Source organism: Heptranchias perlo, chromosome 3, assembly GCF_035084215.1.
Source record: "Heptranchias perlo isolate sHepPer1 chromosome 3, sHepPer1.hap1, whole genome shotgun sequence".
In the NCBI taxonomy this organism is placed as follows: Eukaryota; Metazoa; Chordata; class Chondrichthyes; order Hexanchiformes; family Hexanchidae; genus Heptranchias; species Heptranchias perlo.
Genome location: NC_090327.1, coordinates 46,356,102 through 46,428,190, shown reverse-complemented (window position 1 = coordinate 46,428,190; position 72,089 = coordinate 46,356,102). Strand labels below are relative to the sequence as shown.

The 72,089-nt window shown below is 43.1% G+C and overlaps 2 protein-coding genes across 3 annotated transcripts in view; one reads left to right on the top strand and one right to left on the bottom strand.

Annotated features, from left to right (window-relative positions):
- The first annotated feature begins 19,830 nt into the window (after positions 1 to 19,830).
- Positions 19,831 to 68,031, top strand: ripk2 (receptor-interacting serine-threonine kinase 2). 2 transcript variants are annotated; one of them, XM_067979464.1, is made up of 11 exons: positions 19,831 to 20,301; positions 39,595 to 39,748; positions 40,927 to 41,082; positions 42,708 to 42,865; positions 46,086 to 46,135; positions 47,182 to 47,343; positions 47,676 to 47,761; positions 53,076 to 53,156; positions 55,557 to 55,722; positions 57,312 to 57,515; positions 59,324 to 68,031. In XM_067979464.1, the coding sequence occupies exons 1-11, from the start codon at positions 20,111 to 20,113 to the stop codon at positions 59,680 to 59,682; spliced, it is 1,767 nt and encodes a 588-aa protein (XP_067835565.1). In that variant the 5' UTR covers positions 19,831 to 20,110; the 3' UTR covers positions 59,683 to 68,031. The 2 variants fall into 2 exon arrangements, with proteins under 2 accessions (XP_067835565.1, XP_067835572.1); XM_067979471.1 differs by lacking the exon at positions 19,831 to 20,301 and adding an exon at positions 27,025 to 27,052.
- A 3,171-nt stretch (positions 68,032 to 71,202) lies between these two features.
- Positions 71,203 to 72,089, bottom strand: part of LOC137308109 (uncharacterized) — a 1,628-nt gene continuing 741 nt past the window's right edge. The window contains exons 2-3 of the mRNA XM_067977023.1: positions 71,726 to 72,089; positions 71,203 to 71,621 (exon numbers count right to left, since the gene is read on the bottom strand). The exon at positions 71,726 to 72,089 is cut by the window's right edge and continues 125 nt beyond it. Of these exons, the coding sequence (XP_067833124.1) occupies positions 71,203 to 71,621; positions 71,726 to 72,089 (783 nt within the window). The remainder of the gene's footprint in view (positions 71,622 to 71,725) is intronic.

Genomic DNA, 72,089 nt, shown 5'->3' with positions numbered 1-72,089 from the left:
TGAATGGTTAGAAATGGAATAAACACAGAAAATGCTGGAGAAGCTCAGCAACTCAGGCACCATCTGTGGAGAAAGAAACAAAGTTAATGTTTCAGGTCGAAGGCCTTTCGTCAGAACCTGACGAAAGGGCTTCGACCTGAAACGTTAACCCTGTTTCTTTCTCCACAGATGCTGCCTGACTTGCTGAGTTTCTCCAGCATTTTCTGTGTTTATTTCAGATCTCCAGCATCCGCAGTATTTTGCTTTTGGTTAGAGATGGCTTTTGTCCTGACATGAGTGGAATTTTACCAGGTCAGTTCAATATCATGATCATGCCTATCTCCAAGTACGGATTTGGTGGATACAGAGAGTACACTCATGGTGGAAATGGAAAATTATATGTAAGTGGAATTTAAAGGAATTGTGACAATTAAAGGGCAGTGTCACTACAGGGCAACAAAAATTGGAAAGGCTCAAAAAGCATCTCAATTCATTAGTAGCATTTGTGAAGGCTGGAGGGGAAAGGAAAAATGAAGAGAAAGGAAACTAAAGGTGCAGCTGTGAGTCTGCAGGTCAGTGATGGAGCAGTCCAGCATTCAAGCTTAAAATGGTGGTGGTGGTGGTGGTGGTGTATAGCTGGTAGTAAGGAGGGTTTCTCTCTGTGCTACTCCAGAACATCATTCCCATAAGTCAGCATTGCAACATGCCTGCAAGGAAGTAGGACATTTGATGTAGTCTACATGGATTTTAGCAAGGTTTTTGACAAGGTGCCACATGGCAGACTGGTCAGAAAAGTAAAGGCCCATGGGATTCAAGGGAATGTGGCAAATTGGATCCAAACTTGGCTCAGTGGCAGGAAGCAAAGAGTAATGGTCGACGGGTGTTTTTGTGATTGGAAGGCTGTTTCCAGTGGGTTCCACAGGGCTCAGTACTAGGTCCCTTGCTTTTTGTGGTATATGTTAATGATTTGGACTTAAATGTAGGGGGCATGATTAAAAAGTTTGCAGATGATACAAAAATTGGCCGTGTGGTTGATAGTGAGGAGGAAAGCTGTAGACTGCAGGAAGATATCAATGGACTGGTCAGGTGGGCAGAAAAGTGGTAAATGGAATTCAATCTGGAGAAGTGTGAGGTAATGCATTTGGGGAGAGCAAACAAGGCAAGGGAATACACAATAAATGGGAGGATACTGAGAGGTGTAGTGGAAGAGAGGGACCTTGGAGTGCATGTCCACAGATCCCTGAAGGTAGCAGGACAGGTAGGTAAGGTGGTTAAGAAGGCATATGGAATACTTTCCTTTATTAGCCGAGGCATAGAATATAAGATCAGGGAGGTTATGCTAGAATTTTATAAAACTCTAGTTGGGCCACAGCTTGACCACTGCATACAGGTCTGGTCACCACATTACAGGAAAGATGTGAATGCACTAGAGAGGGAGCAGAGGAGATTTACAAGGATGTTGCCAGGACTGGAGAATTTTAGCTATGAGGAGAGATTGGATAGGCTGGGGTTGTTTTCTTTGGAACAGAGAAAGCCAAGGGGAGATTTAATTGAGGTGTATAAAATTATGAGGGGCCTAGATAGAGTGACAGGAAAGACCTATTTCCCTTAGCAGAGAGGTCAATAACCAGGGGGCATAGATTTAAAGTAATTGGTAGAAGGATTAGAGGGGAGCTGAGGGAAAAAAATTTCACCCAGAGGGTGGTGGGGGTCTGGAACTCATTGCCTGAAAGGGTGGTAGAGGCAGAAATCCTCATCATATTTAAAAAGTACTTGGATATGCAGTTGAAGTGCTGTAACCTACAAGGCTATGGACCAAGTGCTGGAAAGTGGGATTAGGCTGCTTAGCTGTATTTCGACCGGCACAGACACAATGGGCCGAATGGCCTCCTTCTGTGCCATAAATTTTCTGTTTCTAACTAATTTGGAGGCCACAGTTAACTGTGAATGTGCCAGCCCTATGCTGCATGGCAGCTGGACGTGTCCTTGCAGCAGATGGCACAGCTTTGCATGTAATTTTCTCATGACCCAGATCCTGTGAAGACAGCTCCCAATGGTCATTGCCAAGTAGGTGGGCCAGGGCCTGCAGATATGATGATGACAACTCATGAATGCAATCAGGGCACACTGGCTAATGATCACCTTGGCATGTCTCCTTTCCTGCTGTGCCACTGAAAGCATGGCAGACTATGAATGGCATCTAACATTACAATGTGGTCAGGCATTTACTTCTTGGAAGAACTGACCAAGTTAGTGGATGATGGCAGTAGATGCTGTACACCTTGATTTCTAGAAAGCCTTCTATAAAGGTAAGATTTTATCATATGGGGTTGGTGATCAGATATTATGCTGGATAGGATTCAGGTTGCAATCCCATAGACAAAGGCTCATCATAAATGGAAGTAGATTTGCATGAAGCCAGATTCCCAGTGGACAGTGGCAGGCATTTGTGTTGAGACCATTGCTGTTTATCAGTTTCATAAATGATTTGGATGAGGGCAAGGTTGCAGATGCCACAAAAATGTACAAGGAAGATGGGAACTTATATCTAATAATGTATATAGGTTACAGATTGAGTTAGATACGTTAGGGGAATGGGCCCATGTCCTTCAATGTAGGAAATGCAGTTTATGTAATTTGATCTCGTAAATTCTAGGAATTTGTATGTAGTGCAGGAGTACCTGCTAAAGGTTACAGAGCAGGATAAGGACCTGGGGGTGGAAGGTCATAGTTGGTAATTCATTGAACGTCAACAAGCAGTGAATACTGGGGTAGAAATTCCACCCCGTGACCTTTGGCGGGGTCAGCGGCATACTTCCCCAGTGAGTGAGTGTTGCCCCATCGGCATTACTGCAACATAAACGGCCCTGCGGATTTTTGGGCCTAAAGGCTTTCAGTAATGGCTAGCACCGCGAATCCTTAAGATAACAAAGCTTCAGCTCCAGTACTGTTCAAAACCCACAACCAACGGATCAGATCAAAGCTCTGCAGTCCTGCCACATCCAGTCGTGAATGGTGGTGGACAATTAAACAACTAACGGGAGGAGGAGGCTCTGCAAACATCCCCATTCTCAATGATGGCGGAGTCCAGCACGTGAGTGCAAAAGACAAGGCTGAAGCGTTTGCAACCATCTTCAGCCAGAAATGCCGAGTGGATAATGCATCACAGCCTCCTCCCGATATCCCCACCATCACGGAAGCCAGTCTTCGGCCAATTCGATTCACTCCACGTGATATCAAGAAACGGCTGAGTGCACTGGATACAGCAAAGGCTATGGGCCCCGACAACATCCCAGCTGTAGTGCTGAAGACTTGTGCTCCAGAACTAGCTGCGCCTCTAGCCAAGCTGTTCCAGTACAGCTACAACACTGGCATCCACCCGACAATGTGGAAAATTGCCCAGGTATGTCCTGTCCACAAAAAGCTGGACAAATCCAATCCGGCCAATTACCGCCCCATCAGTCTACTCTCAATCATCAGCAAAGTGATGGAAGGTGTCGTCGACAGTGCTATCAAGCGGCACTTACTCACCAATAACCTGCTCACCGATGCTCAGTTTGGGTTCCGCCAGGACCACTTGGCTCCAGACCTCATTACAGCCTTGGTCCAAACATGGACAAAAGAGCTGAATTCCAGAGGTGAGGTGAGAGTGACTGCCCTTGACATCAAGGCAGCATTTGACCGAGTGTGGCACCAAGGAGCCCTCGTAAAATTGAAGTCAATGGGAATCAGGGGGAAAACTCTCCAGTGGCTGGAGTCATACCTAGCACAAAGGAAGATGATAGTGGTTGTTGGAGGCCAATCATCTCAGCCCCAGGGCATTGCTGCAGGAGTTCCTCAGGGCAGTGTCCTAGGCCCAACCATCTTCAGCTGCTTCATCAATGACCTTCCCTCCATCATAAGGTCAGAAATGGGGATGTTCGCTGATGACTGCACAGTGTTCAGTTCCATTCGCAACCCCTCAGATAATGAAGCAGTCGAGCCTGCATGCAGCAAGACCTGGACAACATCCAGGCTTGGGCTGATAAGTGGCAAGTAACATTCGCGCCAGATAAGTGCCAGGCAATGACCATCTCCAACAAGAGAGAGTCTAACCACCTCCCCTTGACATTCAACGGCATTACCATCGCCGAATCCCCCACCATCAACATCCTGGGGGTCACCATTGACCAGAAACTTAACTGGACCAGCCATATAAATACCATGGCTACGAGAGCAGGTCAGAGGCTGGGTATTCTGCGGCGAGTGACTCACCTCCTGACTCCCCAAAGCCTTTCCACCATCCACAAGGCACAAGTCAGGAGTGTGATGGAATACTCTCCACTTGCCTGGATGAGTGCAGCTCCAACAACACTCAAGAAGCTCGACACCATCCAAGATAAAGCAGCCCGCTTGATTGGCACCCCATCCACCACCCTAAATATTCACTCCCTTCACCACCGGCGCACTGTGGCTGCAGTGTGCACCATCCACAGGATGCACTGCAGCAACTCGCCAAGGCTTCTTCGACAGCACCTCCCAAACCCGCGACCTCTACCACCTAGAAGGACAAGGGCAGCAGGCGCATGGGAACAACACCACCTGCACGTTCCCCTCCAAGTCACACACCATCCCGACTTGGAAATATATCGCCGTTCCTTCATTGTCGCTGGGTCAAAATCCTGGAACTCCCTTCCTAACAGCACTGTGGGAGAACCGTCACCACACGGACTGCAGCGGTTCAAGAAGGCGGCTCACCACCACCTTCTCGAGGGCAATTAGGGATGGGCAATAAATGCCGGCCTTGCCAGCGACGCCCACATCCCGTGAACGAATAAAAAAAAACATTAATTCCAATAGTGGAAGCCTCAATGGTAGCAATTAAAATGATGACTTCCCTGGCCCAATGAGGGCAAGAAGCATCTGAACTGTAACCAGCAGAAGTGCAGGTTAGGATGACGTCAATGGGACGTGCATATCAATTTAATCCCAATCCCTTCCTGAGGTTCAATGACATGCTCGCCATAAAAAGGGGGGAAATTCTATGAGTGTACAGACCAGGCACAACAGGACTGCACCAATATTTGTGATGCATTGCATCCTGGAAATGGCCACTATCAGAGTGCAAAACCCAGGAACATCAGCCCTTATACTTACACTTGCAAGTCATGACTGCTCCCTGCTGGCTTCTGGTAGATCAACAAAGGCTTGATTTCGAACATCTCTGATCATTGCTGTACAGATTTTAATGATTCACTTCATATAATAAAGAAATGTATGCAAATCTGAAATTACCTATAGACTTTTATCATTTCAGAATAAATTTGTATACAGATGTTTAACATAGTAAAATAAGATGATTTGTGATAAATAGAGTTTCAAAATCATCTACAAAGGGATCACGTAATCATGAGGTCAGAACCTTTCAACTGCTCTCCTTATTGAGTCACTTTCCAATTATGATCCATATTTTGGGATTCTACACAGACTACAATTCACTTATAAAATTCTTATTTCACAGTTCCCTGCATTAACAACTCATACCAGCGAAAAGAAAAATCACATTACACGTGTGAAAAAGTATTCGTTTCAGCTCTTTAGCCTGGATTCCATTGCCGTTCCCAGCTGTTTGCTCAGGCTGACTCCAGCTCTGTGCAACCTTAGCGTTCTGTTTGACCTCAGCTTCAAACCCCACATCTGGTTTATTATCAAGATTGCCTATTTCCATCTGTGCAACATCAGCTACCACCATCCCTACCTCACCCCATTAATAATTTGTGGTTTATCAACTCCAGTCCCAAGTTCTCCAATAGCCTGCTTGCTTTGCCTCCCCAACTCTGCCCCACACAAACTCTAGCTCATTCGGTACTTGCCACCTGAATCCTACCCTGCATTAAATCCTAATCACCTATCATCCCAGTCCTTGCTGGTTTTCACTGTTCCATTGTATTAATTTCAAAATTCTCATCCTCATCTTTAAATGCTCTCTTCCTTTGTGAAGTGCCTTTGGGAGTCTTGTTCTATTAAAAAGATACCATATAGGTATAAGTTGGTATTGTTGTTTCCGTGTGCTGTGGCCCAGTAACATCAAGGAAACAATGGCTCAGGCTATATGATCAATGTCACAGAGACTTCAGCATTCAAATCATTACATAAAAAAGAACAAACTTTATCATACTGCTTTTAGTAAATTGTAAAGCCAGTAATTTGCTGCTGCTGATGCACTGTCCTCTGTGTAGGATAAAAGTCTATAATTGGTGTCTAAACTGATATTCAGATTGAGCTGATATTTAGCCTGAGCACACTTGAAGAATTTAAAGGTCAAATGTTCTCCTTCAGGCATTCCATGTAAAATGCCCATCCCACACATCCCAAGTTGCAGCATTCAGCCAGTAATTCCCAGATTCACCATCGTAAATAAAGTAACTGACTGAAGTCTGCTGAGTCTCACTGAACTTTGACTGTCATTCAGGCTAATAGAAAACCAGCTTGAGATGCATTTGATTTTGCCAGATCAGCATCAGTGCCATTGCTGAGCTTATGCTGTTTCGCTGAAAGCTGTGAGGCAGTTGCCAGTGAAGGGCCCAGAGCCTGCTGCGAGCATTCACAGCTTGGATCATCGCTTCAGATGACAATCTCCAGGCTATTACATGCTGCAGCCTTTCTACGTTAAAATGCCATTAAAGATAATTGTCACTTTTCCCATCTGCCTGAAACTATTAGTGAAAAGTTTCTTTCTGTAATGATTGCATGTGGTTGCACGTGAGGTAGTTTACCTGTTGTGCCAACAGAAATATCAAAATTTACACTCACATCAGTAGTCATACAGAAAGACTGATGCTGTAAAGTAGGTAAGTGACAAAAAGAATTTTAGTAGCATGGTGTCAGAGTATTAAAATGCTGTGCCAAAAAGGGCTGGATGACGTTTACGGTTGTAATTTCTTCAACCCTGCCCCCATGGCAAGTTGCCAATCTCAGCCAGACCATCTGGAAAGACATTGTGTAGAAGTGAAGCAATTCCCTGCAGGGAGAGATGGGAAACTGGAGGACCAGTCAACCTGTGTCACATTTCTGCAGCTCCAAATGGCTAAAGACGGAACAGCTTCAAGAAAGACACAAGAACAGCTTGTCTGCTCATCTGCTCAGCTGCTGACGTACGGACACCTGAAAGAATTCAAAGAAAAATAACCCGTAAAACTCACAATGTAACAGTTTTTTTTATTGTTATGCCCTTCACAATAGTTCCTCACTAAAGAACAACATTGGTAAAAACTCATTTACAAGTTATATTAATGTCAACCTGCCACACCAACTCCTGACTACACTACAACAATAACAACCTAAATTTATATAGTACTTTTAATGTAGAAAAATGTTTCAAAATGCTTCACAAAAGCAGAAGCGTAATAAAAAAAATAGACACTGAGTCAAATAAGAGATATTAGGAGCGGCGGCAAAAAGCTTGATCAAAGAGGTGGGTTTTAGGGAGGGTCTTAAAGGAGAGAGAGGTCGAAAGATTTAGGGAGAAAATTTCAGAGCATAGGGCCTAGACAGCTGAAGGCATGGCTGCCAATGCTGGGGCAAAGGGGGGGGGGGATCAGTAGGCCAGAGTTGGAGGAACGCAGATTCCTGGATGGTCGGCTAGGAGAGCTTTGGAATAGTCAATTCTGGAAGTAACACATGTTAATAGGGTGAGATGAAGGAAGGTAGGAGAAGGCTTATATAGAGAATAAACACCGGCTTCGACCTGTTGGGATGAATGGCCTGTTTCTGTGCTATAAAATTCAATGCAATTCTATATAATGTGTAAAAGCGTGGATTAGGGTTTCAGCAGCAGATAAGCTGAGGCAAGAACAGAGACAGCCGATGTTATGTAGATGGAAGTGGATGGTCTTTGTGATGGAGAGGATATGGAGTTGGAAGCTCAGCTCAGGGTCAAATAGGACACTGAGGTTATGAACAGCCTGGTTCTGCTTGAGACAGTGGCCAGGGAGGGAGATGGAATCGGGGGCAAGGGTTTATGGCAGGACAGGGGCGATGGGTGAGTGGAACTTGGTGCGGGATAGGATTTGGGTAGCAGTTTTTTGGATGAGCTGAAGTTTATGCAGGGGGGAGGATGGGAGGCTGGCCTTGTGATCATTGGAATAGTCTAGTCTGGAGGTGACAAATGAATGGATGAGGGTTTCTGCCAAAATTCAATTCAAGACAAGTATGAATAAGAGGACAAGGTATCAAGGGTAGCCCTTTGTTGGTGGAATTGCAACTGAGCAAGGAGTCAACACTTTCAGGAACGGAGGGGAGGGGATAAAATTGGTAAGAAAAAACTTACCCAGAAACTAGAAATTTCAGGCAAAAACATGGTTCTTGTTGAATATGAAAGTAAGGAATCAACAACATATTTAGATGGGTTGACTTCACTGAGCTGATATGGTCTTGGCTCAGTTACTCAGGGTCAGCAGCGAATCAGGCGCTGTCCATGCCTGTGCTGAAATGAGCTAATCTTGCATGATAACAGAAGATTGGCTTATTCATGTACTGCAATGGTGCTCCAGACACCTGGTGCACGATGTGCCGGGAGCATCACGTGAACCGGGGCTGGAATGATGGCTGCCAGCAGCAATGGAAAGATTACCCAAATATGCTGCCTTTTGTTTTATTTTCAGATACTGAGGACTTAAGTTCTTGTGCTACATTTGGCCATTGAAGACTGAAAAAATAGCGACAACTAGGAAAGGTAGCTATATAAGGAGGGAGCCATCCACGAGAAACAATTCCCCTCCTTAAAGGACATCCCCTGAAGTTCCCATTCAAACACGCTATTGGGAGGCTCTTTAATTTGAATAACTTCTGGGGTCTTAGATGATGTCACCAAGAATTTTGTGCACAGGCTCCCAATGCATTACGTTCTGCATGGCCACACTGGGGCATTCCCAGTGCATCAGGCCTCAGCATCCAATAATACAGGGAGGCAGCGTCCAATGCACTTCAGCCCGTTAGGTACCTGCTAGTGCATCATCTTCCCATTGTATTTATGCTGACCATTCCATCTATCTTATTTTATATTACCCAGAGGAATATGTAAAATTTATCCCATAGGATCTGAGATTATAAGTGTGTTGTAAAATGCCAAATTCAAGTATATGGATAGAATTTAAGAATTTACATCAGTAGCTTTATATTTGAGGTAATTGCAGTCAACTAGAGCAGCTAAGTAGTACTGTTAAACATAAGGCAGCAGTACAAATTTCACTGTGAAGTCCTTACTCATAGTTCATTCTTTCACCACACAGTGGCACACACAGCACATGACATTATCAAAGTCTTTGCTGCACCCACAAGAAAGCGAACCCATTATATTTAAGTAAATCACTAACAAAGCTTTGCTTTGAAAATGCATTTTTTTGTTTTAATAATATGATACAAATTCAAAGAAAGAAAGAACTTGAATTTATATTTACTTTATAACCAAGGCTGGTGTTATTCAGTTGATTGGTTGTACTTATAAGATATTTCCTGGGAGCTGCACCCACTCCGCGGGCGCAACTTTGCAAGGAGTGTGGTGGAAACCCTTTTCACGCACATAAACAGGATTTCCGCCGCTCTTCCGGCAAAGTTACGGCTGTGGAGCGGGAGCGGGAGCGACTCCAAGGAAATTCCCAGCATGGTGTTTTGGTTTGGTTCCTTTCTATTCCCTAAGACTGTGATCTGGGCAATGTGGAAACTCAGGAGAGATATATCCTACAAGAGGTGTAAATATCACCAATGCAAAAGGTTAATCCCGGGGGGAAGGTATCTCTGTTGTAAGTGTTAGTCTTGGCTCAGTGATAGCACTCTCGCCTGAGTCAGAATGTTAAGGATTCAAGTCCCACTCCAGAGACTTGAGCACATAATGCAGGCTGACACTTGATTTAGCATCTCATCCAAAAGAGGTACCTTCTCAGGCAGATGTAAAAAGTCCCACGACACTATTCGATGAAGAGAGTTCTCCCCGGTGTCCTGGCCAACGTTTGACCCTCAACCAACATCATTAGAACAGATTATCTAGTCATTATCTCATTGCTGTTTGTGGGACCTTGTGTGCAAATTGGCTACCACATTTCCTACATTATAACAGTAAAATTCAAAAGTACTTAATTGGCTGTAAAACACTTTGGGACATCCTGAGGGTTGTGAAAGGCGTTATATAATTGCAAGTTCTCTTCTTTCTTTTCTAGTAAAGCTAGTGATAGAAGGAGAAATTACAAGAAAAACAGGATGGACCTGCAGGTTTCCTGCAATTTTAATTTCCCTATTAAACCCCTGTGTACATTTCTATGAGCTTTTCCTAACATCGCCATCAAAAACAATTAACATATCTCGGTGACACATATAAGCAGGGATTAAGATCCCAAATGAGTAATTAGATCATTAATGTATTATCATTGGTTTCAGCACACCCAAGGGATTGTTTTGACACAAGGTTCAAGATTTAGACAAATTAATATACCCTTGTTCATTACCATACACAGATTAAGGTTATTCTGTTTGTATTTTAATAAAGGTTTTGAATTTATTTTTAATTCCTCTGACTGGTTGTTGCAGCTTCACAGCAGCAGCTCTGAAGTTGAATTAAATCGTGTTTTCTTCTGGAGAACTGTAATTGATTCTCAAAAAATGAACAGCTTTGATCTTATCCATAGGCATATCATTAATCTACATTTTTCTAAATTGTTCAGGCAATATTTGACACTGAAAACGAGGGCTCAACTGATTTTGAAGATCTATTAATGCTGCTGGATCTATTGTATTTGCATGGTCCGTGTTGGTGGCTTGCACTTGTACTTTAATGGTTTCATTGACTTCCTTAGCCATTCTGAGAATTTGGCAAGTCTAACATATCAAATAAAGAAGTGATCCACAGCTCCTTTACCTATCCCTACCATGTGATTTATTTCATTGCTCATAGAGCAATAGTGGCAGGTTAAAATATGCTGACCCTGACCTTTGATTGGACCAGAAACTGGTGAAAACAGCGTTTGAGGTATAAAATGGAACTGTATTTGAGATAAAGAAAACATGACATTTTTATTGCTAGTGATCTAATTTTTAGTTAATCAACCAAATTTTGTGACCTTTGGCCATCTATAAATTTTACTTACTCAAGGAAAGTGAAATTACACTACTGATATAATCAATTTCTTTAATAAAAACTGAAAAGGCTGGAAATAAACACGAGGTCAGTCAGCATCTGTTAAAGAGAAAACACAGGTTATGACATTTTGGGTTTGTTCTCTTCATCAGAGCCCTTCTGATGAAGGATATACACAAAACACTATAACCAGCATTAGCCAGGAACAGTGCAACCGAAGTGTGCTGCACTTATCCAGCCAGGATTTCCTGCCCCTGGTCCGTCAGCACCATTGCAGACCTGCCTCTTGGCAGGGTTTACCGCGAGCAGGAAGCACGCTTCTCAGGCCTGCAGCTGTGTATTGGGTCTCGGAGACTGGAACCTACTGGCTGCTGGAGATCGACCCCAATTCAACTGGAAAATTCAAGGGGTGTTCTAATATCTGAAGGCAGCTCTACCTTGGAACGTTAAGCCTCCCATGGGACTCTGTGACTTCTTCCTACTCCAAAAAAGGACTACTGATACAGAGGGGACGGGGTGGAGGTGGGGACCCCTCAGGTCTGTAAGTTTCTGTGTGCCCTGCCTCTCAGAGACCCAGCAGATCCTTGGCAGCCATTATGCAAAGTGAAAAGAGGTATACCCACACTTTGGTGATGTGTGTGGTGACCACTTGTGGTTGGGGGTCTAGGCCTGGACCCCTGAAGAAAAATGGTACGCTTTTTAAAAATACTTGTTGATGTGACCCCTTTACAAAGTGGTCTAAAGGGGACACTTGATTTTTTTTCCCCCAGGTTATTAGCTAATTTTCTGGCCTCTTCACCATGGCCGGTGTCTTAGATGCACTCTTTTTGATAAGGGTACTCGCCTTGCTATTCACAGAGGGACCTCCACCTGACCCCGTGAACCTTGGTTGGGTCAGAGGCAGAGGTCCCTGGCTGGTGTGATCCCGGCATAACTGTCGAGTTTGCTGGCCAGCACATTCTCAGGACGAGCGTATTTGATTGCTGGCTAGATAATAGCCTAAAATTTCATGGGGAGCAGTTGAACCAGCAGAAATACAGTGGGGCAGGACTTGCACCCATCTTTTTGTAGAGGCACGTACCCTGCCAGAAATTGCAGGGTCAGCTCAGCTTAATATTCAATGGGTGCAGGCTACGTAACTTCAGCTGCAACTGCAGAGTTACACTGAGGGGAAGTGAAAGTATGTGGGGAGGAAAGAGTTAATCTAGAAAAACACCCAGAAGGATTGGCACACTGGAAAGATGGGGGAGGGGGAGGGCGGAAAATCAGTTTAGGAGAGCTGGAGTCCTGGTACAACACGAGGATATAAAACCTACTACTTAGAGAATTAATGGCAGCACTGGAGGAAGGAACACATCTGTGAGCACAGCCACTGTGAGGAACTTTCAACGTCAGGGACTCTGAGGTCAATATTTTGCTGGGATATAGATTGGAAGACAGATGGATTGGCTATTTGGTGTCGGGGCAAAAGACCTCTACAACAGGAATCCAAAGTTATGTGGAGGGAGATTGCATTGGCACCCAATGCCTCATTGGCCACACCCAGGATTCCTCTCCAGTGCCAAATTAAATGTAATGACCTCATCAGAACAGCAAAGGTAAAGAACAAGTGACCTATAACTCTGCCCTACACTCAATGTATAGGTCGATGACACCTGCTGTATTGAACCTCAGTGTAGTACATGCATAAAGTGTCACACATCCATCATTATTAGCAACTGGCAGAACTGTCAACACCACAAGATTAACTATCCCTCCTGAAGTGACATGTATTAGCATTCCTCCCCAAATGTCAATACTTCAGTTGTGCAGATGTCAGCCCCTGTCTGAAGATGATGAGGGATGGTTCTTTCAGAAGATGCTACACTGCCCTACTGCCAAGAAACTGTTCATATTTTGTAACAAAAACAGGAAATGCTGGAAGCACTCAATAAGTCAGGTAGCATCTGTGGAGAGAACAGACAAGTTAATATTTTAGGTGCAGCCCTTCATCAGAACTGAATTACAAGATGAGCAGCATTTAAAAAAGGAACAGAAGAAAGGGAAGTGGGAGGAAAACACACACACACACAAACAAACACACATGCTCTCTCATACAACAGAGGAAGAAGCAGAATGACCTATGAAGTGCTAAAAAGTAAAACAGGTGATGTTTAGAGGGCTGAAGACAGACAGACAGACTTGCATTTATATAGCACCTTTCACGACCTCAGGATGTCCCAAAGCACTTTACAGTCAATGAAGTACTCTTTGAAGTGCAGTCACTGTTGTAATGTAGGAAACATGGTAGCCAATTGTGTACTGCAAGCTCCCACATACAGCAATGAGATAAATGACCAGCTCATCTTTTTTTTTAGTGATGTTGTTTGAGGAATAAATATTGGCCAGGACACCGGGAGATCGCCCCTGTTCTTCTTTGAAATAATGCCATGGGATTTTTTACGTCCACCTGGAGATCCAACTCATTTGAAATATGGCACCTCTGAAAGTGCAGCACTCCCTCAGTACTGCACTGAAGTGTCAGCCTAGATTTTGTGCTCAAGTCTCTGGAGTGAGGCATGAACCCACAACCTTTTGACTCACAAGTGAGAGAGCTACCTCTTAAATTATATTAACAAGAGACAATAGGAAGAAACATAATAAAAGAAATTAAAGAACATGTGAATAGCTGAGGTGATGGGTATAAGGCAAGTCTGAAATAGAAATACAAGGGGCTGGCAAAGTGCAACAGAATCCAATAGACTGAGAAGAAAAAAGCAGGTCGACACCAAGGATGCCAACTGCCCTAACAGCAGTGTTCTGATAGAGGGTTCCCTCCCCCTCAGAAATGCTCACGCACTTATCTCACATTGCCAGCAGCTGCTGCTGCTGGAAGGAAAGTGGAAGCTAAAGTTAAGGGCCTAAAAATTCAATTGCGCGTGCCCATTTTACAGGCATAAAACAGGCGCCTGAGGATTCAATATGGCGGGTGGAGTATGTGCGCTCATACTGCGCCGGAAGTGCATTGTCTACAATATTGGATCAGGCTCCTTCGCATGCGTCTAGAGCGCGTGCCGGAAATAGTAAAAAGCTTCATTACAATATGCAAATAAGGGTCCTACACTTGTGAAATTGTTCTGCCCCAGCCTGATTTGCCACGTGGCGCGATTAAATTTTTATTTTTTTTTAAATCAAAATGTACCACCTCACATTTACTGACTGTTACATACACGTGGGAGCCCCTGCTCTGCTACTCGCTTCCCGGTTCCGAAAGATTCAAGTCGACCCCAATTGGTTTCGGTGCTTTATTACGAAGAACAGTTTAATACACTCAGTATTTAAGCAGCAGCTTATAGCATGGAAACTGGAGGTATAGTACCTGCTTCCACTTGGAAAGGGCTCACGCCTTGGCCTCTCACAATCCTCACGGATCCCACCCTCATGGATCCTGCCTTTTGCAAACTTCTTTCCTTCTCCCGACACGGGCATTGGCCTCCTGCCTATACGTCCGTCTTAACAACTGGTCTGCTGCTTCTGGAAGGATCCCCTACAAAGATATTTGGTTGAACTGTGTCTTTATATAAAAATATATATACGCAATATAGACTAAAGGGCACAATTCTAAAAGGGGTACAGGAACAAAGAGATCTGGGGGTATATGTACACAAATTGTTGAAGGTGACAGGGCAGGTTGAGAAAATGGTTAAAAATGCACACGGGATCCTGGGCTTTATAAATAGAGGCATAGAGTACAAAAGTATGGAAGTCGTGATGAACCTTTATAAAACACTGGTTCAGCCACAACTGGAGTATTGTATCCATTTCTGGGCACAGCACTTTAGGAAAGATGTGAAGGCCTTAGAGAGGGTGCACAGGAAAGTTACTGGAATGATTCCAGGGATGAGGGACTTTAGTTACATGGATAGACTGGAGAAGCTGGGGTTGTTCACCTTGGAACAGAGAAGGTTTGATAGAGGTATTCAAAATCATGAAGGGTCAAGACAGAGTAGATAGAGAGAAACTGTTCCCGTTGCTAGAAGGATCAAGAACCAGAGGCCCCAGATTTAAGGTGATTGGCAAAAGAACCATAGGAACATAGGAACAGGAGTAGGCCATTCAGCCCCTCGTGCCTGCTCCGCCATTTGATAAGATCATGGCTGATCTGCGATCTAGCTCCATATACCTGCCTTTGGCCCATATCCCTTATTACCTTTGGTTACCAAAAAGCTATCTATCTCAGATTTAAATTTAGCAATTGAGCTAGTATCAATTGCCGTTTACGGAAGAGAGTTCCAAACTTCTACCACCCTTTGTGTGTAGAAATGTTTTCTAATCTCGCTCCTGAAAGGTCTGGCTCTAATTTTTAGACTTTGCCCCCTGCTCCTAGAATCCCCAACCAGTGGAAATAGTTTCTCTCTATCCACCCTATCCGTTCCCCTTAATATCTTATAAACTTCGATCAGATCACCCCTTAACCTTCGAAACTCTGGAGAATACAACCCCAATTTGTGTAATCTCTCCTCGTAACTTAACCCTTGAAGTCCGGGTATCACTCTAGTAAACCTACGTTGCACTCCCTCCAAGGCCAATATGTCCTTCCGAATGTCCCAGAACTGCTCACAGTACTCCAAGTGCGGTCTAACCAGGGTTTTGTATAGCTGCAGCATAACTTCTGCCCCCTTGTACTCTAGTCCTCTAGATATAAAGGCCAGTATTCCATTAGCCTTCTTGATTATTTTCTGCACCTGTTCATGACACTTCAATGATCTATGTACCTGAACCCCTAGGTCCCTTTGGACATCCACAGTTTTTAACTTTTTACCATTTAGAAAGTACCCTGTTCTATCCTTGACATGAGGATAAACTTTTTTACACAGCGAGTGGTTAGGATCTGAAATGCACTGCCAGAGGGGGTGGTGGAGGCAGATTCAAACATGGCCTTCAAAAGGGAACTGGATAGGGCAGGAGATTGGGACTAGCTGGATTGCTCTTGCATCGAGCTGGCGCGGACACGATGGGTCGAATGGCCTCCTTCCATGCTGTAACCTTTTTATGATTCTATGATTCTTATACACTGTTCAGCAAGATGTCCTGTTCTGTGTCAATTACACATCCCCAACCCAGATAATGAGGCAGGGCAAGTGATGTAGACGCAGTCCATCAGCTTGACAAAAGAGTCTTGAGTGGCCAGCACCAAGCTGACATTATCAACTTGCTGGGACGTTGGCAGGACATTCAACCTCGTTCCAATGTTCCTTCATCAATATGTTGATGTTGTTAACAACATGGGACAATGGCCAGGTATTCAACCTCATCCGTATGAGATGGGAGGCTCACCCATCCCCAGTATCTTAAAGTGCCTGCCTTTTTGTGGGATACGTGGAATATTGCATGTTCCAGTCCTACTCAGGTCTCCTCCTTCACCACTTTTTCCGGTACATTGATGACTGTGTCAGTGCCGTTTCCTGCTCTCACCCTGAATGGGAAAATTTAATTAACTTTGCTTCCAATTTCCACCCCTCCCTCACCTTCACATGGTCCATTTCTGGCTATTCCTTTCCCTTCCTCGACTTCTCTATCTCCATTTCTGGGGATAGGACATCAACCAATATCTATTATAAGCCCACCGACTCCCACAGCTACCTTGATTACTCTTCCTCCCACCCCGCTTCCTGTAAGGACTCTATTCTCTTCTCCAAGTTTCTCCATCTCCGTTGCATCCGTTCTGACGATGCCACCTTCCACCGCCAGTGCTTCCGATATGAGTTCCTTTCTGCTCAACCGGGGATTCCCCTCCACTATAACTGACAGGGCCCTCGACCGTGTCCGTCTTATTTCCCGCACTTCTGCCCTCACCCCTTTCCTTCCCTCCCAAAACCATGATAGGACCCCCCTTGTCCTCACCTTCCACCCCACCAGCCTCCACATTCAACGTATCATCCTCCGCCATTTCCGCCACCTCCAGCGCAATCCCACCACCAAACACATCTTCCCCTCCCCTCCCCTTTCAGCATTCCAAAGGGACTGCTCCCTCTGCGACACCCCCAACACCCGCTCTCCTTTCCGCGGCACCTTCCCGTGCGAGCACAGGAGATGCAACATCTGCCCCTTCACCTCCTCCCTTCCCTCCATCCAGTGCCCCAAACACTCCTTCCAGGAGAAACAGTGGTTTACTTATACTTCTTTCAATTTAGTATACTGTATTCGCTGCTCACAATGTGGTCTCCTCTACATTGGGGAGACCAAACACTGCCTGGGTGATTGCTTTGTTGAACACCTCTGCTCAGACCGCAAGCGTGACCCTGAACTGCTGGTCGCTTGACATTTTAATTCTCCTTCCCACTCCTACTCTGGCCTCTCTGTCCTCGGCCTCTTACACTGCTCCAATGAAGCTCAATGTAAGCTCGAGGAACAGCACCTCATCTTTCGTTTAGGCACTTTACAACCTTCCAGACTCAACACTGATTTCAGTAACTTCAGATCATAACCACTGCTGCCATTTACAGCCACTCCTGACCAATCTTTTGTATCTTAACCTGTCCCATTACCACCTTCCTTGCCTTGCACCATCATCCCTTTTGTCATTTAATCACTCGTGCCCTCTACCCTATCACAGACCTTCCCTTTTGTTCTTCTCTCCCCTCCCTCCCTTTCCCTGGCTTTATTCTTGCTTAAAAATCTTAACTCTTTTAACATCTTCCAGTTCTGACGAAAGGTCTTCGACCTGAAACGTTAACTCTTTCTTTCTCCACAGATGCTGCCTAACTTGCTGAGCTTCTCCAACATTTTCTGTTTTTATTATCTTAAAGAAAGGATGAGCTAGGTCTCCAAAATACACATCCCCCAAGCTGATCACCTAACACTGGGTTTTGACAAAAAGTCTTCGACCTGAAATGTTAGTTCTGTTTCTTTCTCCACAGATGCTGCCTGACTTGCTGAGCTTTTCTGTTTTTATTTCAGATTTCCAGCATCTGCAGTATTTTGCTTTTGATTTAATATACTGGGTGTCTGTGGCTGTCCCTAGTAACAGTCCCTGATACAGGCTTATAATTTGTACAATGTGTGGGGTTACAATTAAATGCATTTCATGATACACACAGTGCGTAAAACCAATTCTTTAATATTTATTACACACACCTGCATATTCTAACATGACAATTCCATCTGCCCCTGTTTTGCCAATTCCACTATCTTATCAAAATGCCTTTGTAGCTTCCTTTGGTCCTCAGAATTATGTCTCCTATTTTAGTATGAACTGTAGATTTGGAGACCACTCCCTCTAACCCCAGATTCATTCCCACTCCATATAATTACTATCACTATATCAGTGGCAGTAATAGCTGCTGCAAGGTATCCCTAACTAGCACAGAACAATAGTAAGCTTCCCACTGCTTGTTCAGATAAGACCACTTTACCTTGTTAGGGCATTAGTTTGCAAGATTATCTGAAGCTGATTGGGAAGAATTCCAATCCCCATTGACACAGCTATCATTCCAGATAAACCAAACCACTGATCAATCATCAACATGACTCAGGAGGACTATGGAACACAGGGGTAGAGTTTCCATTTATTTCCGTTAGTTTTGCGCCCAGATTCCAGCGCAATCAGCTGAACCAGCGCAAAAGATCGGGGAATTTAAAATGTGAGTTAAGCCTAAAACCATTTAATTAGGGTTTTCCATGATCTTTTACGCTGGTTTAAGATTCAATTTGCCAAGATCAGGCCCCGCCCACAAAGCTGACCACACCCCCAGGTCAACATTGTGAGTTTCCACCAATTGCTCTGGTTGGGGAAGGCTCTTCAAATTGTGCTCATTTTTTTTAGGTGCATAGGCACTAGTAGGCACGTTCTGAAAGTTTTTACATATCAAAAAATATTTAATTTACTAAGAAACTGACTAGTATACACCAATGAAACGATTAAATAGTTCAGTATAATTTTTTTACGTCAAGGCTATTAATAGGTGGAGGCCGAGACACTCATTAAAAATGCTTATTTTTAGTGATAAACCAATTTTCAGCTGTTTTAATAAAACTGCACCAGGTTACCACTCTTAAATACATCAATGAATATTTTTTAATGCAAAGAAAAAAAAATTATATTCCATTGCACTGCCCAACTGCACTGATTCATAGAAGATTTTACGTTTGTGATTATGCAAATACATTTCAGCAGAAACCTGAACTGTAACTTAACCAGCACAATTTCGGGCACAATTTCCTGATTGTGCCCAAAGCAGAAACTCTACCCCCAGATAACAGATTACCATCGTGGTGAGTTGTCTTGGTTCCAACGTTCCTTTGTCAGGTGTGCCACCTTGGTGTGCACATCTACAATGGGTACCTTTACCCTGGTTTACTTACACTCTTATCATTGAAATTTGCTATTTGCTGATTTAGGATTACTTTCACAATAATTGCAAGTTGCTGGAACCTCGCCTGACAATCGCTATAGGTGGAATATTTCAACTGAGGTGACATGAACTATAGAGCTGACATAGCTCATCTATTATATTACATAACTTTTTTGTTGTTCTAATAGAAATTCAAATAGAAAATGACAGTATCCTTCGTAACTTACAGGGGAGAGGAGAACGAGTTTTTACATTACTGTGGTAACTCCTAGTCAGTTACATTTGAATAGCTAGCTAGCATGAAAGCTACATAAACTATTTTTTTAAAGCTCCACAGACCAGACATTATTTGGTTTCCTGTAAAAGGCGTGGTTTCTGGTACGCTACGCAGTAACTGATCCTGAAAGGCGGAAGAGCCTCGAGTTTGGGGAATTCCTGTAAAAAAGTGACTAAAGACGAGCAGCTCCTTTGATGATTCGCGCGATAAGATTCGGTCGAACACCTGCGAAGACCAAAGTGTGTTGGGGACTACAGGGCAACGCAAGATCGTCCGTTGTGTTATGCAAGAGGGACGTTAACTTGAGAAAATGTGTTTTTTCGCTTGGAACTGGCCTGTTCTCAATCAATGAGCAAACATTGGCGGCACAGGCTGAAGTGAGGGATAGAAAGACCTGTGTGTGTTTCTAAAGTTATGGAGTGTTCGAGGGGGAGCAGTTTCTCTGGTATCTCGTCCATTCTGGACGTGGTTCCTTACCAGAAGCTGGTGGACCTGCATTACATCAGTAGAGGAGGCTATGGCGTGGTGTTCAGAGCACAGCACAGCGACTGGAGGATGACGGTGGCGGTCAAGTGTCTACAGTTCGACTCTCCAATGGGGGAAGGGTATGGTATTATGGTGTTGATCCTACATGGGAGAGGAGAGACGATGCTGCACCTTTTAAATGTAATAAAAGCCCAGCTTTATTATATAGTGTACCTGCTTCACAGCAAACTACTCACAATGAGAGAGTTCTTGTAGAGGTCTCCAATGGGTATTTTTGTTTCTGTGTCGACTTATCCATCTTTGTTATTTAAACAAGTTCAAGACTTGTGAAGTTTCAAAAAACGTCAGCCTCGTATAATCTTTAGTGAATCAGCAATTGAATAACGTAATTCTATTCGAAATATGAAGTGAATTTGCCCACATTCTTAGTCCTTTAGTGTGCCTGTTGTCATGCATACAGAACATAATGTGAATTGGTAATCAACAAGAAATAATATCTAATAATTTCATGATTGTGATTTGTCTAAGATGCCTCGTTATGTCCATGTGAACATCAATGCAGCAATTATATCATCTGGAACTTTGAATATGATTACTAATTTCTAGTCACTCCTACCTAACTGTTGAGATCATAGAATGGTTACAACACAGAAGGACGCCATTCGGCTCGTCGAGTCCGTGCCGGCTCTCTGCAAGAGCAATCCAGTTAATCCCACACTTCCGCCTTTTCCCTGTAGCCCTGCAGATGTTTTCCCTTCAAGTACTTATCCAATTCCCTTTTGAAAGCCACGATTGAATCTGCCTCCACCACCCTTTCAGGCGGTGCATTCCAGATCATTACCACTCCCTGCGTAAAAATGTTTTCCTCCTGTCACCTTTCGTTCTGTTGCCAATCACCTTAAATCGGTGTCCTCTGGTTCTCGACCCTTCCGTCAAAGGGAACTGTTTCTATCTACTCTGTCTAGATCCCTTGTGATTTTGTACACCTCTATTAAATCTCCTCTCAACCTTCTCTGCTCTAAGGAGAACGACCCCAGCTTTTTTTTGTATTCGTTCATGGGATGTGGACGTCGCTGGCGAGGCCAGCATTTATTGCCCATCCCTAATTATCCTTGAGCAGGTGGTGGTGAGCCGCCTTCTTGATCCACTGCAGTCCGTGTGGTGAAGGTTCTCCCACAGTACTGTTAGGTAGGGAGTTCCAGGATTTTGACCCATCGACGATGAAGGAAGGGTGATATATTTCCAAGTTGGGATGGTGTGTGACTTGGAGGGGAATGTGCAGGTGGTGTTGTTCCCATGTGCCTGCTGCCCTTGTCCTTCTAGGTGGTAGTGGTCGTGGGTTTGGGAGGTGCTGTCGAAGAAGCCTTGGCGAGTTGCTGCAGTGCATCCTGTGGATGATACACACTGCAGCCACTGTGCGCTGGTGGTCAAGGGAGTGAATGTTTAGGGTAGGTCGGGCTGCTTTGTTCTGGATGGTGTCGAGCTTCTTGAGTGTTGATGGAGCTGCACTCAACCAGGCAAGTAGAGAGTATTCCATCACACTTCTGACTTGTGCCTTGTAGTATAACCAAGCTATGGAGGGAGTGCAGCGTAGGTTTACTAGAATGATATCCGGACTTCAAGAGTTAAGTTACGAGGCGAGATTACACAAATTGGTATTGTATTCTCTCAAGTTTCGAAGGTTAAGGGGTGATCTGATCAAAGTTTATAAGATATTAAGGGGAACAGATAGGGTGGATAGAGAGAAACTATTTCCGCTGGTTGGGGATTCTAGGAGTAGGGGGCACAGTCTAAAAATTAGAGCCAGACCTTTCAGGAGCGAGATTAGAAAACATTTCTACACACAAAGGGTGGTAGAAGTTTGGAACTCTCTTCCGCAAATGGCAATTGATACTAGGTCAAATGCTAAATTTATATCAGAAATAGATAACTTTTTGGCAACCAGAGGTATTAAGGGATATGGGCCAAAGGCAGGTATATGGAGTTAGATCACAGATCAGCCATGATCTTATCAAATGGCGGAGCGGGCTCGAGGGGCTGAATGGCCTAGTCTGTTCCTACGTTCCTAGATGGTGGAAAGGCTTTGGGGAGTGAGGAGGTGAGTCACTCACCGCAGAATATCCAGCCTCTGACCTGCTCTTGTAGCCACAGTTTTTATGTGGCTGGTCCAGTTAAGTTTCTGGTCAATGGTGACCCCCAGGATGTTGATGGTGGGGGATTCGGTGATGGTAATGCCGTTGACTGTTAAGGGGAGGTGATTAGATTTTCTCTTGTTGGAGATGGTCTTTGCCTGGCACTTGTCTGGCGCAAATGTTACTTGCCACTTATCAGCCCAAGCCTGGATGTTGTCCAGGTCTTGCTGCATGCGGGCACGGACTGCTTCATTATCTGAGGGGTTGCGAATGGAACTGAACACTGTGCAATCATCAGTGAACATCCCCATTTCTGACCTTATGATGGAGGGAAGGTCATTGATGAAGCAGCTGAAGATGGTTGGGCCTAGGACACTGCCCTGAGGAACTCCTGCAGCAATGCCCTGGGGCTGAGATGATTGGCCTCCAACAACCACTACCATCTTCCTTTGTGCTAGGTATGACTCCAGCCACTGGAGAGTTTTCCCTCTGATTCCCATTGATTTCAATTTTACTAAGGCTCCTTGGTGCCACACTTGAGTTAAATGCTGCCTTGATGTCAAGGGCAGTTACTCTCACCTCACCTCTGGAATTCAGCTTTTTTGTCCATGTTTGGACCAAGGCTGTAATGAGGTTTGGAGCCGAGTGGTCCTGGCGGAAACCAAATTGAGCATCGGTGAGCAGGTTATTGGTGAGTAAGTGCCGCTTGATAGCACCGTCGACGACATCTTCCATCACTTTGCTAGCTTCTCCAGTCTATCCACGTAACTGAAGCCCCTAATCCTTGGAACCATTCTAGTAAATCTTTTCTGCACAGAATTGGACACAATACTCCAGTTGTGGCCAAACCAGTGTTTTTTATAAAGATTCATCATAACTTCCTTGCTTTTGTACTCTATGCCTCTATTTATAAAGCCCAGGATCCGTATGCTTTTTTAACCGATTTCTCAACCTGTCTTGCCACCTTCTACGACCTATGCACATATACCCCAGGTCTCTCTGTTCCTGCAGCCCCTTTAGAGTTGTACCTTTTAGTTTATATTGCCTCTCCTCGTTCTTCCTACCAAAATATATCACTCCGCACTTCTCCGCATTAAATTTCATGTGCCACGTGTCCGTCCATTCCACCAGCCTGTCTGTCTTTTTGAAGTCTATCACTATCCTCCTCACTGTTCACTGCACTTCAAAGTCTTGTGCCATCTGCAAATTTTGAAATTGTGCCCTGTACACCCAAGTCCAAGTCATTAATATATATCAAGAAAAGCAGTGGCCCTAGTACCGACCCCTGGGGAACACCACTGTATACCTTCCTCCAGTCCGAAAAACAACCATTCACCACTACTCTCTGTTTCCTGTCAGTTGGCCAATTTCGTATCCGTGCTGCCACTGCCCCTTTTATTCCATGGGCTTCAATTTTGCTGATAAGCCTATTATGTGGCACTTTATCAAACGTCTTTTGGAAGTCCATATACACTACATCAACTGCATTGCCCTCATCAACCCTCTCTGTTACCTCATCAAAATATTCAATCAAGTTAGTTAAACATGATTTGCCTTTAACAAATCCGTGCTGGCTTTCCTTAATTGATGCACGCTTGTCCAAGTGACTATTAATTTTGTCCCGGATTATCACTTCTAAAAGCTTCCCCACCACCGAGGTTAAACTGACTGGCCTTATTATATATTTTTTTCATTTAATAATTTGCTACCTCTGTAGCGCAGACCATATATGTCTACAGTCAGTTGGATTGTGTAGTGTTGGCAGATTTGAAGTTGGGTCTAAGGTTATTGTGATAAATATTTTGGACTTAGGATTTTCTTTATGTAAAGGTGGATACAACGAGCAGTTGGTATAACTGGCAATTTTTCAGATTTCACTTTAAAGAGCAAGGAAACCTTATGGGAGTACACTTTGTTCATTCTAACCAGCAGCATGGTTTCTAAGTTTCCATGGCTCTTTGGCCAGTCTGAAGTAACAATCCGCTTGTGTTTACTATGGAGCTTCTCCGGGTTACGGGAGGCACTTCACTGGGACAGTCCAGAGGGGCAACTCAAAGTAGGAAAATTGGTGTTTATACAAAACAAATGAAAACAAATTCTGATTATTTTCTTGTATAAGGGTTAAAAGACATGCTTCTAAATTTTGGACAGTTGTCACTATATCACACTGCTCATGAAATAATTTTGAGCTCCAGATTTTCCTTCCCGCCTAAATTAAGTTTGTCTAATTATTCAAGCCAAGCCATGGTTTAAAAAAAACTAAGTGCCATTAACAGCACAAAGCCAGCATCAGTTCCATGCCAACGGAAGAGGAGGTCACCCATACACAGCAATCTAATCACTAAATTATAGAGCATTTTCATCCTTGCTAAGCAGTATGGGAAAACTATGCCTCCATTCGTAAAAACTGACACCACCTGCAGCAGGAGTATATACAGCTGTTAAACTGTGTTGGGTCATGTGTGATGTTGACTTGTAACATTTCAGTGAACTCTGTCACTGTTATGAATATATTGTGCAGTGTGATAATTCAAGTTGTTCCTCAGGAATGATTGTAAACCCAGCAACCAAGGATGGAATTTTATTCTCCAATAGAGATTGTAGTTATTATGTGAACAGATACAGATCGATAGCTGAAGATGTTAAATCAATCCAGTGAGAATCCCCTTTTTGTTTTCTCATCTGACGAACCTTTAGTTTTCCTCTAAATGCAAATCTTGGAAGCCTGCCTTACAAAGGGTGCCTTTGAACCCTAAAAATTGAAGATGTTAAACAATTAATTGGAAATGAACACCTCAAAAACAATTGTACTGAACAGCTCCTCTTTGAGTGTAGAATATCTAATAAAAATATTTAATAAAATAGTAAGTAAAAATGTCAATAAGTCACTTGTTGTATGTGACTAGAACTGTATGATTACCTTTATTTTGTATTTTTCCTGTATCTGCAAATTTGGCGTTTGAGGATGCCTCCAGGGTAGTATACTGCTACTGGATAAAAATCTTTAGCATGCCTGTGCAGGGAGGGAGAGGTAAGACCGAGGTTGGTCCTCCTGGTCCACAAGGATTCCACAGAAAAGTAATTTTTAAAAAACTTACCATGACTTTTTCTGGCCACTCTGAGTCCCGCTGTTGGGGTTGACCTCGTGGGCCTTCCAAATGCTCAAGTCAAAATGCCGTTGTGCACTGATGACATCTTGAGATTTAAATTAGGCCCCCGTCTGCCTGCAGCGAGAGCCTCAGTTGACTTCAAAGTCGGTGAAGATAAAATATCAGCGAGCGGGAACATCCTTGGTTTCAGACAGTTTTAACCCCCTCTCACGCACCGTTCCTACTGGACATTGGGAAGACCAAAGCCTCATGAGGCAAAACAATAGGAAGAAGCATAATATCTTCTGCCCTTCCTACCGACTCCATTTCCTTCCTTGGCCACTGTTTCAGGCTGAACCAGATTGTTCGCAACCTTGACGTCCTAGATAACCCTGAGCTGACCTTTCAATATCAGGGATGAGGGACTTCAGTTATGTGGAGAGCTGGGATTGTTCTCCTTAGAACATAGAAGGTTAAGAGGAGATTTGATAGAGGTGTTCAAAATCATGAACAGTTTTGACAGAGTAAAGAAGAAGCAACTATTTCCTGTGGCAGGTCGGTAACCAGAGGACACAGATATAAGGTGATCCGCAAAAGAGCCAGAGACAACATGAGGAAACATTTTTTTACACAGCGAGTTGTAATGATCTGGAATGCACTCCCTGAACGGCTGGTGGAAGCAGATTCAAAAGTAACTTTCAAAGGAAATTAGATAAATACTTGAAGGGAAAACATGTACTGGGCTATGGGGAAAGAGCAGGTAAATGGGACTAATTGGAAGAGTCGGCATAGGCACGATGGGCTGAATGGCCTTCTCCTGTGCTGCACCTACTATGATCTATCCTCTTCTTCATGTAGACCCACCATTGACAGTCATGCCTTCGGCTGCCTAGGATTTATGCTCTGGAACTCCTTCCCTAAACATCTCTGGCACTCCACCTAACTTTCTCCTTTTACGATCCTCTTTAAAACCCACCCCTCGTAATACCTCCTTCTTTGACTTGTGTCTCTGTGAACTGCCTTGAACTTGCATTTCCATGTTAAAGACGTTATATAAATGCAAGTTGTTGACTGCTTAAATGCTCTGAGAATTATTCATTCATGCTGTTTGTCTTGAGCACAGTTGTTTGAAGCTTCACAAAGATTTTAGGATTTTGACTTGATTGGGAACCAACCACACAAGAGGAATCATATTTATTGTACTTCGTTTAGCCCTATTGCTATGGTTTGTAAGTGGAACTGGCAAAATTGTAGCTGCACTAATGCTGTCCCACAGTTTGAGGAGGCATGACTTTTAATTGACACTCTGGGTTTGATGTTAATTCTTTGGTGTGATGGAGAAATGAAAGTACACCTGTCTAGTCATACATGTTACACATGTAGCACAATGTTACAGTAGCATTTATCACAAAATTAATCCATCTTTTCATCTTCCATCTATCTCTTAAAAGTTTGATATTTCTCAGTTGGTGGTAAGCAGCACTGACGCAGTTGTTGCCGTAGCAGAAAAAGAGGAGGGGCCTGCGAAGGATTGGAACAAAGAGTGTTCGACATATCCTACCATAAAGTGTAGCTAGGACTCATGAATTCCCATCGCGGCTCCTTTTACCTGAAGCAAACGAATGGAATTATAGGAGTAGATATTCAAGGTGAGAACACGTTGAGCCAGGTGGAGAAGGTGGTGGTAGATGGGGACTATTTGGGCTGCTGTTGAGGGAAGATGCAGAGGGCCTGCAGGCCATCCGAATTAGTGGTAGAGATGTAAAGGTGTAATAAAAGAGATGGTTTGGGCCGGAAACAGGAATTTTTTAAAGGGCATCAGGCGAGTCTTGAATGTAGGTGATTAGAGACTGGGTAAGGGGAAAAAATATAGTCAAGATAAGAGGAAATTAGTTCAGTGTGATAGGAGCAGGCTGACGTGATCAGTCTACCGAGGCATTTTATGTATCTTGAAGAGGACGTGGAAGTGGGCTGTGTGGAGGTGGGAAACTGGGGTTGGAGGCAATGGTGGTGGTGGTAGCGGGGAAGATCACCAGAGGAAATGAGATCAGTCTGGGAAATGATGTCTTGGTGTTCAGTAGTGGGTCATGGTCCAGGAGGAGATAGGAGCATTTGTCAGAATTAGCATTCAGCCTCATCAAGGTAGAGGTGATTCTATCATTCAACAACAGTGACCCCATTGTCAGTAGGTTTGATGATGATGTTGAGATTAGACCTGAGAGAACAGTGTGTTGCAAGTCTGGAGGAAGATAAATTAGAATGAGTGAGGAGAGTGGAGAAACTGACATGACAGATATCACATTGGCAGTTATCAATGAAAAGATTAAGAGAGGATAGGAGGCCTGAGGCAGAGCTACAAGTGGAGACTGAGGTCCAAAGAAGAGGCCCATTGTGCAGTGGGAAGCTTCCTGGGCGCAAAAAAGTAGGCACAAAGGTGAAGATGGTGGAGGAAGAACTCAACATCATTGTCGAGCTCAGTATTCATTGAGGTTGGAGCATAGGGGAATGAAGCGGAGATCCTTGCTATGGACAGATTGTTCGGGGTTGGAGATGTGAGGGTCTGTGAAAATCCAGCAAACAGTGAGATTGGAAGGAGAAATGGGTTTGGAAGTAAATGAAAAGGAAGAGTGATCTGGAGGTAGTTTGGCGACCAAGAATTGTTGAAGCTTGTGGCCCTTGTTATCTGAAAGGAAGAAAAACAGTTTTGTTAAAATGCTGGACGAGATAAAGGATGATATGGAACGGAAGGCTGGGACAGCCCTGAAATAAAGCCAGTGCTGCTGAAGAGGGAGGTCAAGGATATGTATGTAATGTCACGTGGTAGAGAGAGGGTGGATTGCATGAAGTGGCAAGTGCAGTGGTTAGAGGAGCATTGAATATCAGAGGTACCGGTGTTCATGGGTGGATCTGCAAAACAAAGGGTAAAATTTGAACCAGAAGCCATGTGGAAGGAGATTGGGGGCAGAAATTTATCTGTTCACTCTGCCCATATGTAAGCTGGTAGATGTTCAGGTAGTCAACGTTTAGTTCATCTCCCAGTAGTGTTGCTGTTATCTTTAAGCCATGTTAGTGGTAGAATTGCTACATTAGTAATTACACAAATAATTCTTTCAATGTAACATCCTATAGTTTAGATGGAGGTACCTCGTCATGATGGGTTTATGCTGCAGTCTGTAAGCACTCTGGAATTTCTCTGTGCTGTCATCAGATCAGGTTTAGTTCTAGTATAAATTGGTTGTATATTGTATACCTTTGGAGCTACTGACAGCTGTAGTGCTGATTTGAAAGATATGTCCATCTATGTCTTTCCATGCATCTTCTGAAATGCCCAATAATCCCATTTCACTAACCTGATATTTAAGCCAGATAGGTATGCTAAATTATTAATGCAGTGAAGGCCTTTACTTTTTTATTAAAAAGATACACCATGAAAATTTCTCTCTATTTTTGGTTGTGAGTGATCAGACGTTAGTGCCAGTAGACACAGGGATCAAAATCATCATCTAATAGCTAGGACAAGCACTGTATCAAAAAACTTGCCCAGCATAAAGGTACTTCTCTCTCTTCTCCCCCACCGCGCCCCCACCCCCAAAAAAAAATAAAGATCTGGACTTCCAAGCAAAAGTGTGCTTGTGTAAATGCTAAAATGGAACACCACATAATTGGGCTACATCATTTTTCTTAGTGGGGGTTGTGTAAATAGCTATGTAGCAGTTTTAGAAAATGTATTTCATTCTCTTTTCACGGCTCAACCAAGGCTAAAGAAACAATTTACCTTATAGGACATTATCGTGTCCTCGGGCTGTCCCAAAACACGTTGTAAAATGTTGAAGTGTAGTCACTGTTATGTAGGCTGCAGATTTCCACACAGCAAAGTCCCTTACATGAATGAATGAATAAATGGTGTCGCTGGTTGAGAGAGGAATGTTGGACAGGACACCAGGACAACTCCCAGCTCTTCAATATTGCTGTAAGAATATGGTTTAAAACCAAGCATGGTCAAATATCCCATCTCGCATAAAGCTCCCAAGCATCTTAGCAAGAGGGTGGATGTTAAAGGGGGAGGGGGTGGTGTATGTGAACAAGTCCGTTTGTAAAGGACAGAGGATGCTAAAACTTCAGAACCATAAAATACCAAAAGGTCAAGCGATGGACCGCATCTAGAGAAGAGATGTGGTTGCTAATAGAAAACATTTGGAACGGCTTACACAAGTGAGAATTTTGAAAACACACTTTAATCAAGGAACCAACACGTTCACAAAACCGATAGCATTCTGTAACTGTTGAGAAAGTGAGAGTTATGGAGCGAAACAAGACACTCAAAGTTATAAACCCAGATAAGGAAGGTGGGGGGTGGTGGTGGTGGTGGTGGTCACACTTTCTAGTGGAAAATAACAGCTTGTAACAACAGAGATGCAGCTTTACGTGATTAGCTACGCAAGGTAAAGCAGCTCTTTTGGGTCGTTAACGTAGCGTCAGCATGGTGGGATGATTTACAATCAGGAGATAAGGACAGAGATGTGTACATACAGAACATAGCAGCCAAATAGTGTAAAGATAGGGCATGCTTCCTCCCAAAAGTTAGAGCTCTCGAAGGGACAGTCAGAAGTCCATTGCCAGACAGCCTACGAAGGTCAGATCTGATCAATTTGAGTTCGTGGGAAAAACCAGGTTGTATTGATTGCTTGTCATTTAATGTAATCTGAAGACAGTTGTATTATAATTATAACATTGTTGTAAGTCAATATATTAAAGGTTGTTGTTTAATAACCACTCGGGCCTGTATCAGGCGGCAATTATTGTTGACGGACAAACAACCCTTTTGTTGAGAGACAGTAACAGGAAAATCCACCATGGGATTTGTTTACGTCATCTGAGCTTGGTTAAACATCTCATCTGAAAGATCACACCTACAACACTGTAGTATTCCAACAGTGATGCATTGAAGCATCAGCCGAGATTGTGCGCTCAAGTCTGTAGTGCAGTTGAACGCACAACCTTCTAACTTGGAGGCAAGAGTGCTACCAACTGAGCCAAGCTGAAAATATTTGGTAGCTGCAGATTTTAAAAAGCAGCCAATCTTTTTTCTTGTACATTGCTAACATGGTTCAGTATAAAATAAGAGTTTCCAGACAAGTATGTGGTTATGATTGGCTCACTCCTGGCATTTTGACTTCAGTTCATATTAGGAAGAATATAATTGGTATATTCCAATGTAGATTAATATGCATGTTATGGAGGAGGGGAAATGCCTGTTGTGAAATTTAACTTCAGTTGCCTCTGGGCAGGTAGAAATTACTTAGTACAGGATCTTTCCTAAGATTTGTTACCGGGACAGCTGTCCTTTTGTTGAATTAATTCTATTGTTTTAGTTTGAAGCTGGTGCCACCCAGACCTGCAAGCAGTTGCTAAAATCCTGATTAAGTTTATGCTAATCAAGAGATTCATTTTAAGGCATTTTTCACCCATTGTTGTCCCTTCCCTCATTACTTTCCTTAAGGCATTGACTTCCTGGTCTGTGTAGCTCAGCTGCATTCTTGGTAAATTCACGGAGCCATTGGAGAGCTTAAAAACTTCGTTGTAAGGGGAGTGGTTATGATTTCCCAGTTAAAAAGTGTCAGCGTGGCTTAGCACAAGCACATCATCTGAACTGACACTTCATTGCAATACTGAGGGAGTACTTTATGGTCAGAAGTGCTGTACTTCACATGAGGAGTTAAAACCGAGGCTCTATCTGTCTGTTCAAGTGGATGTTAAAGGTCCTAATGCACTATAAGAGCAGAATGCCCTCTCAGTGTACTGGCCAACATTCCTCCTCAACTAACATAGGTCATTCGTCTCGTTACTGTTTGTGGGATCTTGCTATGTGCAACGTGGCTCCCACATTTGCCTATCTAACAACAGTGACTGCATATCAAAACCAATTTGTGTGAAGAGCTTTAAAGATATTTTTCAAATAGGTGATAAATGCAAGTCAATCGATCGGTCTTTCATCAGAATGAGATTCATGACCATAAATTGTAATTACAAGTTAACCAGTATGGGAGATGGTATGTGGAATAGAGTGTAATACAAACATGATGTATGTGCATCTGGAGGTCCAGAGCATTGCCTGGAGAGGAGGTTTTGCTCCCTGCCTCTGGAGGCAAAGTACCATTGATGGCAAAAATGAATGGCCTATCTGAAAGCTGTAAACAATTTTACAACATCAAGTTATAGTCCAGCAATTTTATTTTAAATTCACAAGCTTTCGGAGACTTCCTCCTTCCTCAGGTAAAAGGAAGTCTCCGAAAGCTTGTGAATTTAAAATAAAATTGCTGGACTATAACTTGGTGTTGTAAAATTGTTTACAATTGTCAACCCCAGTCCATCACCGGCATCTCCACATCATATCTGAAAGCATAAGCTCACCAGTGGCTATGAGTAGCCTGAGATGTTAGGCCAGCAATAGGGTTTTTACATTGAGGAAGGTTTGCTGTCAGAAGTTTCAAGTTGCATGTGTAGTCATTCTAGTGTTGTGCCTGGTTCTCTGAATCCACTGTATGGTGGTAATGGGGCTGATTCATAGCTTGCCACAGTGCTAGCAGCTTCACAAGATTCCAGAAGTGGTTCTGTGATATAAATGTCCAGCAAAATTGAAGCCCATGGAATAAAAGGGGAAGTGACAGCCTGGGTATGAAATTGGTTAAGTGACAGGAAACAAAGTAGTGGTGAACGGTTGTTTTTCAGACTGGAGGAAGGAATAAAGTGGTGTTCCCCATGGGTCGGCACTAGGAGCACTTTTTTTTTATATATATTAATGTCTTGGACTTGGGTTACAGGGCCGTTTGGCCCATCGAGCCCGTGACAGCTCTTTGTAAGAACAATCCAGTTAATCCCATTCCCCTGCTCTTTCCCCTGCAAAATTTTTGCCTTCATGTATTTATCCAATTCCTTTTTGAATGCCACGATTGTATCTGCTTCCACCACATTTTCAGACAGCACATTCCAGATCATAACTATTCGTTGCGTAAAAAGGTTTTTCCTCAAAGCCCCTTTGGTTCTTTTGCCAATCACCTTAAATTTGTGTCCTCTGGTTTTCGACCCTTCGTCCAATGGGAACAGTTTCTCTTTATTTACTTTATCTAAACCCTTCAGATTTTGAACACTTCTATCAAATCTCCTCTTAACCTTCTCTGCTCTAAGGAGAACAACCCCAGTTTCTGCAGTCTATCCACTGAAGCCCCTCATCCCTTGAACCATTCTAGTAAATCTTTTCTGCACCCTCTCTAAGGCCTTCACATCCTCCCTAAGGTGCAGTGCCTAGAAGTGGACACAATACTCCAGCTGTGGCCAAACCAGTGTTTTATAAAGGTTCAATATAACTTCCTTGCTTTTGTACTCTGTGCCTCTATTTATAAAGCCCAGGATCCCGAATGGTTTTTTAATCACTTTCTCAACCTATCCTGCCACCTTCAAAGATTTGTGCATATATACCCCCAGATCTCTTTGTTCCTGCACCCCCTTTAGAATTGTACCATTTAGTTTATATTGCCTGTCCTCATTCTTCCTGCCAAAATCACTACGCACTTCTCTGCATTAAATTTCATCTGCCATGTGTCTGCCCATTCCACCAGCCTATGTCCTCTTGAAATCTATTACCATCCTCTCACTGTTTACTACACTTCCAAGTTTTGTGACATCTGCAAATTTTGAAATTGTGCCATGTGCACCCAAGTCCGAGTCATTAATATATATCAAAAAAGCAGTGGTCCTAGTACCAACCTCTGGGGAACACCACTGTATACCTTCCTGCAGTCCGAAAAACAACCGTTCACCACTAGTCTCTGTTTCCAGTCACATAGCCACTTTCGTATCCTTGCTGCCACTGCCCCTTTTATTCCATGGGCTTTAATTTTGCTGACAAGCCTATTATGTGGTATTTTATCAAACGCCTTTTGAAAGTCCATATACACAACATGAACCACATTGTCTTGATCAACCTTCTCTCTTACCTCATCAAAAAACTCACTCAATTTAGTTAAACAAGATTTGCCTTTAACAAATATGTGCTGGCTTTCCTTTATTAATCCACACTTATCCAAGTGACTATTAATTTTGTCCCAGATTAATGTTTCTAAAAGCTTCCCCACCCACTGAGGTTAAACTGGCCTGTAGTTGCTGGGTTTACCCTTACTCCCTTTTTTGAACAAGGATGTAAAATTTGCAATTCTCCAGTCCTCGGGCACCATTTCCATATCTAAGGAGAATTGAAAGATTATGGCCAGCACGGCTGCAATTTCCACCTTCACTTTCCTCAACAACCTAGGGTGCATCCCATCTGGACCGGGTGACTTATCTATTTTAAGTACAGCCAACCTTTCTAGTACCTCTTCTTTATCAATTTTTAGCCTATCCAGTATCTCAGCAAACTCCTCTTTTACTGTGACTTTGGCAGCATCTTCCTTGGTAAAGACAGATGCAAAGTACTCATTTAGTACCTCGGCCATCCCCTCTGGCTCCATGCGTAGATCTCATTTTTGGTCGCTAATCGGCTGCACCCCTCCTCTTACTACCCGTTTACTATTCATATGCCTATAGAAGACTTTTGGATTCCATTTTATGTTAGCTGCCAGACTATTCTCATACTCTCTTTCTTTGCCCCTTTTATTTACTTTCTCACTTCTCCTCTGTACTTTCTATATTCAGCCTGGTTCTCACTTGTGTTATCAACCTGACATCTGTCATACGCCCCCTTTTTCTGATTCATCTTACTCTCTATCTCTTTTGTTATCCAGGGCGCTCTGGCTTTGGCCAACCTTTCCCCCTCATGGGAAAGTACCTAGACTGTACCCGAACCATCTCCTCTTTAAAGTCCAGCCATTGTTTGATTACAGATTTGCCAATCTTTGATTCCAATTTACCCGGGCCAGATCCATTCTCAACCCACTGAAATTGGCCCTACTCCAATTAAGTATTTTTATTCTAGATTGCTCCTTGTCCTTTTCCATAACTATTCTAAACCTTATGATACTACGATCATTGATCCACTTCATTCACCAGAACTAGATCCAGCAATGCCTCCTTCTTCATTGGGCCAGAAACATACTGATCAAGAAACTTCTCCTGAATACACTTCAGAAATTCCTCCCCCTCTTTGCCATTTACACTATTACTATCCCAGTCTATAGTTCTATAAGGAAAGCAAAGAGAGGGCATGAAAAAATATTAGCTAGTAAGATTAAAGAAAACCCAAAGATGTTTTATCAGTACATTAAGAACAAGAGGATAGCTAAGGAAAAGGTGGGACCTATCCGGGATGATAAGGGTAACTTGTGTGTAGAAGCAGAGGATGTGGGTAGGGTTTTAAATGAATATTTTGTCTCCGTAGTCACAAGGGAAAAGGATGATCCGGATGTAGTAGTTAAAGAGGAGAGGTGTGAAATATTGGAAAAGGTAAACATAACGAGAGAAAGTACTAGAGGGACTGGAATCCTTGAAAGTTGATAAGTCACCAGGGCCGGATGGATTGTTTCCTAGGCTATTGAAGGAAGCCAGGGAGGAAATAGCGGATGCTCTGAGGATCATTTTCCAATCCTCACTAGATACAGGGGAGGTACCGGAGGACTGGAAGCCTGCAAACGTAGCACCATTGTTTAAAAAGGGTACGAGGGAAAGCCCGAGCAATTATAGGCCGGTCAGTCTTACCTCAGTGGTGGGCAAACTATTAGAATCAATACTGAGAGATAGGATAAACTGTCACTTGGAAAGGCATGGTTTAATCAGGGATAGTCAGCATGGATTTGTTCAGGGAAGGTCATGCCTTACAAATCTGATTGAATTCTTTAAGGAAGTGACAAGGAGAATTGATGAGGGTAGTGCAGTGGAGGTTGTCTACATTGATTTTAGTAAGGCATTTGACAAGGACCCACATGGCAAACTGGTCAGAAAGGTAAAAGCCCATGGGATACAGGGAAATGTGGCGAATTGGATCCAAAATTGGCTCAGTAACAGGAAACAAAGGGTAAATGTCGATGGATGTCTTTGCGAATGGAAATTCGTTTCCAGTGGTGTGCCACAGAGCTCAGTGTTGGGTCCCTTGCTGTTTGTGATCTATATAAATGATTTGGACTTGAATGTAGGGGGCATGATTGGCAAATTTGCAGACGACACAAAAATTGGCCCTGTAGTTGATAGTGAAGAGGATAGCTGTAGACTCCAAGAAGATATCAACGGGTTGGTGGAAAGGGCGGAAAAGTGGCAAATGGAGTTCAACCCAGAGAAGTGTGAGGTAATGCACTTAGGGAGGGCAAACAGTAAAAGGGAATACGCAGTAAACGGGAATATATTGAGAGGGGTAGAGGAAGTGAGAGACCTTGGAGTGCATGTGCACAGATCCCTGAAGGTGGCAGTACAGGTAGATAAGGTTGTGAAGAAGGCATACGGAATGCTCTCCCTTATTAGCCGAGGTATAGAATACAAAAGCAGGGATGTAATGATGGAACTTATTTACCATGCTTCATGCGTTTATACACATTCACTCTAAACCTATCTTAGACCATCTTGTATTCTCTATTAGTCTGATCCCACCTAATACAGTACTATTTCTTCCTGTAGTGCTATCTGGCTCTCCCAATCTTGTGTGCACCTTGATTCTCCTTTCTAATGCTACATTCTGGAGACATCCCCCTGCCAAATTAGTTTAAACCCTTCCCCACAGCACTAGTGAACCTCCCCACAAGGACTTTGGTTCCAGCTCTGTTGAGGTGCAACCTGTCTGTCTGCAACAGGTCCCTCCTGCCCTAGAACAGATCCCAATGCCCCAAGAATCTGAAGTCCTCCCTCTTGCACCATATCTCTAGCCACGCATTAACTGTCTTATCTTCCTATTTCTGTACTCACTAACAGGTGGCACTGGGAGTAATCCGGAGATTACTACCTTTTGAGGTCTGCTTTTTAACTTCCTCCCTAGATCCTGAAACTCTGACCACAGGACCTCAACATCTTAACGTTGAACAGCTGATTTACTGCTTTCATTGCCTCCATCACCCAAAATGACTTTCTCCCCTTACCCCTGCAATTCTGAAGGCAATAACCTTTGCTGAGTGCACTGCATGAGTAGATGTTCCCTTGAGCTTGCCAAATTTGGCGAGGTCAGCACTGGAGGTTACAGACGGACACATTCTGGCACTTATGCTGCAGCATTTGTGGGTTTTTGGCCCATTAACTTTGATGACAAAACCTGCATACAATTCAACTCACTGGAGTCAATCCATGTGACCACATGAAGGAGGCTGCACTAAAAACTTCTCATCTGTTTATCCATCATTAGGTTTGATCATCGTTGAACTGAAGTCCCTTTTTAAGAGCATTCATTGTTGTAGACTTGCAAGAGCCCCCCTTCCCCAGCTTACATTGCATGAGCTGTAATTTGATTCTTGGATTTTTCCTTGTGGACACAGCTGCTTCACTGTTGTTACTTCATTGGGAAAATTTCTCAATTTTCATTGCTTAAAAAAATCATGATGTGGAGATGCCGGTGATGGACTGGGGTGGACAAATGTAAGGAGTCTTACAACACCAGGTTATAGTCCAACAGCTTTATTTGAAATCACAAGCTTTCGGAGGCTTCCTCCTTCGTCAGGTGAGTGTAGGATTCCATAAAGGTATAGCATATATAGTCAGAGAACAATGCCTGGTGATTACAGATAATCTTTCCAACTGCCTGTTATCAAAGCAATCAAAGGAGTTGAATGGTGTTCAGACAGGGAAACATTACATACATTACATACATTCGGTAGTCTTGTATGTAATGTTTCCCTGTCTGAACACCATTCAACTCCTTTGATTGCTTTGATAACAGGCAGTTGGAAAGATTATCTGTAATCATCAGGCATTGTTCTCTGACTATATATGCTATACCTTTATGGAATCCTACACTCACCTGACGAAGGAGGAAGCCTCCGAAAGCTTGTGATTTCAAATAAAACTGTTGGACTATAACCTGGTGTTGTAAGACTCCTTACATTAAAAAAATCAGTCATCAGTTCTAATTTGTAGCTTTGCTCTTAATTTAAATTTCACAACACAAATAAAGTCTGACATCACTACTTTTTCTCCACAGTTTTGAGAAGTTCTGAATCAATTTTTTACTTTTTGTTTTGGACAAATTTTACAGGAGCCTCAAACACATTGTGGAAATCCCCTTTATTTTCCCTTTGCTAATTCCATTGTGATGTTCCAAGTACAGATGAATGGCAGGAAAACCCCTGTGGGCCACTGGGAACAAATCCAATCAGTTAGATGTATGGATTGTTCATCTATTAGCTCAGAGGCTAAATATGTCATATGGTGTGGTTCTGAGCTGTACATTTGAGGAAGATCCCAGAATCGATCCCAGAATCAATCCCTGATCTGTGCTCTCAGCTATTCTTAGTGGTGGCACTGTTGGAGACTATAGTTGGCCTCGGTATCCCCAAGCTAAGGTGGTAAACAGTAAGCAATGTTTTCCATTCCTGATCTCTAACCCTTGTTGAAAAGTCTGGACATGCAAGTTAATTAATGATAGCATCGGGCTTGGCCTCGATGCACCCTACAGTTGAGTAAGGAACAAACGTCCATTATATTGTACTTTTCACATCTTCACAATGTCCCATAGCACTTCACAGCTAATTAATTACTTATGAAGTGTAGTCACTTTTGTTATGTAGGCAAATACGACAGCCAGTTTGCATAGAGTAACGTCCCACAAATAGTAGCCGAAACGAATGACTATTAATTTTTAACTTGTCCAAAACCGGTACAGATATTCTACCCTGCACTACAGACTACTTGCAATGACTCCCATCCTCACTAACCTAAACTAGTTCCCTGTCCCCTAACATCTCTAATTTAAAAACCTGATCTTTATCTTTAAATTTCTCCATGGTCTTGCCACACCCTATTTCTGCAGCCACCTCTAGCTCCCTATCCCCCTTGAGCTCTCCATTCATCTGACTCCGGTCTCGTTCAACTTCCCCTCCTCCATGTTCACTCAATCATTGGTGGCAGAGCCTCCAGCCACTTGAGGCCTACTCTCTGGAATGCTCTCCCTAATCCTCTCCGCCTCTGAACCTCTCCTCCTCTTAAAAAATCTTCTCAAAGCCCATTTCTTCAACCAAGCTTTTGGTCACCCCTTGTATTTGCTGCTTTCCTGCCTCGGCATCTGTTTTCCATACATCTATCTTTGAAGTACCTTGGGATATTTTAATGTTAAAGATGCTGTGTAGATGGAAGGTGTTGGTGTTTATCTGTTATTGACGGTGTTGATCTGTTTTTGGGCTGTTGACTATGGGAAGAATTTTGCTCAGAACACCAGAGAAATCTGCTCCTCTTTGAAGTCTTTTACATCCATCTGAATGGGATGAAGGGGTCTCTCCGTCTCAGCTGAATGATGGCAGCTAAAAGAGTACATCATTCCCTCTGTACTAGATACTAGATACTAGATTACCTGCTCAGGTCCTAGAGTGCGGCTTGAACCCGTACCCTTCTGACTTAGAAGAGAGTGTACTTTGTAGCCAAGGATGGCTACGTGTATTGAATAAAATTTCTCCTCTGGCAATTAACTTTAACCTAATAACTGTTTGGCCCAATCCTTTGTGAGGAACATCAAACTCATTCTACATGTTGGTGATGCATACTATGGAACTATTTGTATTCCTGATTGGAATATTTTCACGCTTTTTGCAATTCAGGCTACCCTGTGCAAATATCCTTAATGTGAATAATGCAGATCAATGTGCAGTGGTGCTTTTGGGTGCTGCTAGTTGCATCTTATCTACATTTTTACAAAATGTATTATAATCGTATGATGGTAATTAAAGAATACAAGATATGCTTTCAGTAATCATGCTAATTTCAAATTTGTATTTTTTTTAAATGGTAGGTCATGTAAGCTTTGCTGGGCACTGTGTTTTGAGTTTGTTCTAATCCTGTATGCTGAAGGAACATTGTAATCAGTAAAGTGTCTTTGAAAACTTTATTTTCACTGAAATATCTCATTGCATTACAAACATATCTTTGTGTTGCTTTTGTGTTTCTTGGATGTGATGTCAATACAACAATGATATATCACTCCTCTGGCTCTTCCCCTTCCCTTGTAATCTCCCTTTGAGCGACAAAGAAAATGCTTCTGTGAATGGTTCCAATATTTCTCTTTCTTTTTTTTCCTAAGGGAAAGGAACAGTCTGTTGAAGGAAGCAGAGGTCCTGCACAAAGCCAGATTTTCCCACATAATCCAAATTTATGGTATTTGCAATGAACCTGAATTCATGGGCATTGTGACAGAATACATGAGCAATGGGTCTTTGGACCAACTCCTTCATCAGGTAATGTGACGGAGTGGAGATGTTCCTGGGGTAATTATTCTGTGCACATTGTTAACATGTAATTTCTTGTAACAAACCTTGGAAAGAAAGAAAAAATAAAGATTTGCATTTATATCACGCCCCTCATGACCTCACGACTTCACAAAGCACTTTATAGCCAATGAAATACTTTTGAAGTGTGAAAGCATAGTAAATGTGTGCAGTGTAATACACCATGGGGAAACTTGGACTTTAAAATGCATAATCAGAGTAGGATTTTGTCTTGACTATTACCTGGAGATCTAAACCATTTAATCTGGTAATTTGATTACCAGATGCCTAGTTAACTAAAATGAATGGCCAAATTATTTTAATGTTCTTCAACAACCATTGAATAATAATTTTCCTCTCCAGACTATTTGTGGTTGTCTTTCTTTGAAATTCCACAGAACAGTGGAGCTGAAGTTCTTGGTGTAATCTTTCCATTGGAGTTTGTCCTTTTAGCTCCAAAAATGTGTTACATTACACTGGTTACAGTTAGTTAGACCTTTCACTGCCAACAAATTATTTCATAAGGTAAGAAAAATGTGGCCTGAGGTAACACTTTTTTTCCACAGCTCATTTGTTTGAATTTATGGGTATTGCGAATTATGCTATGGAGTTGCTGGGTATAGGGTCGTATTAACTTCCTCTTTTTCCACCCACCCCCTGACCACCGCCTCTTCATTTCTGATCTCTGTAGTACTATTATGAATGCCCAAGCACATGCTAGATACTTAGAGGAAAGGCACTTCCACACTCCTGCCTCTCTAGTGCTTCTCCCAGTAGCTGCTTTGAGACAGGCATTGATTGGAGTGTGGGAGCAGGTTGCACAACAGCCCTCGTTGAGAGGCAGAACGGTGTAGAGGTGAAAAATACTTTAGAGTCTTGTATACCAGCAGTAGAAAAAGTTGGTGGGTGTGGAATACATTCATCTGTTAGTTGCTATCTGGAAACTGGATCCTCCAACTGTATGTTTACAACTAAACTCTTTAATCATGAGATTCTCCATGGCTGGGCTAACTGATAACAGGCTAGACAACTGCTGTGTTTAACAATCTTAAAAACGTTAAATTCTATAGAGGAGTCAGGTGCATAATAATTTAACTTTCCAGTTGAGTTCTCTTCTAAAAACGGACCTGTTTTTTTTTCTGATGTAGAAAAATACTTATCCAACTCTTCCTTGGTCATTGCGACTTCGCATACTGTATGAAATTGCACTGGGAGTGAATTTCCTTCACAACATGAACCCACCATTGCTGCATCATGACCTGAAGGCACAAAATATTCTGCTAGATGGTGAATTTCATGTAAAGGTATGAACTGGTCTGTTCAATTAGAATTCAGTATTCTGCTATAGTTAATACTTTTGTCTTGATATACTTATTAAATAATTAGTAGTAGGACATTTTAGAGACCTTGTTAAAAGTTAGACTATTTGACACAGTTTTCAACTGTTCACTGTTGGCAATACTGGCAGCAATTTACTCTTTCCTGTATTTTGGATCATTTGTTTGTTTCTGGTTGTTAACATTACTCATCTGGTTTAAAGTCAGTAAATTAAATTGACATTTTCTTACTGGCTAGTCAAGATGGATAGAAAGAATGTATGATCACCTCAGTTAGGATATTCAAGCATTCCTCTACAGTAGTAGAGCTAGTAATCAAGTGGAAAACCATGACCTTAATCTTTGACTTCAAAACAAAAATGCTATGATGACTCTTGCTGATGTATGGCTCCACGAACTCCAGCTGACCTCCAAGTGGCCATGCTGCACTGTGTGACCCTAGACGATAAGTGTCAACAGACCTTTGACCGTGGGGTCCCTAGATATGAGCCCCGATCCTGTCATCTCCCAACATCATGCACTTTCCAACAGGGGTTGTGCGATTATGATCAGGACTGAGAATCCTAGTTTAGAGGCCTAGAAAATCTAAATTTGATCCCCCAATCTGTGTTGTTAGCCGTTCTCATCAAATGGCAGTGGAGGTGCTCTAGTTAGCCTCAGTGTCCTTTGCCAAGGAAAAAAATAATCAGTCATAGAGCCTTTATCTTATATGCTACCAGGTGGCACCTTCTGGAATGTTTGTTTGTGTGTGTGTGTGTGTGTGTGTGTGTGTGTGTGTGTGTTTTTTTATATATATATTTTTGGACACAATGGCAAGACCAGGCTCAGCTGTGATGTTCCCATCCCCAGTGATAAAATAACCTGCTGACTTTCGCTGACTTGGGACACACATGAAGAATAGCCATTGGAGAAAGGTACTGGAGGGCTGCCAGCATTAGTGGAACAGTATTGCATGTATGAGTCAGCGTTTTCTGGAGAAAAATGGAGGTGGGGGAAGTAATTAGTTGAGCTTCATTGTGTGGTGCAAATATGAGCAATAACTTGATTTTTACTGGCGTCAAGGGGAAAAGGAATTATTTAGATATATAGTTTTTAACATGTGCACTGTTGAAACCTAAATATAAAATCTAAGCTCTGTGCTTGGTGTCAGAGCAATTTTTAAAAATCTGACTAGGCAGAGGCTGGCTTTGATTTTAAGTAGATTTATTTGAACATTACTGAACAGCATTTTACTTTACTTCTTGCAAAAGACACTCTCAGAAATATTTCACAACTGCTTGAATAAACAGTAAGCATTTCAATGTCAATCACATGACTAACTGATTCTCTTAAATGTGGAAATGCATTTTAATCGGCATAGATTGAGTTACATCCCAAAGTAAATATATTCCCATAGGCGTTCCAATCAAATAGCTGTTTTAGTTCTTTCAAATCCCTTTTAGAATATAGACATTCTGATGTGCCTGCGCTCTATAAATCATGTCACGAGGTAATACTGTTCTGTTCAAACAGAAGATTGATTTATTTCGCCATTAAAGTTTTAACGTATTTGTTTAGATGAATTTGATACTGGATTTTTATTGTTTGTTTAGATTGCTGACTTTGGACTCTCAAAATGGCGCCAATTGACTATGAGTAAATCATCAGGCCTTAAATCTCCCACAGCAGGAGGGACAGTTATCTACATGGCTCCAGAGCAGTACGAGCCTTGCAAAGCAAAGCGTGCAGATGTAAAACATGACATGTACAGGTAAAATTAAATGGTATCTTGACACTTACAGAACTATTAATGATTGTTTTGAATAGTACCCATCATTATATCTTGCATAAGACCGCAAGTAATCAGTCCCCAGATCAAAAAGAAAGATTCTGCCAGACCCACTTAATATTAGCCTAGTTTTGCACTGTAGTGTCTAACTATTGTTTTAACATCCCCATATTCTGAGTTCTGAACCATTATTTTTTCTTGTGAAGAGTCTGCTGGTACGTGGTGTGCCTTTAGCAGGCAAATATTGTCCGTTATTCTTTCCTTCATATCTCTCTGTTTGTGATGTATGGAATTGCCTAAGAGGTAATGGCCCCGATTTTAACTCCCCCTCCCGACGGGAAAGAAAAGGTCGGACGAGGGGTTATAATCTTGAAAATCGAATCTTACCTCCAACTCGTCACATGCAGCGATTCAGGCCATCGATGAGGCTCCCACTAAAAGCAGGCCGGGGTGTACTTAAGATGCAAAAGTCGCAACCCGATGACTTCATCGGCGCCATGATGTAATATTAACGTCAAGCCAGAGGCAGTCCGGCACCGTCAACTGCCAAGCAGCAGAACTATGGCGGCAGGAGCCAACTGGCCAGAAGAGGCCAAGGTAAGTCTTAAAAATGAGCAGGCGTACTCCCCCCCCAGACACCCTCAAGGAGTCCTTGGGCCTCCCCAGCCCTGGACGACACCCCTCCCCAGAATGTCTAGGGAATCCCCATCCCCCTCGATCGCGAACCGCGAGGGAATCCCCATCATCCCCACCCTGCCCCGATCGACGACCGCGATTGCCTTGGAGCCCCTCCTCCCACTGATTGCTGGGAACCGTTCCCATGGGTCCCCAGCTGTGACCAAATTCTTGCTCCCACCCACCGGGGGGGTGGTGAATCCGGCCCGGGGGGGGTGGTAAATGCGGCCAGGTGTCAGGCAGTTTTATTTAAATGAGACTCTGCCGTTAAGATCGGTATGGCCTCCGCATCCCCGACCTCTCTGGCTGTTCCGCCCGTTACTGGGCTCACGTACACCGTCCTCACCTACCCCCTCGTAAAATTGAGGCCAATGTCACACTTGGCATTGTGTTTGAGCAGTGGAGGAAGAATCAGTTTGGATGCCTGTTATGGTAACAGATGGAGGAGGAGTATCAGATCTGCATGCCTGGGAGGAGAACGTATGAACATACAAACAAGCAGGACAGGAAAAGACCAGCCATCGAGGCTGTCCCATCCTGCCGTGGAAAAACTTCTGAACACCATCAAACCCATTCTCTCCCACACAGCCATGCAATCTCCTGGGAGAAGCACAAAAAACAAGAGCAATATCCTGGAATGTCGATCTGTCAGTCATGTCGATGAAATGAGTTCTACAGTACCTTGTAATCTTCCAGTTATGGACCTTCAGTGGAATTGGCACCATTTTGTGCCATGAGGGTTAAATTGGATATCCCCTGAAAATGGTCGCAGGGATGCGATTAACCCGCACTCAGTCATTGTGATGCAGGCAACGCATTACATTCGTTGTTGTTTTTGAAGGCTGATTGACAGTCTGACGTAGCCATAACCATCGTTGTACCAGCCGATAGGGTGGTTAGTCCTATCCGGCAGGATAGTTTTACGGGCTCCCACAACCCATACAGTGAGAAGGGGCCACCCACACCCACCGCTCACGAGTACCCCGCTGGACGTCAACCCAGAATTCAGAGCCAGAGCTCGGGTCCCCACTCACTGAGACTGTCTGGAGCGGGGTTCAAACCCTGTGCCTCGGGCTAAGAGGTGGGAATGCTACCACTAACCCAAAGGCTCGCTCCATGGGGGTATAGTGATGTCTTCTAACAACTTTTGGAACATAATCCATACATCTTGGGCATGATTTGGACCCTGAGCCGGGAAGGGGGTGGGGGGGTCAAATTGCCAGGCTGGTCTCAGTCAGACAGGAGATCAGCCAGGGAGATGATGTGTCCAGGTAAGTCTTCAGGTAAGTCTTTGTTTGTATGGATGGGGTGGGGGGGTTGCATGGGTTGGCATGGGGGGTCACGGTGGGGGGGGGAGGATCGGGGGTCAGTCACGGGGGGGGGGGGGGTGTGTCAGGATTGGGGGTCTGCAATCATTGTGGGGGAGAATCGGGGATCTGTGATCATTGGGGGGGGTCGGAGATCGGGGGGATCCGTGATTGTTGGGGGTCGCTGTAAGTAGGCTTGTTGAGCCTGGGGGAAACACTCCTGCACATCCGTGCCCACAACCTGTGCCAGAAAGGCACTTGCCTGTTAGTTTCAGGCCTTCTCGCCTCCTTTCACGTGACATAAAAGAGAAGGCCCAGGAATCCTGGCCCCCAGGGGTTGAAATTGGAAACTCTGTTAAAAATGGAGGCATGCAGCCTCCTTGAAAGGTTTTGATCACCAATCCACCCCCTGGGAGCGGATTGGTCGCTCGTCCCTCCCCGATGAAAACCGGAAGTAGGTGGGTTGGGGAGGGTCCGAAATGGTTGCGATTTTGAATGACTCCCCGCTCCCAATCCACCCATTTTTCCCTTTTAAAATCGTGCCCCTTGTGTCTTCTATTAAATTTGCAAAGATGTGGTTGTCAATTGCAGTCTGTCCTGTAAGTTCTACAAATGTGGTGTTAGTTGGAACTAGCAAAAGTATATGTTATTGAACCAAGTGCAATTAAGGTCATGCAGCGATGCCATCATATGAGAAGGAGGAAGAGAAAAGTCAATTAGTCCTATCAAGTCCACCCCAACTAGATATGATGCAATCATGTACACCATCGTCGCACCCCTTAATCTTGCAATCTCTTTGGAGAGGCAAAAGAATCTATATGAAATTCCTCTCCAACCCCCTAGGGCAGTCAAGCAGGTTCCAGGGGACTGCAACAGCCCAATTCTCCTCATTATCCCAGTAAGCTTAACACCTTACCTTTTGTAACTGGAAATCTTCTCTTCCTCAGAACTTGTGAACTTCCTATTTAAAAGACTGGAATTTGTTGTACATGTTCTCTGTTTAAATATTTCCAATGTGCTGAATTATTTTATAATTTTCCAAGAATCCAAGCATTTCTGAAGGGATTGAATTATTAAAATATTCCAATGTAATTGAGTGTTTTAAATTGCTTCTGGCAAGTTTGTGCAAGGAAACATGCTACCTAAATGATTAGGTTAAATATCATTTATGCTTGTTAGTTATAAATTTTGTATCTAAATGTACTTTGTTCCCTTTGTAGCTATGCAATAATAATGTGGGAAGTCCTTTCAAGAAAACGGCCATTTGAAGGTGAGTTCTATCAGGTTTTGATTTCAGACCTTGTGTTGACTTTGTGCTCTATAAATGTAATTGGTAAATTCTAATCCATCCATTTTCAGGTGACACATTTCATTTTTACCAACATGTTTAATTGTCAGACTTGGCTCTATGGTTGCACTCTCGCCTCTAAGTCAGAAGGTTGTGTTAAAGCCCCAGTCCAGAGACTTGAGCACATACTCTAAGCTGACATTTCAGTGCAGTATTGAGGGAGTGCTGCACTGTCGGAAGTGCTGTCTTTCAGATGAGATGTTAAACCAAGGCCCCGTCTGCCCTCTCAAATGGACAGAAAAGATCCCATCACACTATTGGAAGATGAGCAGGGGAGTTCTCCCAGTGTTTGGGCCAACAGTTATCCCTCATTCAAAGTCACCAAAACAGATTATGTGGTCATTTCTTTCATTGCAGTTTGTGGAATCTTGCTGTGTGCAAATTGGCTGCCACGTTTCCCTACATTACAGCGGTGATTACACTTTAAAAGAATCTCATTGGCTGTGGTGCTTTGGGGCATCGTGAAAAGTGCTATATAAATGCAAGTTGTTATTTTTTTCTTTTTCTACTTCAAAAACTTTGTTCCCAATTACAAATGGCTGTGTTTTGGGGTATAGGGAAAAATTATAAATCTCACGAATTACGGTATTCCCAAATTATTTCCAACAAAATTGATCAGCATTTAATGGATTGTATTGCTGAATAGTGTATCTTGGTAAAAATGATCTTTTCGGTCTTCTAAATGAAATCATTCATCATTTAAATGAAAATGCTTGCATGAAATAACTTAATTCTGTCCCTGTTAGCACAGCCACAAGAGTGTGGAACACAGGATATTTATAAGGAAATTCTGACTTTGCATCTTTTTTTTATCTATTGTCTTTTTGTCCATTTAACTTTTTTACATTTTGAATGTAAAAGGTTTTCATTTGGTTAAACTTTTTAAACTGCTGCAAATTTTAATTGATATCAAATAGGTTTTGTTTATACTGTAGTTAACATTTCTCATCTACAATTCTTTTTCTCAGATGCTATAAACCCAGTGCAGATCATGTTTAGTGTACTACAGGGTTCACGACCCGACACCAGTGAGGAGAGTTTACCATTGGACATCCCCAACCGCGAAACACTGCTTGAGTTAATTATTAGTGGATGGTCTCAAAACCCTGATGAGCGGCCTTCCTTTATTAGTAAGTTGTTACAAATGTGCAGTATGTGGAATGAAAGGGTAACTGTAGAATGGGCGATTGTAGTAAGATGGCGCCAACATCGGATGTGTGAGGTTCCTGCTGTGGATACTTAATCCACTGCCTACTGACATTCTTCATCATTTACAGTAACTATTCCCCAATTCAATCATGGCACATTCCTCATTGTTAATTCAGTGTAATTGTTATTGTATCAGTTTTAAACAGCCTTCCCCTTCTCACTTTCCTACCTGCAACTAGTCCCTGGCAGGGTGGTTTCAAAATTTAAAGCTAAAATGAATAACCATTCATCTAAAACTTGTTTGTTTACAAAGAATGCCTCATGGAATTGGAACCAGTGGTTCGAGCATTTAATGAACTGACTCTACTTGAAGATGTTTTGTATCTTAAAAGAGCAAAGGTAAGTGCATTTGAATTTGTTCCTTTTGGTTTTAAAAAAAAGTGGTTAGAGCTTTTATCCCAATTGCCAGGATAAATAAGTAAAAATTAGTTTTTACATTGACTATTATATCTAACCTGTAATTATTACCATAATCACATGGATCAGCGGCTTGTTTTGTTTGTGTTGCAGTACCGCAGTAAGTGATGCACGTATGACCGTCAGAGTTTTTTACGGTGTAACTAGCAGGGTAGAGAAGAGGGAACCAGTGGATGTAGTATATTTGAATTTTCAAAAGGCATTTGATAAGGTGCCACAAAAGAGGTGGTTACACAAGATAAAGGCTCATGGGATTGGGGTAATATATTAGCATGGATTGAGGATTGGTTAATAGACTGCAAACAGAAAGTAGGAATGAACGGGTCATTTTCGGGTTGGCAGGTTGTAACTAGTGGAGTGCCGCAGGATCAGTGCTTGGGCCTCAGCTATTTACAATATATATCAACAGTATGGAAGAGGGGATTGAGTGTAATGTATCCAAGTTTGCTGACGATACAAAGCTAGGTGGGAAAGTAAACTGTGAGGAGGAAGCAAAGAGGCTTCAAAGGAATATAAACATGTTAAGTGAGTGGGCAAGAAGGTGGCAGATGGAGTATAACGTGGAGAAATGTGAAATTATCCACTTTGGTAGGAAGAATAGAAAAGCAGCATATTTTTTAAAAGGTGAAAGACTCAGAAATATTGGTAGTCAGAGGGATTTGAGTGTCCTTGTACACAAATCACAGAAAGTTAACACGCAGGTACAGCAAGCAATTAGGAAGGCAAATGGTGTGTTAGCCTTTATTGCAAGGGAGTTGGAGTATAAATAGAAGAGTATTTAGAGGTCTTGCTGCAATTATATAGGGCTTTGGTGAGACCACACCTGGAGTACTGTGTTCAATTTTGGTCTCCTTACCTAAGGAAGGATTTACTTGCCTTCGAGGCGGTGCAACAAAGGTTCACTAGATTGATTCCTGGGATGAGAGGGTTGTCCTATGAGGAGAGATTGAGTAGAATGGGCCTATATTCTCCGGAGTTTAGAAGAATGAGAGGTGATCTCATTGAAACGTAAAAATTCTTAGAAGGTTTGACAGGGCAGATGCTGAGTGGCTGTTTGCCCTGGCTGCAGAGTCTAGAACTAGGGGTCATAATCTCAAGATGAGGGGTCGGCCATTTAGGACCAAGATGAGGAAAAATGTCTTCACTCAGGGTTGTTAATCTTTGGAATTCTCTACCCCAGAGAGCTGTGGGTACTCAGTCGTTGAGTATATTTAATACAGAGATCGATAGATTTTTGGATTCTAGGGGAATCCAGGGATATGGGGATATGGTGGGAAAGTGGAGGCGAGGTCAAAGATCAGCCATGATCTTACTGAGTGGCAGAGCAGGCTCGAGGGGCCGTATGGCCTACTCCTGCTCCTATTTCTTATGTTCTGGTGGAGAGGTGGCCACGAGATGCCTATTGTGAGCTATGGGGAAGAAGAGAGAATTGGAAAGAGAGTCATCTCTTGATTGCTATTGCATACCTCCTAAGCAACCAACGCAAATCAGCATTGGAAGCAACCTGCTTGCCCCTGTAGAGCTTGGGGAACAAAGGAAAATGGAGGGATTTGAACAAAGCCAACAGAATGCTGAATTATATAGCCAAAACAGTAGTGTACCAGATAGATGAAGTCATATTCAAACTGTTCAGTGCTCTAGTCAGACCTCACTTTGAATACTGTATTTAGTTCCAATCACCTGAGATGCAAGTACTGGAGGCAGTACAGAGAAGAGCCTCATATCTATTGCCAGGGACTGATACTTATTGCTAGAGGTCTGAGTTATGAGGAAAGACTAGAAAAGCTTGGCTTTTCAATCTTGATGGAAGGTGCTGAGAAGTGATTTTGTAGAAGAGTATAAGATAGTAAATAGTACAGGAAAGGTAAATCCAGATTATCACTTTAAACTAAATTGTAAGAGTAGAGCTAGAGGATACAGATTCAAAATGATAATGCCAAATTTAAGACTGATATCAGGAAGTTCTCCTTTACTCAGGGAGTGTTCAATACATGGAATGGATTTCCAGATAAAGTAGGGGAGGCAAAATCCCTGGAATAATTTAAGAAACAATTAAACGCAGCAGATAGGAAACTTTAGAGTCCTCCATCATCCAGCTGGGTGGGACTGCGCTCGCCTGGTTCCATCCTTATCTATCCAGTCATAGCCCGAGAATCACCTGCAATGGCTTCTCTTCCCACTTCCGCACCGTTACCTCTGGAGTCCCCTAAGGATCTATCCTTGGCCGCCTCCTAATTCTCATCTACATGCTGCCCCTCGGCAACATAATTTGAAAACACGACGTCGGATTCCGTGTGTATGCTGACGACACCCAGCTCTATCTCACCACCACCTCTCTCTACCCCTCCACTGTCTCTCATTTGTCACACTGCTTTCCGACATCCAGTACTGGATGTGCAAAAATTTCCTCCAACCAAATGTTGGGAAGACGAAGCCATTGTCTTCGTTCCCTGCCGCAAACTCCATTCCCTCGCCACCGACTCCATTCCTCTCCCTGGCCACTGTCTGAGGCTGAACCAGACTGTTTGCAACCTTGGCGTCCTATTTGACCCCAAGGTGAGCTTCCAACCACATATCCGCTCCATCACCAAGACCGCCTACTTCTGCCTCTGTAACATTGCCCGTCTCCGCCCCGGCTCAGCTCATCTGCTGCTGAAAACCCTCATCCATGCCTTTGTTACAACCAGACTTGACTATTCTAATGCTGTTCTGGCCGGCCTCCCATCTTCCACCCTCCATAAACTTGAGCTCATCCAAACTCTGCTGCCCATATCCTAACTCACATTAAGTCCCATTCTCCCACCACTCTGTGCTCGTTGACCTACATTGGCTCCCGATCCGGGAATGCCTTAATTTAAAAATTCTCATCCTTGCTTTCAAATCCCTCCATGGCCTCGCCTCTCCCTGTCTCTGTAACCTCCTCCAGCCTTACAACCCTCCCAGACCTCTGCGCTCCTCCAATTCTTGCCTCTTGCGCATCCCCGATTTTAATTGCTCCAACATTGGCGGCTGTGCCTTCAGCTGCCTTGGCCCTAAGCTCTAGAATTCCCTTCCTAACTTGTCTGCTCTCTCTACCGCTCTCCTCCTTTAAGACACTTCTTAAAACCTATCTCACTGAACAAGCTTTTGGTTACCTTTCCTAAACCTCCTTTTATGGCTTGGTGTCAAATTGTTTTTGATAACGCTCCTGTGAAGCGCCTTGGGATGTTTTACTATGTTAAATTTGTTGTTTGGATAGATGAAGTAAGATGGGCTGAATGACTGTCCTCATTTAATTATCTTGTGACCTTTTTGCAATCTTGCGAACACCTCTCCAAAATAAGGTGTATTTTCTTTTCTTTTATTCGTTCATGGGATGTGGGCGTCACTGGCGAGGCCAGCATTTATTGCCCATCCCTAATTGTCCTTGAGAAGGTGGTGGTAAGCCGTCTTCTTGAACCGCTGCAGCCTATGTGGTGAAGGTTCTCCCACAGTGCTGTTAGATAGGGCGTTCCAGGATTTTGACCCAGCGACGATGAAGGAACGGCAATATATTTCCAAGTCGGGATGGTGTGTGACTTGGAGGGGAACGTGCAGGTGGTGTTGTTCCCATGTGCCTGCTGCTCTTGTCCTTCTAGGTGGTAGAGGTCGCGGGTTTGGGAGGTGCTGTCGAAGAAGCCTTGGCGAGTTGCTGTAGTGCATCCTGTGGATGGTACACACTGCAGCCACAGTGCGCCGGTGGTGAAGGGAGTGAATGTTTAAGGTGGTGGATGGAGTTCTAATCAAGCGGGCTGCTTTGTCTTGGATGGTGTCAAGCTTCTTGAGTGTTGTTGGAGCTGCACTCATCCAGGCAAGTGGAGAGAATTCCATCACACTCCTGACTTGTGCCTTGTAGATGGTGGAAAGGCTTTTTGGGGAGTCAGGAGGTGAGTCACTCGCTGCAGAATACGCAGCCTCTGATCTGCTCTCGTAGCCACAGTATTTATGTAGCTGGTCTAGTTAGGTTTGTGGTCAATGGTGTCCCCGAGGATGTTGATGGCGGGGGGATTCGGCGATAGTAATTCTGTTGAATGTCAAGGGGAGGTGGTTAGACTCTCTCTTGTTGGAGATGGTCATTGCTGGCACTTGTCTGGTGCGAATATTACTTGTCAAATATCAGCCCAAACCTGGATGTTGTCCATGTCTTGCTAAATGCGGGCAGGGACTGCTTCCTTATCTGAGGGGTTGCGAATGGAACTGAACACTGTGCAGTCATCAGCAAACATCCCCATTTCTGACCTTATGATGGAGGGAAGGTCATTGATGAAGCAGCTGAAGATGGTTGGGCCAAGGACACTGCCCTGAGGAACTCCTGCAGCAATGTCCTGGGGCTGAGATGATTGTCCTCCAACAACCACTAGCATCTTCCTTTGTGCTAGGTATGACTCCAGCTACTGGAGAGTTTTCCCCCTGATTCCCATTGACTTCAATTTTACTAGGGCTCCTTGGTGCCACACTCAGTCAAATGCTGCCTTGATGTCAAGGGCAGTCACTCTCACCTCACCTCTGGAAATCAGCTCTATTGTCCATGTTTGGACCAAGGCTGTAATGAGGTCTGGAGCCAAACCGAGCATCGTTGAGCAGGTTATTGGTAAGTGCCGCTTGATAGCACTGTCGACGACACCTTCCATCACTTTGCTGATAATTGAGAGTAGACTGATGGGGCGGTAATTGGCCGGATTGGATTTGTCCTGCTTTTTGTGGACAGGACGTACCTGGGCAATTTTCCACATTGCCGGGTAGATGCCAGTGTTTAGCTGTACTGGAACAGCTTGACTAGGGGTGCGGCTAGTTTTGGAGGACAACTCTTCAGCACTACAGCTGGGATGTTGTCGGGGCCCATAGCCTTTGCTGTATCCAGTGCACTCAGCCGTTTCTTAATATCACGTGGAGTGAATCGAATCGGCTGAAGACTGGCTTCTGTGATGGTGGGGATATCGGGAGGAGGCCTGATGTAGGTTAAGAGCTAGCAGCAGGTTGCATGCCTCTTACCTTGAATGAAAAATAGTCGCAGCATGGATGGAAGAATTAAATACAACTTAAAAAATATATTACTTTACCGTCCATATGGGTGGGGGTGTAGAACTCCATGTTGATGCCAATCTGACTCACTGGCCTGCTATCACTATGTTCAAACTGATAAAATCTATAGGACTTTTAATTGTTGCTGAGTATATTTCTAGTTGTTTTCAAATCTTTTTTTAAATTATTATTATAGGGGACTTGTGACTCGGGCCTTTTCTCGGCATCATATGAAAAACTCACCGGAGACTTGAAGTCACTTAATATACCAGTACAGGTAATAAATACATGCTTTTCTCCAAGTATTTCAGTAAACCTTAAGAAATGAAAAAAATAGCACTTACCAGCTTGCATATTAAAACCTAGTCAGGAATAGATCCTACAATGGCCTTTTCTTCAACTACTTACTCCAAAAAAAATCCTCCTTGTTTAATTTATCCTTGACAAAAATTCAGGGTTAAGGTCACTGTAAATTTTTATGCTGGGGTATTTCTTAAGCCAGTTCCATTCCTTGAGTATGCTCCAGAACGTCTGCAGTGATGGCAGGGTCACACTTAATGGCCATTCATACCTTCCCACAACAAGATCTGAAATCTGCCAGCATTCAATAGAGACTTATGTGAAAATAATGGATGAAAATCCTGCTCATAGCCCAATTTCCCAATATGAGCTCCTGGCGGGAAAAGCTCTGCATTGGGATCAAAAATTTGCAACGTTTACTCTAATATCTGTATACATGATGGATTAAGAAATCAGACTGGAAGGTTGGAATGAGGTGAAAATGTGAAAATGTGTAAATGTGTTCATCTGAGACAGGCTGTAAGAATGCATCAGAATTACAAAAGTTCAAAAGGGAGTGGATTAGAATGTGAAAAGGAGAAACTGACAGGAAAATGAAGGAGACAGCGGGGGTCATTTTTAACTTCACTGCCTGGGCAGTGACCTAACGGTGCGGGTCATCCGCCCTCATCGAACTTGCCAGATTTTCGTTCCATTGATTTCAGAGGTACTATTCTTGGTTGCCATTCAGCTGATTTGTAGGAGGCCCAAGACAGAAAAATAAGAGTAAGAGTGAAAGGGGGAATTGAAGTGAGGAGGCATATGGAGGTCAGGATCATGCTTAGAGACATAAGAGAGATGTTAAGCAAAGTGGTTCCCCCAATTTAGAGAAGACCACACCATAAGCAGCAAATACAGTATGCTGAATTGGAGGAAGTACATTTAAATTGCTGTCTCACAGGGAAGCGTCTGACAGTAGTGTGGGGAGAAACAACGGTTATATGGAAAATTGTCGGGGCGGACCAGGTGACAGATGGAATAACGAGGGTGTCGCGGAGAAACGGTCATTCTGGCAAGTTGAAGGGGGAATGGAGGGAAAGATGTGATTGGTAGTGAAATTATGTTGTAGATGATTATAAATGATCATATGATCCAGAGGCTAGTGTAATGCGAGGGGTCTTGTCATCACCAAAAAGCAAAGAGAGGAGGTATGGAAAGTGGACAGGTGCTGCCGAGGGCCTTGTCTACCACAGACAGGAGGAAACCTCAATATAGAGGAAGCAATTGGTCCAGTTGCAACACATTGTTTTGTATAAGCTGCAAGTAGGTGATGATTTAGAAATGTGATATGCATTAGATAAATGAAATATGCTATTGAAAGTACACTAGCTTAATATGTTGGACCACCAATGAATAATGCCTTGGTGTGGTAAAATACAGTTTTGATTTCCCCATCCTGGGCTCTCAATCTCATCTGTGCAGCTGTAGGGAATTTCATACCTCCTCTCTTTGCTTTTTGGTGATGACAAGACCCCTCGCCATTACACTAGCCTCTGGATCATATGATCATTTATAATCATCGACAACATAATTTCACTACCAATCACATCTTTCCCTCCATTCCCTCTTCAACTTGCCAGAATGACCGTTTCTCCGCAACACCCTCGTTATTCCATCTGTCACCTGGTCCGCCCCGACAATTTTCCATATAACCGTTGTTTCTCCCCACACTACTGTCAGACGCTTCCCTGTGAGACAGCAATTTAAATGTACTTCCTCCAATTCAGCATACTGTATTTGCTGCTTATGGTGTGATCTTCTCTAAATTGGGGGAACCACTTTGCTTAACATCTCTCTTATGTCTCTAAGCATGATCCTGACCTCCATATGCCTCCTCACTTCAATTCCCCCTTTCACTCTTACTCTTATTTTTCTGTCTTGGGCCTCCTACAAATCAGCTGAATGATACTAGTGATAGAGATATAGAGTGCATTTCAAATGAATTTTTGTTGACCTTCAATATTTTGTGTTCACTGTACTTCTCTTTTGCTTTATGACAAACTTTTTTGAGCATTATGACCTCTTTAAGTTACAGAGCCACTTTAAAAAGAAGCCTTTCTATCATATTTTTGGTTTCCTGTGCTGTGGAATGCATCCTGTGCATGATCAGGATTCAACAGCACTGGGGCAACAGAGAAATGGGCAGCCTACATTCAGATAAAAAGGAAGCAGTTGCTACCAAAGGCACTAGTACTGTAATGTAAAATGACCTTAATTGGTAGATATTGTCTGTAAATTTAAACATTTCAATCTCCTAATTTTAAATTAATTTGATATCTGTATAAGTTGCTGAATTTTTCTCTCTTTTCCTGTTTGATTTGTTTCTGCCCTGCTACAGGCAATCAATCCAGGTTCACTTACCTCATCCTCACATCAGGTAGATGTCTCCATTCGGAAGTCAACAGTAGTTCCCCATCAGGTGTGGGCAACAACTCCCTCCCTATCGCCGTACAACATTTTGTCTACAGTATCGGAAAGCAAGGATGATGTGTGCAGTATCATCAGTAAGTGTGAGCGATTTATTGATGCTATGTGGCTGGTTTTAGACTCGATAGGTGAGACAAAAATGTAGGTTGTCCAGCATGAGATACCTGTTAGAGAAATGATAAAGGAGGAAGAGGCAGTAACTCGATTAACATTAAGAAATGGTAAAAGAGGTGAGAAGATCAGTGAAGTAATGCAGGGAATACAGAACAGGTTCCACGTACTAAATGATAATGATGGTGTTGCTGAAGGGGGTGAAGTTAATGAGATAATGAAGCTTAAGGGAATAGAGGAGGAAGGAATCTAAAGATTTTTTTTTGTTTCATCGGTCTTCGGTAAAAATCATTTATTTCTGAGTCAAATTTTGGAAGTGGAGGAATAGCTATTTAGAATATAACTAGCAGAAAGCATTTGAATTATAGATGACTAGATAGTTATAGATCTGAAGGAAGCTATGAAATGTAGTATAGGTTTCTACACCGGATATAGGGAGGAACAAGGACAGGTACTTTACAGAAGCATTGGGAAAAGCAGGTGCTGAGCCAAAGAAAAAGATATTTAGGAGGGGTGACCAGATGCTTGGTCAAAGAGGTGGGCTTAAAAGTAAGGTAGAGATGGCAAAGCAGAGTAGTTTGCGGAGGGAATTCCAGAAAGTGGGACCTAGTTGACTGAAGGCATGGCCAATGGTGGGGCGAAGGGACGGGAGGGGATGCGCAGAGGCACAGAAAGTTTGAGGGAGGAGGGATGTAGGGCTGGGGGCGATTATCGAGGGGGTGGGGGGCAAGGCTCCGAAAGGATTTGAAGACGAGGGCAGGAATTTTAAATTTGAGATGTTGGTGGACCAGGAAGTCTAGAGGACAGGGGTAATAAGCGAATGGAACTCGGAGCAAGACAGGACACGAGCTGGAGTTTGTGGAAGGAGGAGGATGGGAGACCGGCAAGGCGAGCATAGGAGTCATCAAGTCTGGGATTGATGAATTTATGAATGAGAGTTTCAGTTGTGGGAGAGCTAAGGTAGGAGTGAAAGTGGGCGATGTAACAGAGTTGGTCTTTATGATGGGAAGAAACTCAACTTGGGGTCGACAGGTCTCTGACATTAAGAACAGTCGTGTTAAGCCTGAGTGACCTAAAATGTTGATAACATCAATATTTGGTTTCCTTAACTGGTATAACCAGAAGAGATAAATTGTTATGGTTACCAGCAGAAAATAGCTCAAATAAATCAGCTTCTGTATTCTGAGGACCATATGTAAAATTCCTATATATTGCACACCAGAAAGCTGGAGAAAATTTATAGAGCTGTAATGAATCCAATTAATGCAAGTTAGTGTAAATCTTCATGCGTCAGTGCACCAAAATTATTTAAATTCAGGTCTTTCAAATGTACGTTTTTTTTAAAGTATATTTCATGCTAGATAACCCATAGTATAGTTCACAATTAGTTCATGCTTTAAGCATTATCTGTGATGTCTTTCCAATATTTATTTCATTCAATTCTTGTGAGCTTCCAAAACTATATGATCCATAATTATAAAAGCTTCTGAGTAAGTTTGAAAGATTTTACATACAGAATAATATTAACCTGCATATTATGGATGTCCCTGCACAGGTAACCCAGATGAAAATGTACTGTCTAGTATGAAATGTCAAGATGAAGAATTGTACACACCATCTTTAGTTGCACCCAGTGAAGAAGACAATTTGCCTCAGACTGCTATATGTCAACCAGACTGCAACTTTGCACCTAAAAGAGGAATTCCTGAAAGTGAACTGGACTCTGGGCAGGGACTAACAACTTTCCAGCCTTCCACTGGTGAGTGCAAATGTATTGTAATTCTGTTTATAGAGATCGAACTGTACAACCTGATCGTAAGTCTTTATATCTCAAAGAAAATGCCAGCTGATTACAACATATATTTATGCCATTTACTGATTATAGATAGGTCTAGATTACTAGAGTCTTCACATTTGCACCAGCCTCATCAGACTATGAAAACCAGAAACGCAGGATTTATTGGAACTGTGTTAAAAACAGAAGGGGTGGTGGGGAGAGACTACCTTCCTTGGTATCCAAATGTTATTGTTTACAGCAGAAGAGTCTGGTCTGTCTAACATCCTTAATAGGCTGGTATGGCATGTCGTCTGTAGTATTATATTTTCTTTGATCCAAGTCAAAACATATGGTAAAAAGTTCATTTGTTGGGTTGAATGTTAGGCAAAGCTAGCAATAGTGTATTAATATAAATATTCATATGGATACAACTGTCATGTGAATTGATTGCAGAATACATTATTACTTCACCAAATAATTGGAAATTTGTTGGATTTGAAATATTAGCCCACTTCCAACATGCAGCCGTGTTGCAAATTATCACTTGGTAGCATTCATACAAGGTAAAGCAATTTTCAAAATTGAAATCTGAGTTTACAGGGTGATTGAGACTAGCAGGTCAGGGTAGGAACATTTGCTTCTTTTGTTCATTTGCTTCTTAACCTGGTAAAATGTTTCTTTGTAACATAATCAAGATCCCCAATGAAAACTCCATCCATGCAGTTTTCAGATTGCTGCCTTATACTGACATTCCCCTGATATCAGTAAAGATCTGCAGCCAGACAAGTAAAGACGCAAATGAAGCTTTTGAACAGCTGCATATATGCAGTCTTGTACTTGTGCAATTTCTTCGTTGTTTCGGCTGGTAATCTCAATTCACCTCTCATAATGGGAGCACCAGCAGCCTTTCACACATTGAGGAACCACTGGAGTGAGCATAGTTGCTTTCTTCTTAGTAAACTGTACCAGGCAGATGATAAGTTGTTCCCAATTTTGATTGAAGGTGATCTCAAAATGATAACTGACAGTCTTGCAAGAATTAAGTAAGTTTGCCCTGAAATTCTTCTGGAGGGCCTTTGGGAGCAGATCTGGGCCACAGTGGAATTTCCACTGTACCATCTTAAATCCTGGTGTCAGGTACATTTGGATATTGCAGGTATATCCACTCTGGGATGGCACACTTTGGGTGCCCACCTCACCCAGGGCACGTGATTTAGCAGCAGAGCCTGGGCACTGGGTAAGTGGCCTAGCAAGAATAAATTATGAAAAATTTTAAAATGGTGCCATTTTCTCCAGAGACCGGTTTTCTTGCTTTCAGGAAACTAGTCCCTTAAAATTGAAATTGCCTCCTTCCAGGCCCTTAGTAATGCTGGACAGCAGTGTCATAGAGGCATTCCTGATGTCTATAATGTTTCTTTCATTTGCATGGTATCATAATAAGATACCCATTAATGGTTGTGCCTAACCCTAAATCCATAGGAATTTCTGATAGGGCAAAATAGGGTGAATTCCTGGTCCCATTCCAAATTCTATCCCTGCCCGCCCAACATAAACTTCAGAGTTCTCCACACTTTGGACACTGTTCCACTCTATGCTCAGACATTGGGCTGTTTTTCTATCACATAGCATCTTGCCAGAAGTCCCGCCCCAAAAAAATGTTAAACACTACCATTGCGGCTGTTTGTTCAAGTGTCAGCCAATGTTGGTACGTGATCCTCCAACCCTTGCACTGTGAAGTGCTGCTCCTGTTTGTACTTGGCTCCATTTACTGATGTAAGTCTTATGTGCAGGTTTCTTCACAGAGTCTTTCTCTCAAGGTGTGGCTCACCAGTGGATTCAAAGCAAAAGGGAGGATATTATCAAGCAGATGACAGAAGCATGTCTGAATCAAACCCTGGATGCCCTGATTTCTCGTGACCTAATAATGAAAGAGGACTATGAGCTAATCAGCACCAAAGCCACAAGAACAGCTAAAGTCCGACAACTCCTAGACACTAGTGACAACCAAGGAGAAGACTTTGCCAGAGTTATTGTTCAGAAGTTAAAAGACAATAAGCAGATGGGCCTTCAGCCTTATCCAGAACTATCTACAATATCCAGCTCACTCCCTTTTATGAGCCTGATAACGTCCAATTTCAAATACAAGTGACTATTATTTAGATTTGTTTCTTCAGGCCTGCTGTTGTCCTGGGTTCTTTAAGCTATAATGTTATAGCTGATTCATCTTCAGTGGTCTTTGTACTGCACTGCAGGTTGCACCTAATGACAGTACAATGTTTTAAAAGTTTGAATAATTTTCTTACAAGCCAGGAATTGTGAATTTTACCACTGACAAATCCTGTTTAGTCAGGTTGCCTGCTCCACACTGTTGTCATAAGTTGGAAACACCAGGTTGATAGTTGTCCAACGAGCAAAAAATGAATTCTAATGGTCTTGCACCATGCTGTTACATTGGCTGCCATCATGAAATAGTGTCTCAACTGGAAGGGGGTAGAGGCTGTTCTTCATTGTGTCTTCTCAGCTAATTCCATTGATTGCCTCATGATAGGATGGCACAACAGCCTAGATTAATCAATGAGGAGTGCAGTTTACACCTCAATTTTTAGGAGTGGATTTTAGATGGACTCAAATGGAAATGTGTTATTTTCATCCAATTTTTCAAGGCTAGGTCATTATTATTATCATAAATGTGCATAGTTCCAGTTATAGATTTGGGTTTGTGCCGGGTGCTCACTAGTGGTGGGAGGAGAAAATTACATATAAGTGAAATTTAATGGGATGGGGACAATTAAAAGGGCAGTTTCACAATAGGACGACAACAATTCTGAAAACTTTTGGCTCAAAGGCAGCTCAATCCGTTAACAGTCTTTGTCAAGGCTGATGGGGAAGGGGAGTGAGACGTGATGGACAAAAATGACAGGAGAGTGAACCAAAATGCAGGGATGAGTCTGCAGGCAAATGATGAGCACCCAACCCCCAGTTTGGCTGCTGAAGTGGTGCTGGTGAGGAGGGTGGCCTTCTATATCACTTCATGGTGCAATTCCCATCAGCATTGCAGCATGCCTAACAGGAGCTTAAGCTAAGTTTCAGGCCACAGCTAGTCGTTACTGCCACTGAATGTGTCAATTCAATCCTGCATGGTCGCTGCAGGTGCCCTTGCAACAGATGGCACTGCTCTGCATTGGTTTTTTGATCTGTACTCTTTGAAGACAATTCCCCATGTTGGTTGTTCAGTAGCGACTGCAGATATGGTCTGTGGCATCATATCGGGTATGGCCAGTCAGGGTACACTGGCTATTGATCACCTTGGTAGTGCCACTGAAAGCATATCATACTATGATTGGGGGGTGTCATGTTTTTGGATTATTACATCAGATAAAGATAAAGCTTCACTGATCACTGTCATATACAGACCATATGTCCCCTGAGATCCAGAGTGCACTTTTTTTGAGCAATATCTAGGTAAACAATAACAAGGTCCAGAGATCAGAACAAAGAACCTTTATTTTCTGCACAGCTACTAGGATATATCACATGCTGCCATATGAATTCTCCTCTGGATAGATTCAACATGGAGGCTTTGAACTAGCAAGTTGGTTTTATTTACATAATGTAGATGTATGAACAGTTTAACGTAGTGAAATATATCTCTCTAAATGTCTCGATTATGTAAAACAAGAAAGATTTAACTCACTATCTCTCTTAAACGTATAACCTGAAAAGCTGCGATCTTGACATAAGTTCACCATGAATTGTGTGAACATGGTGGGTGCCCACCAGACTGTGAAGGCTGGAAAGTCTGACAGAGGAGACCAATTCCGCCCCCTCCACCACAAAACAACTTTTCAGTTTCTTTGGCAAGGGGGTCACATCGGATCCTTTCCAGGGGTCCAGACTTCAGCCCTGTCCTGGCTTCTGCCAGGTGGGCCTTACTCACCAGGTTTACCTCTGCTGACCATTCGCCGGGAACTTCTCAAGGCTGAAGTCATGAAAACTGCTGATGGAGTCCCCACCTCCAGTGCACCCTCTCCTACACCAATGGCCTTGAAAGGGCTGCCCCCACATGACAACTCATTAGCACTAGATCAGGACCCAGAGGCCAGGTCTCTGTTCTGACCATTCTGGCATAGTCCTGCAGAAGTTACAGTGAGTGTATGCTGGAAGAGCCATAGGGTTTTGGTGTTATAAACACAGGTTTGTTTGCCATAACTATTATCTAGCCTAGCACTCCTTTGGCGTTAGCTTTTTAAAACACAGACAACCCTCTGGCTGCAAGATTCAGACTCTGGCTGCCTGAAGACTGAAGCACCATGGCTGTGGACTACCAATATAATTCTGTAAGAGATGGGGAAAGCCCTAGACTGTCTGTCACAGAGGGCTCCAGCCAATCAATGGCCTTGTCCACCTCTTTGAGGTCTCAAACAGCTGTCAATTAAATTCATTACCTCAGGCTGGAGTCCATCCGTAGATCTGTGTCCAGGGGTTTTGCAGTGCTCCTGGCACAAAAGCAGCAGATAATTTCATTAGAACTAACAGCCACTCATCAATATTGAATGATGGCCATCATTGACAATGGCAAAGATGCTTGTCATTTAATGTGGCAACACTATCCAATTGACGGTTTGAATTTTATCCTCAACCTTTTCATGTATGAAGAACACACCAGACAGCTCATGTGGAACTGACCTGATGTGTTTTTCTTTGTGTGATCCCGTTTTAACCTCTTACATGCTAGTTCTAGCGGTATAAATATCAAAAAAATTAGAACAGACTAAAGGGTATGTCACGGGGTACTTCTGAGGAAGCACCCAACATTATGGTTAGTCAGGCACTGATATATGTTAGTGGTGGTATTGAGTCCACAGTCCCAGTTTCCTTTGTGAATAGGACCTCCACTTGCGCTAATAGCCTGCCGTTCACTTCTGCCTGCAGAGGTGGCTGTGTGCGTACTGGTGTGTGGGCACAGATCACCTCTTGTTTAGCCTGGCATCCCTCCGTTGGTCTTCCTTTTCTTCCAACCCCTCAATAGGGGGATTCCCATTGGGAATTCCCATCTGGTGCCAGTAAAGGTGTGGAAGCAAAAAAAAAATTAGAACAATTTTGCACAAACGCTCATGAGAATCTTAAGTGCATGCAGGAAGGCAAATAAAGACAAAAGGTCTAGAAATGACTGAAATAAACCTTAACATTACTGTGTTCTTTAAATCAACTTCTGTGTATTTACCAAACAACACTGGAAGCTCAGTTCACAGTTCAATTATGAATAGATGTCTTGCACATTGGGAAATGGCGTGCAGGATTATTCCTGCCCAAATTTTAATATTTAAATGAATCTCCCAACAGTCTCAAGCAGATACATCTTACTCCTGATGTATTACATGCTTGAAATAGGTGCATAGTGCTGATCCAGGTTAACATCTCCACCCACTTGTCTAACTAGGCATACTTGATAGGAAATCCAAGCTCATTTATCAATAGAAATTTAACTGCCTTATCATAGAATCATAGAACGGTTACAGCACGGAAGGAGGCCATTCAGCCCTCGAGTCTGTGTCGGATCTATGCAAGAGCAATCCAGCTAGTCCCACTCCCCCGCCCTATCCCCGTAGCCCTGCAAATGTTTTCCTTTCAAGTTCTTTGAAAATCATGATTGATTCTGCCTCCACCAACCCCCTGGCAATGCATTCCAGATCCTAACCACTCGCTGTGTAAAAAAAGTTTTTCCTCATGTCATCTTTGGTTCTTTTGCCAATCACCTTAAATCTATATCCTCTGGTTCTTGACCCCTCTGCCAGTGGGAACAGTTCCTCACTATCTACTCTGTCTAGACCCTTTGATTTTGAATACCTCGATCAAATCTCTTCTCAACCTTCTCTGTTCCAAGGAGAACAACCCCAGCTTCTCCAGTCTATCTATGTAACTAAAGTCCCTCATCCCTGGAATCATTCTGGTAAATCTTTTCTGAACCCTCTCTAAGGCCTTCACATCTTTCCTGAAGTGTGGTGCCCAGAACTGAACACAATCCTCCAGTTGTGGTCGAACCAGTATTTTAGAAATGTTCATCATGACTTCCTTGCTTTTGTACTCTATGCCTCTACTTATAAAGCTCAGGATCCCGTATGCTTTTTTAACCGCTTTCTCAACCTGCCTTGCCACTTCCAACGATTTGTGTACATATATCTCCGGATCTCTCTGTTCCTATACCCCTTTTAGAATTGTACCTTTTGGTTTATAATGCCTCTCTTCACACTTCCTACCGAAATGTATCACTTCGCATTTTTCTCCATTAAATTTCTTCTGCCACATGACTGCCGATTCCACCATCACTATCCTCTTCACTGTTCACTACACTTCCAAGTTTTGTGTCATCTGCAAATTTGGAAATTGTGCCCTGTATACCCAAGTCCAACTCATTAATATATATCAAGAAAAGCAGTGGTCCTAGTACCGACCCCTGGGGAACACCACTGTACACCTCTCTCCAATCCGAAAAACAACCGTTCACCACTACTCTCTGCTTTCTGTTACTTAGCCAATTTTGTATCCATGCTGCTACTGCCCCCTTTATTCCATGGGCTCCAATCTTGATGACAAGCCTATTATGTGGCACTTTATCAAACGCCTTTTGAAGGTCCATATACACTACATCAACCATATTGCCCTCATCAACCCTCTCTGTTACTTTATGAAAAAACTCTATCAGTTAGATAAACACAATTTGCCTTTAACAAATCCGTGCTGGCTTTCCCTAATCAATCCACACTTGTCCAAGTGACTGCTAATTCCGTCCCGGATTATCGTTTCTAAAAGTTTCCCTACCACTGAGGTTAAACAGCCTGTTCTGTAGTTGCTGGGTTAATCCTTACACCCTTTTTTGAACAAGGGTGTAACATTTGCAATTCTCCAGTCCTCTGGCACCACCCCCGTATCTAAGGATGTTTGGAAGATCATGGCCAGTACCTCCGCAATTCCCACCCTTACCTCCCTCAGCAACCTAGGCTGCATCCCATCCGGACTTGGTGACTTATCTACTTTAAGTATAGCTAGCCTTTCTAGTACCTCCTTCATCAATTTTTAGCCCATCCAGTATCTCAACTACATCTTCCTTTACTGAGACTCTGGCAGCATCTTCTTCCTTGGTAAAGACAGATGCAAAGTACTCATTTAGTTCTTCGGCTATGCCCTCTGCCTCAATGAGTAGATCTCCTTTTTGGTCCCTGATAGGCCCTACCCCTCCTCTTACTACACATTTACTGTTTATATGCCTATAGAAGACTTTTGGATTCCCTTTTATGTTGGCCACCAGTCTATTCTCATACTCCCTCTTTGCCCCTCTTACTTCCTTTTTCACTTCCCCTCTGAACTTTCTATATTCAGCCTGGTTCTCAATTGTGTTATCAGCCTTATATCTGTCATATGCCTCTTTTTTCTGCTTCATCTTACTTTTTTCATCCAGGGAGCTCTGGCTTTAATTGCCCTACCTTTCCCCCTCATGGGAATGTACCCAGACTGCACCTGAATCATCTCCTCCTTAAAGGCCACCCATTGTTCAATTACAGTTTTGCCTGCCAATCTTTGATTCCAATTTACCCATCCAGATCAGTTCTCTGCCATGACCTTCCAGCTGAAGTGTAAGCTTGGGGAGGGGTGGGGGGAGGTAGAAAGGATTTAAGAACATAATAAATAGGAGCAAGAGTAGGCCATGCAGTCCCTCGTGCCTGCTCCACCATACAATCAGATCATGGCTGATCTTCAACCTTAACTCCACTTTCTTGCCCGATCCCCATATCCTTTGATTCCCCTAAAGTGTAAAAATCAATCCATCTCATCCTTGAATATATTCAATGACTCAGCAGCCACAGCCTTCTGGGGTAGAGAATTCCAAAGATTCACAACCCTCTGCGTGAAGAAATTCCTCCTCATCTCAGTCTTGATTGACCAACCCCTTATCCTGAGACTATGCCCTCTAGTTCTAGACTCTGCAGCCAGGGGAAACAATCTCTCAGCATCTACCCTGTCAAGCCCCCTCATAATCTTATATGTTTCAATGAGATCACCTCTCATTCTTCTTAACTCCAGAAAGAATAGGCCCATTCAACTCAACCTCTCCTCATAGGACAACCCTCTCATCCCAGGAATTAATCCAGTGAACCTTCATTGTACCGCCTCCACGGCAACTATACCCTTCCTTAGACAAGGAGACCAAAACAGTATGTAGTACTCCAGGTGAGGTCTCACTAAAGCCCTGTACAACTGTAGTAAGACTTCCTTACTCTTGTACTCCAACCCCCTTGCAATAAAGGCCAACATGCCATTTGCTTTCCTAATTGCCTGCCGTACCTGCATGCTAACTTTTTGTGTTTCTTGTACAAGGACACCAAAGTATCTCCGAACACCAACGTTTAATAGTTTCTCACCATTTAAAAAATATACTGTTTTTCTGTTCTTCCTACAAAAGTGAATAACCTCACATTTCCCCACATTATACTCCATCTGCTACCTCCTTGCCCACTCACTTAATCTGTCTATATCCCTTTGCAGACCCTTGTGTCCTCCTCACAGCTTACTTTCCTACCTAGCTTTGTATCATCAGCAAACTTGGATACATTACACTTGGTTCCTTCATCTAAGTAATTGATATCGATTGTAAATAGCTGAGGCCCAAGCACTGATCCCTGCGGCACCTCACTAGTTACAACCTGCCAACCTGAGAATGACCCGTTTATCCCTACTCTCTGTTTTCTGCCCTTTCACCAATGCTCTATCCATGCTAATATAGTACCCCAACCCCATGAGCCCTTACCTTGTGTAACAACCTTTTATGTGGTACCTTATTGAATGCCTTTTGAAAATCCAAATATACTACATCCACTGGTTCCCCTTTATCTGCTAGTTACATCCTCAAAAAACTCTAATAAATTTGTCAAACATGCTTTCCCTTTCATAAAACCATGTTGACTCTGCCTAATCATATTATGATTTTCTAAGAGTTCTGTTACCACTTCCTTAATAATGGATTCCAGCATTTTCCCAATGATCAATGTCAGGCTAACTGGCCTGTAATTCCCTTTTTCTCTCTCCCTTCCCTCTTGAATAGCAGTGTTACATTTGCTACCTTCCAGGCAACTGGGACCGTTCCAGAATCTAGAGAATTTTGGAAGATCATAACCAATGCATCTGCTATCTTTGCAGCCACCTCTTTTAGAACCCTAGGATGTAGGCCATCAGGTCCAGGGGAATTGTCAGCTTTTAGTCCCATTAGTTTGTCCTGTACTTTTTCTCTAATGATAGTAATTGTTTTAAATTCCTCTCTCTCATTTACCCCTTGGTTCCCCACTACTTTTGGTATGCTTTTTGTGTCTTCTACTGTGAAGAAAGATACAAAGTATTTGTTTAAAGCATCTGCCATTTCCTGATTCCCCATTATAATTTCTCCTGTCTCAGCCTCTAAGGGACCAACATTTACTTTTGCTGCTCTCTTCCTTTTTACATACTTGTCCAACATTTGATTTGTGAAAGAAAGAAAAAGAGTAGAATATAAATTTAAATTTGACTAATTTGAAATATCATCCTCCATTCAGCTTCCTTTAGTTTGAACGATGAGCAGTCAATGTCAATCAATTGCACAATCGACACCGGACTTATTCTGTTAATTAGCCAACAGGAAGTGCCTTGGGGAGTTTGCATTATGGTGTTAACCTTTCTCTGCATTTCTTCATCATCTATAATGATGAATAATATGAGAGCTGCTATTCCCGTTGTGAATCTGAAGAAGTTTGCAGGATGCACTGTTAAAATTTAATCTGCTGTGCATTTTTATTTATAAAAGTCCTTAAAAGGTGGTGCTTTAACAGAATTATTATATTTGGCAGTGCTACAGTATTTTTTTAAGAAGGATTGGAGTGGTGTTCTTTGCTGCTTAAGTGAGACTAATTCTCTGCCACCTAAGCCATATGTTCTTGCACAGATTGCTCTTTTTACAGCTCTTATCACCATTCGTAGTTTCTCTGCTGATCTCAGTTGGTCTTTCGTGAGTACAGTAATTCAACCATGCCAAAAACAAACTAAAATTACCAAGCTTTATTGTAGCCATGGCTTTGTATATTCTGAGCTATGTTGACTATGTACACACATCAGACTTGTTCAGTTTTGATTTAATAGGTGCCATTCCTTGGTCCATGATGCTGATGCTGTGTGTTTTCTTAGTTTGATTTTATGATTTTATAAAAGATGTTCCATTCTGCTTTGGCGTTTAATACAGAAACTGTAAAATATGAGTTTTTTTATTTGTCCATGTTGTGGTTGTGCTGACTCGCATAAACTTAAAACATGAATTCCATGAATTGTTTGTTTGACCTTCTATCATATTTTACAGTGGTTTAGTTTAGAGATTGATGCAGGTAGACATGATTTGCAATACTGACTGAATATCTTCATTCCATATCCTGTGTTGTAATAACAGATAAGGAAGACTTATCAATAAATCGCATTGCATTGAGAGCATAGTTGGGCTTTCCTTATTGGAGAATCTATTGCTGGTTAATCCATGTACAAGAATTGCCCATAATCCGAGATTTTCCAATCAGTGTTACTTTGATGCCAGCAGTATTCTATTTATTTTAGTTGGGTTACTGCTGGTGTTATAATAATGGCAATTGGAAAATCTAGGCTACAGTGTCTTGTATGACACATCTTTTAAAAGTAATAGCTTCTAATGGTTGTCCACTCGCGAACAGTGGCTGTCTACTGGCGTAATTGTACAATAGCACCCTTTATGTAGCATGTTTTGTTTCTTCTCTTTCCATGCTCCTTTTCCTCTACTCTCCCGACCCTTGCTAAAATGCTGTGCCTCCATTTCGTCCCAAAAATATCCAAAAATAAAGCAAAATGTTTGCTGAAGTAAAAGCAAAATATACTGTGGCCTAGAAATTTGGCGCACGATGGGTGCAGGGTACAATCCCTGCACCTGAATGGTGAGGCACAAGGCATCCCCGATATTGTGCCTCACGCCTCATTTCCTTGAAGCAGACGAACTGCAGAGAATAAAGAGACAGCTTGCCAGTTGATGCATGTTTGAACATCGGACCACTGTGACGCTGGCTGCAACCCTCAGGTAAGTGAGGAAGGGTGGTGGCCGGGGTGAGCGATTGGTGACCGGGGAGGATTGATACCTGAAGTGCGGGATCACATTCTTTTAATGTGAGGTCAGGAAGAGCAATTTAGCGCCTCCCAGCTCCACACTCATGTAAGTATATTTTTAAAACTTATCTTGTTGGTTGCGGCATAGCTGGCAGTCTCTTTAAGGACCTCCTGTTAGGCCGCATGTAGGCCTGGTTTTTCTGCGTGTAGGACCGAACTTGCAGTTGGGGCCCGTTATTTGCATATGCACTACATTTTTTTTTTTGTCCTCTGCCTATATGGTGGACAGCGCATTTCTGGCTCATAATGAGCGTGCGCGTCCTGCCGGCCATACTGGAGGCTTGGGAGGCCGTTTAGCATCTGAAAGACTGGCACTGCATGGCAGAATTTCTAGGCCTATAAGTCCACAGCAGGTCAGTCAGCACTTGAAAGAGAAAGATCTATTAATGTTACAGCAGTAGGACCCTTCAACAAAACTGTTCTCACAAATGTGATTGAGAGCCTTCAAATGCAATCCTCCAACTATCTAATTGGCAAGTCTGCAATTTATATTACTGAATCACAAATATACAAAAGTATTTTGTCCAGATCTATACCTTGTAGGTACTGAAAATAGATTGCACTCGAATAATTGTCAATTTGGTCAATAAGCGCTAATTTAACCAGTTTTCATATCTCCATGATCGGAGTTGATCCTAACTTCTAGTTTTGTCCATTTTCTTTCAAATCAATGGATGTGAAATCATGGAGTAGAAACAGCTTCTTCACTAACTCACCCAATGCATAAAAAATTAAATAACTAGAAAACATTAGGCATGCATATCATTTTCTAAATGTGTCATAAGCAAACTGTTACGCAATGTGGAGTTTTGTGGCCTAATCTAGAGAAAAGCTTGAACTCTATGATACAGTCATGGCCAAGAATAACCAAGTGTTGCCTGGTAGCACACATCCTGCTCTTGTTACAGTTGATTTAAATATACAAATGTAAAATTCTGCATCAATGTAACTCTAGGTCAATGTACATAAAATTAATAAAGATTTTTTTAAAATATAGTTATCAGTTTTAGTGGAAATGTCCTAATACTTGAAGGATTTTTCTTTTTAAAAACTGTTAAAGTATTCCATAATGCATTCAGTAAAATGGTTCAAAAGGAAATATTTAATTAGTTTATATTTTAAGATAATTGCAGGTTACAGATGTTATTTTGATAAGTTTTAAAAATGTTCAAAGCCCCACTGTAGGTTTGCATTTTCTTTACACACTGTTTCCAACTGCAAAAATATTTAAATTTGACTTGCACGTAAATCATTTTTTGACTTGTTAGAAGTCTAATTCTCTCCAGCTTCTCTCGTAAAGTGTGGTAATGCCCAGTTTGGTAGAGCCGTTGGCTAATATTTGTTTTCTTTGAGGAGGGGGCTTGTAAAGTTGGGTCCCTGATTTCAGCAGTTCCTACAGTAGTCAATGTCAACCATATATTTTTAAATGAGATGGTTGATGTAGAAGCAAATATTCGCCTCTAGACACCTCTGGGTGACCGATTGGCATCCACAACTTGCCGACAATACTCTTGACGAGGCCAGAGGCCCAATTCTGGGTGAGCTTCTATTGAATGAATTTCCACCTCATGCTGTCTGACTCAATGACTTCCTGTCACAAATTATTTCATGTTCTAACATCTCTCTGCATAAAGAAATTGAGTGTGTGGGGATATTACTGTCTGGCTGAGCAATTGTAGTTCCAGCTTTTTAGAAGTGTGAAGATCTCGGGTGGCAAAAAGTTTGGCAAAGTCCGTTACACAATCGATTGGCTTGTTGTGAGTCATTTGTTGACCAGGATAGATAACATATGTGGAGTTATCCATAAATCAGTGACATGTGATCTTCCAGCTGAAAAGGAATGTGGAGTGTAGGATACTAACATGGAAGTGGAAGAACAAGAAAACTTGATTGTTAAACAAAACTCTCTCCCTCGTCAGCATATGCCATGCTGAATAGGTTCTGGATAGGAAGTTTTAGATCACTTTCTCATCAATTAGATGGAGAGGCGGAGAGGTTTAGGGAGGGAATTCCAGAGTGTGAGCCCATGACAGCTGAAGACACCCCTTTCAATGGTGGGCCGAAGGGAGTGGGGGATGCAAAAGAAATCAGGGTTTGAGGAACGGTGTTCTTGAAGGGTTGTAGGCATTGTTCCCTCTAAGCTGCGCACGTGTGCAGCCGGGCAGCAGTCTACTGTCTGCGCCGCACTTATTCATTCTGTCCACGCACCAAACTGGGGCCACGAGGTGTCATCATCAGTCACATCTGGGTGAATATATGTAAATGATCTTGTTTTGTCTGGTGGATCTTCACATCCAGCAGAGTGGATGCGCTGGAGTTTGGAATTGGTGCAGGCCCTGGTTGTCCTCGTGCTTTGTGTCTGCAGCTGCTCCCGGACCTGCAGCCCGTGCTCGGATCCAGCTCTGTGTGCACCCATGATCGTGGAGAATTAGTTCGAGGTGGGTGTTTGGGGGTCGGGGGTTGGGCCTCTTTACCCCGGCGGGTGGAGGTTGTTACAGTATCCAAGCAAAAGGCACCCAGGGAGGGAGGTGAATTTAAAGGGCACAGGCTGTGCTGAGTTTTGTTGGGGGCACTGGCTGGGCTGAGTTGGGTTCGGGGCACTGGCTGTGCTGAGTTTGGTTGGGGGCACTGGCTGGGCTGAGTTGGGTTGGGGGCACTGGCTGTGCTGAGTTTGGTTGGGGGCACTGGCTGTGCTGAGTTTTGTTGGGGGCACTGGCTGTGCTGAGTTTGGTTGGGGGCACTGGCTGTGCTGAGTTTGGTTGGGGGCACTGGCTGGGCTGAGTTTGGTTGGGGGCACTGGCTGTGCTGAGTTTGGTTGGGGGCACTGGCTGTGCTGAGTTTGGTTGGGGGCACTGGCTGGGCTGAGTTTGGTTGGGGGCACTGGCTGTGCTGAGTTGGGTTGGGGGCACTGGCTGGGCTGAGTTTTGTTGGGGGCACTGGCTGTGCTGAGTTTTGTTGGGGGCACTGGCTGTGCTGAGTTGGGTTGGGGGCACTGGCTGTGCTGAGTTTTGTTGGGGGCACTGGCTGTGCTGAGTTTGGTTGGGGGCACTGGCTGTGCTGAGTTTGGTTGGGGGCACTGGCTGTGCTGAGTTTGGTTGGGGGCACTGGCTGGGCTGAGTTTGGTTGGGGGCACTGGCTGTGCTGAGTTTGGTTGGGGGCACTGGCTGTGCTGAGTTTGGTTGGGAGCACTGGCTGTGCTGAGTTTGGTTGGGGGCACTGGCTGTGCTGAGTTTGGTTGGGGGCACTGGCTGTGCTGAGTTTGGTTGGGGGCACTGGCTGTGCGGAGTTGGGCTGGGGGCACTGGCTGGGCTGAGTTTGGTTGGGGGCACTGGCTGTGCTGAGTTTTGTTGGGGGCAC

Excerpts from the sequence above, each read along its gene's own strand:
- ripk2 (XM_067979464.1), top strand. The coding sequence starts at position 20,111 with ATGGAGTGTTCGAGGGGGAGCAGTTTCTCTGGTATCTCGTCCATTCTG. Across the intron at positions 47,344-47,675 it reads TGAGCGGCCTTCCTTTATTA|AATGCCTCATGGAATTGGAA; the intron begins GTAAGTTGTTAC and ends TTGTTTACAAAG. Across the intron at positions 47,762-53,075 it reads TGTATCTTAAAAGAGCAAAG|GGGACTTGTGACTCGGGCCT; the intron begins GTAAGTGCATTT and ends TTATTATTATAG.